Below are 72,089 nucleotides of genomic sequence, written 5' to 3'. Positions count from 1 at the left end.
TAAATAGACTAAACAATCTTTATAGATTAGATCTTCTAATAAATTGTTCATACATCTTTGAAACGTTGCTGGTGCATTTATTAGCCCAAATGGCATTGTTGCGTGTGTACTCGTAATGACCATGTTTAGTGGAGTACACTGTTTTTTCGATTGATTTGAGAGCCATTTGGATTTGAAGGAATCCTTTGGCGAGGTCAATGGTTGTGAAATATTGACATTTTTCAAGTTTGTCTAATATTTTATCCATTACCGGTATTGGGAACTTGTCATCGACAATAATCTCATTTAGACTACGAAAGTCTATTACTAAGCGGAACTTTTGTTCCTTGGATGCGTCCTCGTTTTTGGTAAGATGCAGATTGGAGAACAATAGGGCGATTTCGATTTTCGAATGATTCCCTGTTCTATCATTTGATTAATCTGTTTATTGACTTCTTCGTCAAAGATTTGTGGGTATTTGTTTGGGTGTTTTTATATTGGGTGCTCGTGCTTGGTTCTGATGTTATGCTTTATTGTACTGGTAAAGGTAAAATTTTCACCTTTCCTATAATGGATATCGCTAAATTCATGAAATATTTTCTTTAACTTTTTGTTTCTTCTGGATTTAAATGATCAAGTCTAAATTCGTTTTATTCCTCGATACTGTTACTTATTTCCTTTGCGAATGCTTCATATTCAAACTCTGGGGGAGGATAAGGTATTGATTCTTCTTCTTAATTGGTGTCTTTGCAATAGAATTTATAATTTTATAATGTTACACTATTTTCTTCATAGCTATTATTCCCTTTATTGTTTGGACACTTAAATTTTTTGAGGTTTTTTGAAAATTAAAATAATTTTTGTTGATAATATTTATTGAAAAGCCTATATCTATAACGCATTTTAAAGGGATGTTATTGATTTTAGTTGGACACGGGACGTATTCGGTTAATCTGTTTGGCCCACTTGTTCTGTCTGAGCTGTCTGATCCGAAGCTGATTGATGAAAATTTTGGGAGAATTACATTCCAGTGGTCAGCACTGGTAGCACATTCGTAGGATGATTTACCACAGTTTTGACTGTGAGGTTGATTCTGAATCTGATAATTAAGGGGATTTTCTTGTCTGCCCTGATTAAGATTTTGTTAAAATTCTTCTCGAAGCTGTTGTGTATTTTGTGGATTGGGATGATTTGAATTATTATATTGGTTGTTTTCCCTATAACAGGTTTACACTGAGTTGCACTTGAATTACATTGGTTTGATTTTTAGTTTGAATTTCCTGAATTACTTTGATTGGTAGTGTTGGATTTTTCGGTGGAACTGTTTTCATATGTGCTCTCCTGCGCTACTTGTTTTAAATTACACACTGTAGAAATATCAAACGTCTAACGTCATATAAAGTTTGACTGGTAATCTTTTGATAATCACGTATTTGATTGGCATTTGTGTATAATATAGTATTGGCCGCATTGCCTTATTATAATGAATGACTTATGTTCTAAATCTTGAGTAAACTTATGAAGGTTTCCTCCAAAGAAGTGTGGTATAGCCGTTGTAGTAATTCTTCATAACGCGTTTGCACCTATTATTCGCTAGCGGTCCAGTTGTTGGCGTGCGCTAGTTGTTATGTCCGCTGGGCTTCTTCAGTGAGCTGCATCTCTATGGTGCAGACGTCCCTCGTCGGGTAGAGTTGTAAAATATAGTCAACTATCCGTATGAACGTGCTCAACATCAAAGCGTTACCATCGAAATTGGGCAACTGCCTAAGCATGGTGAGTGACTGGTTCAGGTGAGCTTCTGATAGTTCCAGTGTTATCTTGGACTAGAATATATTTAGAACTTCAAGTTTACGGATAAAACGCAAAAAAAAATTTTTCGGGGCTTTTTGTCTTAGTTGCTTACAGCACCCAATTATTAAAAATTTCGAGGGCTTTGGGCTTTATAGTTGCTTACAGCTCCTTTAGTTGTTCTTAGCACAAAAAGTCTCGTTCACGGGCCAACCTTAGATTTGATATCCGTAAAGGTTGTTAGACACAAGTTTCGCACATTTAGTTATTCAATGATACAAAAAGTCTTGATTATTAGGCAACCTTAGATTCAATATTCGTAACGATCAATTATACACAAGATTTTCACGCACTAAATATATTTCGTTTTATTCTACCGACTGCGCCAGTTATATTTATTTATTAATTAAAAAAATTCGGATTGGTGAGACTCAAAAACGATCCTAATTGAAACAAAGCGTTTTAAGAACTAACGTATGATTATTCATACAAATATGTTTAAAGTTCGGTTACAAATCTTTTGATGTTAGTAATGGGTTAGTAATGGCTTTTGATCGGATGGCAAGGGATCTTGATTTTGATTAGAAAGCGCGTCTCTCGTTCAAATGCAATGAAACTGGACAACATTTACAAGCGATCCGATGTCATCGGCTAACATCGCCCGATCCAAAGTTTGTAGACCTTTGCTAGTTTTCTTGTTAATCTTCCCTAGAATAAAAGTCACTGTTTTAATCCGATCGGTCCTATTGGAGCTATTTCACATTGTCATATGAACTTGATCAAATTGTGTAAAGCCTTTAGCATGTATACAAGACTAACAAAAATTTAATTTTAATGAAAATGGCTTAGAAATCGACGAAGTTTTTAGAAAAGTCACCTTTTTGTGACTTTGCCATTTGTAATGGGGCTATATGACATAGTGATCCGGCTGACTCCGAGAAGACAGCCCGTGTACTACATACGCTCCGTTTCACTGGAACAGGACACTTGGCATGGCGTATTTTATTTCAAAACTGTTTTTAAAGAAATCAAATTTCTTGGGTTGGTATTAGGATCAATGTATTTAGCTTTTATTAGAAGTTATGAAAACTTAAATAATTAAAAAGTTACAGAGTATCAAAACTAAATACCAAATATATATAGGCATATATATATTTTTTGTATTATTGCGGTAAGAGTCCTTTTTCTACAATCTATCCGACAGTGGATAATCAGCAGAAATCTGTAGCAAACGAGACATTTACAAGGCTATACATATGTATATAAACAAAAGGTGCATATAACATTTCATAATTTCAAAAAAAAAACAATTTGAATATTAGAGTATCAATGCAAAAAGGGGGGTGTGAGCAGGTTATTGGTTAGTCCATTCCGTGCGGCAGGTCGAGAACGTGGAGTCTTCGTAGGCGTCTGTTACCCATGGGATACCCTATGTACTGTGGATCTCAGCATTAGACGTCAGGACATTAGATGGCACGTCGATTCCGTCGTATCTCCTGGACTTGGACGCCTTCAGTATGGATAACTTTTCCAACAGCTCGTCTATGTCAACGGCTTGGATGGGAAGGGCCATTTGGCATGGAACGTCCAGGAACTCCTCCGTTTGCTGAACCTCTGCCTGTGTGCATCTGCTGAATGGGATAAACGCATCACACAATAATGGTGGGTCTTTTTACTCCATTTTCTCTCTTTTCCGCTACCATAGCTGTCACTTCCGAAACCCACAGGAATTCATCTAGACGAGGTCTATTTCTTGTGGGTCTTGGAGGTGGTTTTGCATGAGCCACAGCGTTGTGAATATTGATGTTAAGTAGTTGTTTCGAGGAAATCTCAACATTTGGGTTTCAAGTCCTCTGAAGCCAAGATTTGTACATATCAACGTAGGTATTCACACTAGCGAGAGTCATACCAGGCATAATGTAGACCGGGTGTGGAGTGGGCTGCTGAGTGGGCCGCAGACCAGTATTGGAGAACCTCCATGGACCTGCGACGTCAATGTCTTCATCGTTGTCATTGGCAAGCAGGGAAAAACGATTGGCCTCGTCGTGGCCGCCCATTGCTCTTCGGTCTCTCTTGCGTAAGGGCATCTTACGCTTCATTTCACCAGGTTCGGTGCTTGATGAGCTGGAGTCCTCGCCATCATCTCCGCTCCTCCTGTTAGGGGACACTTTCGGCAGCTTGGCAGTGGTCACACGCTTCCCCTCAGGGATCGCCTTTGACCTTACTCCCTGCCAAGTCGGTCTCTGCGTCGATGAATGGATGGCAAGTCCATGTTTTTCATTGCGGCAACCACAGCAAAGTATGGAGCAAGTTATTTCCTAGCACTGCCTATAACTATGCACCACTTTTAAACAAAGCTTGGATAACTCTGATTAGCTGGTCAATCGGAGCACAGCAACGGGACTTGGCAATCAGGTAGACTTTAACTTTAAGCATCCTTGGTGCACAGCACCGTTATACACAAGCGAATACGCACAATAATTAGTCTTCCGAGAACGCGTCCGTACGGTCTGACATTCACAAGAAGACTGCCTAATATATAGTGGGTACATTTTCTTTAACTTGAATAGTACACTTTGTCGTAAAGTATGTTAAGTACTATTTTATTCATTTTTTTTTTTTATAATATTTTATTGGTGTTGTCTCAGCTGTAGACTGCTTTTACAACGAATTTCAGCTTTAAAAATTGAGTCAATGTTATCGAGCAATCGGTGTTGGTCGTCTGTAGGATGCAGATGCTTTAGCATACGCTTAGAGGTGTTGATTGTTTGATCGATGGCTAAGGGATTCGGATGAGTTTCGAGGCGGTCTCTAGAGCGCGTGCTGTGTCGGCCTATTAGTTCTTGGGTAGGCCCAGGTCGTGGTGGAGAACTGAATTTTGCACGTACCATTCTGCTCCTGTAATGCGACGAAGCGCTTTGTTCTGCATGGCTTGGACCTTTTTGACAGTAGATTTAGCTGCAGAGCCCCATATACCATTATCGCTGTGTAAATTTTTACTTGGGAACATGTAAAAAAAAAACCAGAGGGCCGAGGCTAACTTCGACCGCGTCAAAGTTTGTATACCCTTGCAATTTTTATGGTAACTCTTTCCTTACCTATAGCCATCAAAGCTTGAACGTCTAAAAAGGCTAATGTTTGCGAAAGAACGGCCTACAATGTTAGCATAGGAAAAAACGAAGATATTGATCAAAGTCACTGTTTTCCACCGATCGTTCCTATAGGAGCTAAATGACACAGTAACCCGATCTTTATCGGGAGCTAAATTTGGCACAGTCATTAACAGATATATTAAACTAACAAATGTTTAATTTGAAAGCAATCGCGTCAAAAGTAACGAAGTTATTGACAAAAGTCACTGTTTTCGAAAGATCGTTCCTATGGGAGCTATATGATATAGTCACCCGATCTTGATAAAATTCGGCACAGTTGTTTAAATGTGTAATTAACTTACCAATATTAAATTTCATGACAATAGCTCAGAAAATAACGAAGTTATTAAGAAAAGTCACAGTTCATGACTTTGCCATTTGTATGGGAGCTATATGATATAGTGATCCGATCCGGCTGAATCCGAGATATACAACGCTTTCAGTATATACAAGCAAAATTTCAGCTCTGTAGCTCCAACGGTCTAGGAGGAGTTTGCGTTGATCCAGACGGACGGACGGACGGACGGACATGGCTATTTGAACTCGTCTCGTCGTCCTGATGAAGAATATATATACTTTATATGGTCGGAAATGCTTCCTTCTATGCGTTGTACACTTCTGACCAAAATTAATATACCCTTTTTGCAAGGGTATAATTAGAGCCAAACAACATCGGGTGACTTCTTTTGGTCCGGATGACTTGTTTTGCGCCACCTTGTAGTTAGCAGGTAACAAAATGGCAAAAAGAACTACAATTTAGGTGACCTAAACAAGTTTTGTTATATTTTTCTGTTTTCGTACGAAAACTGATTTATTCGCTTTGTTAATGCTAGAAAAATCTTTTCATCTATGAGTGTTGTTAATATAAACGGAATGGTATAATAGTGTGAAGATACATTGTGGGACTTATCTTGTTGAGAATGTGTAATTAGATGCTTCCAAAAACTGGGTTCTCTTGACCGGAGAGCTCCTGATCTCTCAACCCTTTAAATAATTCAACTGTGGTCGCCTGTTGGCTATGGCTCTTATATAGTAAAATTTAGTCCTTTTACACCCTCTAAAACACATCTATTAATTTGCAGCACTTTTATCGATTTATTTATTTACTTAAATTAATTATTAAGAGGACATAACATTTGCCTTTTTTTGGCACCCGAAATAAAATTGTACTTCTATGATGATTAATTGATCACTATACCGTATTATTAAATACATATTCAACTGTTTCTAAAATGGTATCCCAATACCGTCCCTTGCCTGGGCCAGTTATAATTGCAATCATGGGACCGAAGCTCGTATTCGCCTTTTCTACCTGTACGTTTACTTGCGGAGATGCTGTTGCAATCTTTGCGTGTTTAACGTTTTCACCTTTATATGTAACACAGGTTTACCAAAGTCATTTTGTAAACCCTTGCTAAAAGGTAGTAATTTTAGTAATTATAGTAATTTTGGTCGAGACGACGAGACGAGTTCAAAAATCCTTGTCCGTCCTTCCGTCTGTGCGAAATTTGATCAAGATCATTTGATATCATATAGCTCCCATAGGCACGATCGGTGGTAATCAGTGACTTTGATCAAGTTATTTGCCATGCTAAGATTATAGACGGTTCTTTTGCAAACATTAGACTTTTTAGGTAAAAAGTTTTTCCACTTTGGCGGTTATAGGCAAGTAAGTAACAATAAACTTGACTGGGTATACAAAATTTGACGCGGTCAAAGTTATTCCCAGCCCTCTGGTTTTAAGTAGTCTTTCAGCGGTAAGACCGCCTCTTTGGACCATATTGTTCTATGTGTATGGCAGGGAAGTTGTTTCTTTAGGAATATTAAATAGACAACCATTTTCTTTATTACATTTTGTGGAACATTTTAAGCAATTTGGTTTGTGGTGTTTGTAATTTTCTTTAATGCTTGGGAAGCATTAGTTTTCCGAAATAACTTCTACCATGTTGTCAACTCCAAAAAGGAGTTGTAAAGTTGATCGCAGTAATAAAAGATGACATGACTTTCCATTTATTTTGACACATGAAAGCCCTTATTATCTTTCTTTCTATTTAGTTACGGTGTTGTGTAGTTTCGTTAGTATATCTTCAAGTTCGATATGACAATTCTGGGCTGTATCTGACAACCCGGCTATCATGTTTCAAACCTAGTTAAGCTCCTGTTATAATAAATTGAGCTCATTCTCATCTAAGCAACCAAACTGTATCTGACAACCCGGCTATCATGTTTCAAACCTAGTTAAGCTCCTGTTATAATAAATTGAGCTCATTCTCATCTAAGCAACCAAACTTTGTAGTACTTCATTTTTCACACACCAACAGGTTATGGGCCTCAGTTATAAATGTATTCACTAAAAAATAGTGTGACGGACTTTGCAAGAAAAATGAGTTCGATGTACAATATTGTACGTTGGACGACGCCAACTATGACACGTGGTGTGTACTTGTGCGAAGCGTGTTGGTACATCAAGATTTGTGGTCAGTGGTTTCAAATGAACTTGTGAAACCCAAAACTGATAAAGCGCCTGTATCTGCGCCATAGAATCTTCCAAACGACAAAGCCACGGCGGTACTGTTTTTGTCGATAAGTGCGCCGCAATTAAAAGTGTGAAAGAACTAGTGAGATATGGAAAGAGCTCGAAAAGTTGCATCGACCGACAAGATAATGGATGAATGTGACAGTGTGCAAAAACACATATTGAAATATTCAAACATTGTTAAATATTTGTCGGTGATCGATGTAAGTTCGCCAGAGGAGATTACCGTAATTTTGTTGCTTGCAAGTTTGCCCTTGTCTTTTGAGAACTTTGTCGTAACGTTGACAAATTGTAATCAGATGTGGAGTTTCAGAGCCATAAAATGCAAATTAGCCGAAGAAAACGAACGACGAACGACGAATAATCAGATCGATGTTGTTCAAATTAAGATGTTGGGTCCGTCCACTGCTTCCTGTTGGGGGCTGCCGTTGGTGGGATCCAAATTATGGGTTGATTTATGTTCATTAGGATGAGATACGATTAAGTATCTGAATCACCGTTCTTGTGGATCAGAAATATATTAGAGATTATATATGATATTATGCGTCTTTATTGTTTAATTGGTTGTATAAAACTGAATATGTTAAAGGAAATAAAAGAAAACTAAACCTAAGTACATAAATGGGAATATGAATCTAAAGCTAAATACATAAATAAGAATATGAATCTAAAGCTAAATACATAAGTGGGAATATGAATCTTAAGCTAAATGCATAAGAAGTAAATATGTAAGGCGTATGGTCATGCTATGAGCTTTTGGTCAGACGCTGTGTCAGCGTATTTATGCTTATGTGGAATTCGTCACATCGACGTTGCGGCTGCACAGATTCCTCTAAGACTTAGTGCGGGGGCAGTTCGCTAGACTGTTTGTTAACTTCTCCCCTTCTAAGTTTATTGCCGTCCTCGGTGATGCATGACTTTTGGACGAATCTTTGCAAGTTAGCAGCTGACTTCCTCTGGTACCGGCAATGACCAGCTACGACGAGGCTACAGAGCAAGAAGCTTACAAGTACTCCGATCGTAATTGTAGGTAACGTATTCTGTGATCGCCTTCACTCCGTCGTCGCATTCTGCCACTATGTTGTCGTGTATCTGTAGTATGGTGTCCTCATGTGTCACAGGGAAAATAATGACCTTCTTACATAAAAGTTTAATTCTAGGGTAATCTATAATTATGTGGATGGTGCTATCGGACTGAAATATTTTTATTGTTCACGCCACCGGGTGAACAGCAGTGAGCGGCGAAGAGCAGTGAAGAGTGAGGAGGGTTTTTTGATCCTCGGCATCTACGGTCACACCAGGAGGGGTGACTGGGTTTTTTCCAATGGGCATCGCCATTAGACTGAATCGAGATTTTCACCCGAACACCCGTTCACCTCCTGTATATATACTTTGCGATTTGTCTTTTTTCCAACCGAACCATTTCGTGTGTGTGTCGGTATATCTTGTGAACTAAATAAAGCAAACATAGAATTAAAACGAAGTTTTCGCGCGTTTTAATCATTCTACTCACGTACGAGACCCTGAAGATATTGGCACCCGCCAACCACTTGATATTATATCGGGTCCTTCCGCCACGCCACAAACATTGGTCCTTCGAGCCGGATATCCTTCCGCTCCTCCAGCTTGCATCGGCGGAATTCCTGATAAGTACAAAATTTCATTATTCGTTTCATTTGCCCCTACATACTAATAAAAGTGTGAGGTTTTCCCGCTTCTCCATAGCGACCTACACACTTTTACATATTGTATGTACATACCTGACCTGTTCCAAGGGTCCATGGTAGTTCCTAATCCTTAGCGTGTTTGTCCAACGTTCTCGTTTTCCATTACATTTCCATTTCTTTATTTATATTTTCCCCGCACTTGTCCAAATCCACCTCTTTTACATATGCATTCACATGTACATGTAATTTCCAAAGCTGTTTGCCAAGTCCGCGTAAAGGGTTAAAAAACAAAAAAATATTAAAGTGTTATAAAAAATAGAAAAAAAATAATAATCCAAGTGTTCACCGCGTTTTCTTATGTGTTGAAATAATTATTTTTAATGCCAAACTAATTGCCGCACGCGCGTATCTACGTACATACACACATCGTCATCTGTTGATGTACGCGCATATGTACATATCCATGTACATATGTATAATCCCTTCACACATTTACCACAACACAAAAGGCCAAAAAATATTGTTTTTTTTTTTTTTTAATAGCACTTAACGTATGCACCGCGATTTCTTGCGCGTTCGAACTAGGTGCGAAATTAATTCCCCACGCGCGTCTTTGGAAACCGGTGCACTTGCTTACATATGTACATACATACTTACATAGTCATACATTGCACATATGTATGTACATATCCACAACACATAATCCATTTCGGTGTCGCGCATTGATTTAACACCACCCCACCTCCAATTAAATGACAATTACTTACGTTATTTTTGTTGTGAACAACGCGTGTGCACATATATCTATATACTCACCTGTGTACTTATGCATGTACGTACATACATAGATCAAGCATTTGTCCACATGCATTGATCGTTTGTTTTGTTTGCCTTCGCGCACAACACTCGCGGCGTGTACAAGCGTTCTTTTGTTATTGGTTTTCTCCTTTTTTGCACAAGCACAAAAAAAAAAATTATTAACATAATTAAACAACAACATCAAAATATAAACAACGGCCGACAGCTGTTTTCGGAGTAGTGGTGGCACGTGAGTCGAGTCGTGATATCGATAGGCGGCTCAAGCGCGCCAAGTTCAAATCACATTATTTCAGATTCCCTTTTTTCGCCTAATTATATCCGCCCATATTTATAACTAAATACATATATATTTTTCCAGCACTCTCGTGCCCACATTTATATATCCGTCCATATTCATAAATTATATATATATAATTTTTTCCGGCCAGTATTTTGCGCACATATATATATCCGCCCATATTTATAAATAAATACATATATATTTTTTCCAGCACTATCGGGCCCATATTTATATATCCATTCATATTCAAAAATTATAAATATATTTTTTCCGGCCAGTATTTTGCGCACATATATATATCCGCCCATATTTATAAATAAATACATATATATTTTTTCCAGCACTATCGGGCCCATATTTATATATCCATTCATATTCAAAAATTATATATATATTTTTTCCGGCCAGCCTTTTGCGCACATATATATATCCGCCCATATTTATAAATAAATACATATATATTTTTTCCAGCACTATCGGGCCCATATTTATATATCCATTCATACTCAAAAATTATAAATATATTTTTCCGGCCAGCCTTTTGCGCTCATATATATATCCGCCCATATTTATAAATAAATACATATATATATTTTTTCCAGCACTATCGGGCCCATATTTATATATCCATTCATATTCAAAAATTATATATATATTTTTTCCGGCCAGCCTTTTGCGCACATATATATATCCGCCCATATTTATAAATAAATACATATATATTTTTTCCAGCACTATCGGGCCCATATTTATATATCCATTCATACTCAAAAATTATAAATATATTTTTCCGGCCAGCCTTTTGCGCTCATATATATATCCGCCCATATTTATAAATAAATACATATATATATTTTTTCCAGCACTATCGGGCCCATATTTATACATCCGTCCATATTTATAAATTATATATATAATTTTTTCCGGCCAGTATTGTGCGCACATATATATATCCAGATCCAGATCTATACAAAAACGTATTTTCTTTTATCCTATACATCTTTATTTATATATTTCCTCCGTGTTTTGTTTTATACGTACTCCCAGCGTTACTTACGAATCCATACAAACTTGTTTTGTAATCATTTAGCTTTGTCTACGTGCAAGTTTTGATCCGCACTCGTGCGTTCGTATATTGTTCCGCATCTATCCCCATTAAAAGGGCTCCGTTTCCGAGCCGCACGCGAGATAATTCTCCCGCAATCCTGCGGTGCACAGTGAGAAAGCTCTTGCGTCCTCATACAGTCCACTTCTCATTTCCTCAAATTTTCCTCATTTTCATAAAACCCACACACTCGGTGTTCAACGGTAAGGTCGTCCCCTGAGTATGTCCACGGAGCCGTCCAAGACTGCGCCGAAGTCTAACGGTCTTTCGTCTCCCTCCTCAACGCCGGAGAAGGTTCGGCCTCCGATAACTCCGGCGACCGTGAAGCGTACGGATATTTCGCGCAAGTTCTCGTCTGTTCGCAGCCGCAGCGAATCCCCAAGATCCCGTCCGTCTTCGTCCAGCCTCCCTCAGGGTCGCAGATTCTCGGTTAAAGACTCGAGTGAACACAAAGGTCGTTCCAAGCTTTCAACCCAGACCCAGATCCCGCACGTTGTTGTGACGCACTGTTCTGACGCTCCCGTCACCCGATCCGTATCACAACAGCGCAGAGAACACTCCAGAATGTCCCTCTCCGATTTCATTCTGGCGTGCGACGCATTGACTCTGTTCGAAGCTCGGGAGAGTGAAGCTCTAACTTCTGAAGTGCCCTTGTTTTCCCTTAAAATGCACTTAGAGCAGCTCAAATCGCTGTGGTCAACTGTCGAGATGGAACACTCCCGTTGTCACAAGGCCTTGACAGTCCAAACCGACGAGGAAAGCTTGGCAAACATAAGCCGCATCAAGGCGAAGCACGAATACGCCTATGCGGCGTATGTGCGATGCGGGACGTTGTTTGGAGAACGCATCGAACAGCTCTCGGCACAGATGACGAGTCTTATGCGTCAGCCCACCGCTCCGTCGAGGCCGGCGGGGCATAGAGTTCCTCCGTGTGAGGTGGAGACATTTGATGGCGACAGCCTAGCATGGCCCACATTCCGCGATTTGTTCGCCGCCATTTATATCGCCAACCCGTACTTGTCACAAGTGGAGAAGCTCTATCACCTGAACACCAAGACGCGAGGGGAAGCGAGAACCATCGTAGCTAAGTCCCCCCTGACGAATGAGGGTTTCCAGGCCGCGTGGGAGAACCTCACCGCACGGTACGAAAATAGCCGTCTGCTTGTCATGACTCAAGCCAGACAACTCCTTCAGATTCCCGCGGTGGCACAAGAGTCGGGCAAATCCTTGCGAGAGCTGCAGACTGCGTTTCAAGGGGGTCTTACCGCGCTTGAGCGTTCGGGTGTTAGTACGGAGAATTGGGATGTCCTACTTATCGCCATCTGCACTAGCAAATTGCCGAAGGCCACAATCCTCCTGTGGGAGCAATCAGTGCCAAATAAGACTGTCGTCTCAAATTGGTCCGATTTGAACCAATTTCTTACCGATCGGTATCGTGTCCTGGATGCCACCGAAGAACATAAGTCGGGCCCAAGTGTGCAAGCCATCCCCTTTGGCCCCCGCAAATCCTCTGCAACGATGAAGGTCCAAGCGTTCCCCGCGAAAGCCCAGCTCAAACCGGCTTCTTGTAAGCTGTGCCGTCGGGAGAATCACCCTATACGGCTCTGCCCTAGTTTTCTTGATATGCCTGTTCACAGGCGGCTGGAAGCCATTAGACAGCAGGGACTTTGTCTGAACTGTTTTGCCCGCGGTCATCAAGTGAAGGGCTGCTCCAGTGCGCATAATTGCCATACCTGCAAGGAACGTCATCATACGGTGTTGCATCCTAGTGATGTGTCCGTGTCCTCGCCGTCCGCTGCGCAAGTCCCACCATCCAGCGCCACAGAGGGTCCGTCCACGAGCAACCAGCTCACAAATGCTCAAAGTTATTTTGCATCTACCCCAGGCAGAGGCCTTTTAGGCACTGCGATTGTCACGCTGCACCATCGTGGTGTGGATCACCATATTCGGGCGTTGATCGACTCTGGGGCCGATTCAACTTTTCTCTCCGAGCGTGTCTTCAGCATGGTCCAGCCCCCCTTCTACCCAGTAGACGCTGCGGTTACTGGCATGGGCCAGAGTGATGGAGGCTGCGCCGACAAGGTGTGTCTGCTATTGCTGTCTCCCCCGTGTGACAGACTGAACAAGATCGAGGTCTCCGCCCTGGTCGTATCCAAATTGTCAGGGGCCATTCCAACAGCTCCATTCCTTAATACGGTTCCGACGCAGTGCCTCGATCGCCCCCTGGCTGACCCGTACTACAACAAGCCCGCGCCTATTGACATGATTATCGGTGTTGACCTGTTTCCCCACATCCTCGGAGAACGGATCAAAAAGGATATTGGTGAGTTCGTCGGGCTAGAAACCATCTTTGGATGGGTTCTGTGTGGAGCTATCATGCCTGACCCTCCGGTGTCTCGATCAGTTTTCGCGGCACAGACGCGAGTTAGGCCAGAAGCAAAACTTGATGTACTCCTCACCAAGTTTTGGGAGGTGGAAGACCTTCCCGCAAAACCGGAAAAGGAGGATGACGTATTCTGCGAGCGGAACTTCCAGGAGACCACCCAAAGAGGAAAGGACGGTCGATATGTTGTGTCCCTACCGTTCAAAGGTCCGAATAGCGTTGACTTGGGCCACTCAAGACCGATCGCGCTGGCTCAATTCCTGCGGAATGAAGCACGCCTTCTCAAGGATCCCGTCCTAAAAACGCAGTACGATGCCATTATTCAAGAGTACGAGGAATTGGGTCACATGATTCGGGTGACGCCGCCTCAAGGTGGGAAAAACTTCTATCTCCCCCATCACGCGGTGTTTAAGCCCGATAGCACCACCACTAAGGTACGCGTGGTATTTAACGCGTCGAGCCCCTCCACACAAGGCGTCAGCCTCAACGATGTCTTGCACACCGGCCCCACTCTTCAGGCCGACCTCACGCTTCAGGTACTGAAATGGCGGTTCTTTCAATTCGTTTTCAACGCCGACATAACGCAGATGTATCGACAAATCCGAGTCGACCCCAGGCATACCCCCTTTCAGCGAATCCTCTACCGAAACAGCTGCGGCAATATTCAGGATTATGAGTTACAAACTGTCACGTTTGGGGTTAACTGCGCGCCATTCTTGGCGATCCGAGTCCTTTTACAACTGGCACAAGACGTGCAAGCGATGTATCCTCAGGCGAGCGAAATCCTTCGGAACTACATGTATGTTGATGATGTCCTTGCCGGCGCTCACACTGAAGCCGACGCCCGTCTCGCCATACGAGAGCTTCAAGCGACCCTCCAAGTGGAAGTGGACTTCCAATAAGAAGGAAGTACTTCAAGCCATTCCGAGAGAGCACCTGCTGCGAGAGGACTTTCTCGAGCTGGAAGACGCGAGCACTGCAAAAACCTTGGGCATCCGCTGGCAAGCTGCCGAAGACGTCTTCTTCTTCACCGTAGCGGACCCCCTCTTGAAGGAGTCGATCACCAAGAGGCAGGTTCTGTCCCATATCGCTAAACTCTTTGACCCCGCTGGTTGGCTAGCCCCATTTGTCATCCGAGCGAAGATATTCATGCAACAAATCTGGCTTACCGAACTGGGCTGGGATGATGTTCTGCCGCCTCTCCTGCTGCAGCAATGGCACGAATTCCTGCAGGATTACCCAGGCCTCAGTCGACTCCGCATTCCCCGTTGGCTAAACACCAGCGATAAGCTCTCGTGGGAGCTTCATGGCTCCAGTCAAAACAGTCTCGCTGCCTCGGCTGGAGTTGTGCGGAGCGGTTTTGCTAGCCGATCTCTGGGCGTCGATCGTTCCTGAACTCCCAATCCCACCTGCAACCTCCCAGTTTTGGACCGACTCTACCATCGTGTTGGCTTGGCTCAATAAACCCCCGTGCAGTTGGTCCACCTTCGTGGCCAATCGGGTATCCAGCATCTCCAAAAGCACCAGTGGCCAAAGCTGGTCACATGTGCGCTCCGAGGACAACCCCGCTGATCTGGCGAGCCGTGGGGTCTCCGCGGCCGAGTTATCGGCCAGCAGACTCTGGTGGCATGGGCCGGACTGGCTCCAGCAAGCCCCCGAGTATTGGCCAACTCCCCATAACGAACTCCCAGACACCCAGCTGGAGCAACGAGTCCAGTGCCACACCACCGCGACCACCCTACTCGAGGACGTCAGCGAACGTTTCTCGGATTATGGTAGGGCATTACGAGTCATCGCGTACATCCTACGCTTCGCCACCAAAAGGATTTCGACGCCTTCCACGGTTCACCTCACCAATGACGAACTTCTCTCCGCCGAGCGCGCCTTGATTCGGACCTCTCAGCGTCGGGAATACCTCGCGGAGATACGGGCCCTGGGGGACGGGCGACCCCTGCCATCATCCAGCACGCTACTCAATCTGAATCCATTTCTCGATCAGCATGGGTTACTCCGCGCCTGCGGACGACTCCGGGCCGCCGAGTCCCTCCGATATGATGAACGTCACCCTATTCTCCTCCCCTATAGTACTCATTTCACTCGCCTGCTTGTCGAATTCGCCCACCGCATCACGTTGCATGGCGGCAATCAACTGATGGTGCGGTATCTGCGCACCAAATTCTGGATCCCACGGATCAAGAACATGGTGAAGTCCCACCTCAAGGGGTGCAAAGTCTGCATCGTTTATCGTCGACGACTACAGACCCAGATGATGGGTGATCTCCCTCGAGAACGGATCACGTACTCCAGGCCCTTCACCCACACGGGCATTGATTTCGCAGGGCCGTTCGAGATCAAAAATTACACCGGGCGTGCGTGTCTCCTAACTAAGGGTTATGTCTGCGTCTTCGTGTGTTTCAGCACGAAGGCAATCCATCTCGAGGCTACCTCCGACCTCACCACTGAAAGATTTCTTGCAGCCTTCTCTCGGTTTGTCGCACGGAGACAATGCCCACAGCGCATTTACTCCGACAATGGCAAAACCTTCGTAGGGGCCTCAAAGGCGCTCGAACAAGATTTCCTGAACGCCACCAAGCTTGATATAATGAAGGCATTTCCCCAGCACATTTTATCCTGGCAGTTCATTCCGCCAAGCGCGCCCCATATGGGAGGACTGTGGGAAGTAGGGGTCAAAAGTTTTAAGACCCTGTTTTACAAGTCCTCGTCCACTGTCAAATACACCTTCGAGGAACTTTCCACTCTCCTGTGTAGGATCGAAGCGTGCCTAAACTCCAGGCCAATCTCTCCCATGAGCGAGGATCCAGAGGACCTGCTGGCCCTAAGCCCGGGACATTTTCTGATTGGAGGACCGCTCTTATCCATTGCGGAACCGGAAATTCTGGTCGAGCCTATGTCACTGATCAACCGATGGCAGCGACTGAAGGCAATCCAGAAGGCTTTCTGCCGCCGCTGGAAGAGTGAGTACCTCAAGGAGCTTCACAAACGGAACAAGTGGAAGTCACCGACTCGCAGCATCCAGACCGGCGACCTCGTGATCGTGTCCGAAGATCATCTCCCCTCCAACGAGTGGCGCTTAGGGCGAATTGAGCGCCCTCTGCCCGGGGCTGACGGTCTCGTCCGAGTGGCTGATGTCACCACCGCGCGTGGGTCTATCCGAAGACCCGTAGCGAAGCTTATTCTGTTGCAAGACAGCAGGAGTCCTGAGCCTAAAACCTTATCGTGACTCCCAATCCCTCTATGTTCCCTCCGAATGTCCTCGTCTCCGTGCATGTTGTTCGTTCCCGCGCATAGACTAATCCACTCCCCCCTACGTAATTTCTTTCGTTACAGTTCGTTCAGCTCGCCCCTTCATAGCGACATGGCCCCCACACGTCTGCCGCACCACCGCAGCAAACGAGCTGCTCCGCAGGGCATGAACGTGTACCGATGCCGGGTCTGTCGGGGGGTTCATGCACTCCGGCAGTGTCAGCGCTTCCTGAACCTCCGAGGGGAAAAGCGGCTCCGGGCGGTGCTGATCAACAAGTATTGTCCCAATTGCTTGGCACACGAGCATTCATCCGACGCGTGCCGGACTCGCCATGGTTGCCGACGATGCGGGCAAAGGCACCATACCCTGCTCCACATGGCCGACCAAACGCCGAGACAACGTGCCTCCGCCCGGCGTCGCAGCCAATCACCCCCCTCCGGGCGTGCTGCACCCCCGCTACAACCCTGTTCCCGATCATCGTCCGACCGCTCCGCTTCCCCAGAAGGCGCACCCGAAATCTCTCTATCCTCCCTGCTCCACGCCAGGACGACGACTGTCCTGCCAACCGCAGTTCTCCGGTTGGGCAATGGCTCGAAATCCTTCGAGACCCGCGTCCTTCTCGATGCGTGTGCGGCTGAGAGCCGCATCAATCGCTCCTTTGCCCGGTCCCTGGGGTTAGCTGTGACCAAGGTCGGGGTCGACCAAGCCTGTACGGCCGTCCTCGAGTCGAGGTCCGACGAGACGTTCCGACGGAACGTTATATTCCGGGTCGAAGAGGACTTGCTCATCCGCACTCCCATCCGGGAAGTGGCGGCGCCGGTTCGGGAGAAATTCGCCACCCTGATCCTGGCCGACCCCTATTTCTATCGGCCGGCGTCGGTGTCCGTGGTACTCGGGGCAGACCTCTATCCTGAGGTCATCCAACCAGGCTGTGTGCCCGGTCATAGCGGTACTCCCGCAGCCCAGAGCACCGTGTTCGGATGGGTCGTCTCCGGCTCCTGTGGGATCTAGGCGCTCCAGAACGTTGCCGTCCCCCGTCCTTTATATGTCCAGGGTGGCAATTGCAACATGTTGCAAGGGGGGCGGTATGTTCACGCCACCGGGTGAACAGCAGTGAGCGGCGAAGAGCAGTGAAGAGTGAGGAGGGTTTTTTGATCCTCGGCATCTACGGTCACACCAGGAGGGGTGACTGGGTTTTTTCCAATGGGCATCGCCATTAGACTGAATCGAGATTTTCACCCGAACACCCGTTCACCTCCTGTATATATACTTTGCGATTTGTCTTTTTTCCAACCGAACCATTTCGTGTGTGTGTCGGTATATCTTGTGAACTAAATAAAGCAAACATAGAATTAAAACGAAGTTTTCGCGCGTTTTAATCATTCTACTCACGTACGAGACCCTGAAGATATTGGCACCCGCCAACCACTTGATATTATATCGGGTCCTTCCGCCCCGCCACAAACATTTATGTTGGACACTCTCATTAGACTGACTATGGAGACTGTTGTGAACTGTTCGGTAAAAATAGATTTTAAATCTTCTTGATCAAAAATAGCTGGGTTTATTATATTAGATTTGTCAAGCGTGACAGTAAGCAAAAGGTCCTGAATTTCTGTAATTAGCTTTCTATTTCTAGCTAGTAACGTTTCGTATAAGTGTGGAATATCGGTAATTTCACCACTTTTGGATTGTATTATTTTATTAACAGTATTTGTAAGTAAATTAATCTGCCTTTGAGTTCCTGTGTTAATTAATATTTCTCTATTGTTAGAATGAATTAGCTGTGCTTCTGTTATTTTAATTTTTTCCAAATCTGCAGCATCATGTGTTCCTGCCACAACCTTTAGCGCTGTACCCCAAAAAATTTAGACTTCTTGCTATCCTGTGGTGTATCATTAACGCGAACAAAAGATTTTTATCATGTTTTATGTCTACTTCTACAAATTTTCGCACGTTCGTCAGTGGAAATAACTCAGTCAGTTGTATAGTATCGTCTATAATTTTCGTGAATTCGGTCAGGTTAGTCGAGTGTCTTAGATAGCTGCGTTGCTCCCATATTAAAACTTTGCCGTCTAGCCGGGAATGTAATTTGCATTGGAGTAGTCGAAAATGCGTGCCCCTGTTGCGGCTAGGACTGATAGTATTATCGTGATTAACCTGTGGGAAATGTAAACAAGGACCAAATAAAGAACTTGATCAAAATTACTTCAAATTGTCCTTATGGACCACACTCCCCTTAATAAGTACAGACGTTCCCAGGTCTGCTTGTAGGCGTCCTCAGAACACCACGGGGATAATTTGTTTCCCAACCTTTTATTGTTCCTTGTCGCCTACGTTAAATACCCTATTATGCCTATCTGGGCTGCATTTGTTGAGTTGATCTTGCTGGGCTTTGTTTATTTTCTCTCTAATATTTTCCCGCAAATCAGTGTGTTGTGCATGGATAACGTCAATTGGCTTTCCTTCTGTAACCGAATGAATTATTTTAATATATTCTATTGCTGTTCTTATTATGATTCGAGTCGTATCCTTGAGTTGTTGCATCTTTCATGCATCTAGCTATCTCTTGCAATGTACTGTGGAATCGTTCCACTTGTCCATTCGAGCAGATATGCAATGGAGGTGCGTTTACTATGTCTATTTCGAATTGATTTTTTAACATCGAAGTTTTGGAAGTTTGGTTATTATTGGAAAAATATTGACTAACTGCAATATGGGGATAGTAATATCCGTTATTGTTCGGGACAATAAGGGTTGTACAACAGCAAATTTGGAAAAGTTGTCCACGCAGGTCAGGAATAGCTTATGGTCAGTGGAGAATATATCGATATGCAACATTTCGCCGGAATAAGACGGAATGGGCGTTTCCCCAAGTTCTTATTTTTTTGGGTGACGGTCGTTCTTAGCTGTCGAGCAGACTTTGCAATTTAAGATGATTTCATTGGTTAATTTGTCCATTTTTGGGAAGTAATACTCCCGATAATTTGTTTGATATTTTCTTGCGCCGCTCAATGTGCGTGATTATGTTCGGTATTAACTATCTGAATTTGATCATTTTTATTGGTTATATGGTAACTGATACCATATTTTTGCAATGCCAAAACATTGTTATGGGGAAAAGTCACACCAATTCGTGTTCAAAAGCAGCTAATGTAGGAAGATCGCATCACGGTTCACTACAAGCTTTAAGGATTCAAAGAGATCGTGCTTGTCTGTGAATTGTATCACATGGCGAGTTTTGTATCCGAAAACAATTAGTCTCCGATGCAAGTTGTAGCGCGCCTCTTATAGGATTATTTGGTTCCTAAAAAGATAACAGGCTTGTCCGTTGTCTCGATTGTGTAGGGCAAGGAAAGCTTACTGTGGACAGTGGCAACACATGATTGTATTTCATCTTCTAGGGCATTCACATTTTGCCGTGATAAGGCATCTGTCACCGGGTTTTCTTTCCCTGGCTTCTAATTAATTTGAGCGTTTCGTTCTTCAATAAATGTCATCCACTTTTTATTTCTCGCATTTGTGTTTTTTTGTGACATAGAAGATGTGAGCGGTTGGTGGTCTGTGAAATTGTGCAACTCTCTGGTTCCATACAGATAGTTCTGTAAGTTTCCAAGAGCCCACACGATTGGCAACAACTCCCTTTCATTGGTGGCGTAAAATGACTCACTTTGCTTTAATAAACCTCGCAGAAGCGTCGGTTGTGAGGTCGAAAGGTTCTTGAAAGTTCGGGTACGTGAGATGCCAGAATGTTTCTTAAGCGTTCAAAGGCGTGACGTTTGCGATTCATCGAAGTCAATCGGGACCTCTTTGGACATGTGCTTTCTTACTTTTCCATTTTCGCCTTTCAGTATGTCGCGATTGATGCGAAATCCTTAATAAACGCCCTGTAATAACTAGCATGGCCCAAAAATGGGATCAGTTTTTGTTCCTTCACTGGAGTCAATGAAACCCAAATATTCGACGCTTTCTTTAAAAAATTTAGTCTTTTCCTTCGACACTCTCATGTTGGCGTTGTAAAGCAGTTGGAGCACGGTGTCAATGTGTTTGACATGCTCGGCTTTATTTTCAAAAAATATTAGCACGTCATCTACGTAGACATAGCATATTTTCCCGAAAAAATGCATATTTCAGAGAGCAATTGATGATGTTCTTGATCCCTTTGAAGCATATTTCAGAGAGCAATCGATGATATTCTTGATCCCTTTGAACATCATCAATTGCTCTCTGAAATATGTTTCCTGTTCTAAGGGATAAAGAACATCATCGATTGCTCTCTGAAATATGCTTCCTGCATCTTTCAAACCAAAGGGTAAGCGACAGAATTCGTATTTCCCGTTGTTCATTGATTACCCGGTACCCGGATTTTAAGTCCTATGTCGTGAAAAATTTTGCCTTTACAGGATTCGATAGAATCATTGGAATGCTTGGCATTGGATGCAATGGTCCGCTCGTTTAACTTTCGAAGGTCAATGACGAGTCGTTTGTAAATGGTAAATGGGGTGTCGACAAGTGTTATGTTTCTTAACTCCTTTACGGGTTTTACATAATTCTTTGCCGCCCCAGTGTCGATTACGATTTTTAGTGTTCTACCAGCCAACTGTCGCTCGACGAACGGCAGTTGGGAGCGTTCCCTAAAAAATTTAGGAAATCATTGTCTGGTATAGAGTCGTTCTCATCGCTAGCATCTGCGACTTTGCTTTTCGCGTGTATTGTTGGTCTTGGGCCGAGTCTTTTTGAGAAATGATGTTAACTTTGTCTCTTTTTGAGATGACTGCAAGCAATTCTGTCTCTTTTTGAGATTCGCCGTAAGTGGCGCTACTGTGGGCTTTACCACAACTATTCTGCTGTCTCGGCTTGGAAACTGATGGATCAACATCCATTGGTTGGATCCACCCTGGGTGGATCCTATCTTCAATTGCTTTGGCATACGTAGCAGCGAATATGCAGAATAGCATAGCAAGTTCTCAGCCTCGCGAGCCAATGCTAAAGCCGACGGCAAGTCTTTGGGCTGCACTGGTATAACCAGTGCCTTAATAGACCTCCTCAGGCCTGCCATGAAGGAGTGCAGAGCATCACTCCTAATTTCTGTATTAACAATGACCGCTGATTGTTCCTCATGTGTCATGTCAATTTTATTCGTGATAAGAGTGAGTTTTTTCTCAACCTCATCATAGTACTGCATTAAGTCTAGGTCGCCTTGCCTGACCATTTCTAATTGATACCAGAGAACGCGCAGAGACGTTTTATTGGCGTATGTGCAATCAAGTCTAGCAATGATTGCATCGAAGTTTAGCACAGTATTATGTGAGGTAAGCACTGCACTTGGGGAGCTTACTTGGTTTCTCAGACGTTCGAGTTCGGCGTGAATCTCGCCTCTTATGCGTTGTTCTTGTGCGTCAAGCGCGGTACTGACTGCGCTCTCTATTATAGCTTTTAACATTGGTGGATCCATTTTGGTTTGATCGAGTGCCTGTGGTCTAGCTTTTTGTAAGGATGCGCTGTTTCAAACATTAAATTTTATAATTCTGCTAGCTAGACGAATATATTTGACATACACTATTTCTACGGCGAATTGACCTTGACCTTTTTTTTTGGAACCGAGCTTACCCACTTCCAAAGAAAAGCTCATACAAGATAAGTGCCCAAAAATTGAGCTGGAATAGTGTCTCCGCACACTATGAATGGTCTGAGCGAGAAAAAAAAACCGCAAGTGCAAGCAATGCACGTGGAGTGACGTAATACTCCGGTACCCTCGTGGACATTACATAAGTCCACGCCTCTTTTTTCGAGTTCGAAATTTAATTAAGGAACATCCACGAAAATAATACGCCACTGCCAGCGTTGTCTTGCCTTCGATAAATGCAAGCGCGAACCCATTGTGTTAGCCACTATAAGGCCAGAAGACGACCCCATCCTTCGTTTCATGTCGGACTTTTGGGACTACGACCAAATAAATGTCGACCCGGTCCATGAACTGACCATAGGATAAATTGTTGGAGAGCTATTTGGCCATAAGCGCGAACACATATCGTTGTGTGGAGCGTACCCAGCCAGCCTAATTCCTAGGCGAACCGTCGTTGGAGTGGATGTTTCACCTTAGGACAGGGGATAGCCCATCGCAACACAGACTGGAGATTTCTGGTGGGAAGACGTTGCCGCATATTCAAAACCCAGCATTGATGACCCCAACCTTACCCCAAGCCCGTAGTGGGCCCTCAAACAGCCGTTTTTTTTCTTTAAGTATCGTACAAACATGTGTTCAAATTTATAATGAATTTCAGAATTTCTAGGTTCTGAAACGGTAATGAGAAGCAAGTTATGTTTTGGTACCCTTCTTAATAATTTTACCAGCCTCTACAAACTGTAAGTACTGCATAGCTGCATAAAATCTATTGGCCAAATATAACCGCTTGACGCGACCACAGACTTACTTGGTTTTTTTAAATTTTTCAAACTGAAATAAATGCCTAACGTAAAATTTAGTTTAGATCAAATTTATGCTTATAAAACCCACACATTTTTGTACGATTACTCTCACCGAATTAGTTAGGAATTATATATATGGGAAATTATTGTTAATGCTGTTATTATAAGTGGGATACGAAATCCGATGTTATCTTCTTATCTTAAAGGCATATGCCATTTTTTTGTCTTTGAATATATGTATGAAATTATGAATTGCTGAGTTAGTTTATTCGGGCACCTGACGTAAGAGATTTAATAGACACAATATGGGTAATAACGAGAATCCTTAGGTTTTACAAGGCTGGGTGGGTAAAGAGAAGGCAATCACATTTAGATCTTTCGAATAACACCCATTACCTCTGCACAAAAATCCTTTATTCCTTATCTCTGTCTTCATTTTACTTATGTAGCGCATGTTTGGGAGAGCACAAGAACCACCCCATTTTCCCTGAGCTTAGCCGAGCCACTTGTTAGAAAGACAGAGAGCGCACTCCGACACCCGCTTGTTACATTGTATTATAGTATCTTCGTCGCTATCAGATTCTCTTTTAATGTCCCTATAGGACATCAGGACTCATTGACACTGTGTCTAACACAGTGTCTTAGCGAAATAAATCTAACAATAGAGCCGCACACATTCAAACTCACAATTAAATTCAATGCAAATAAATTCATTGCAATTAAGATACAAATTCAATGCCAATTACTCACAAGATCACTTTACGCTGCCACTTTTCTTTATTTATTATTTTTTTTTTTTCTTTGTTTTTGTCGCTATTTTTTCAGAACAGTCACTTACATGTTTGTAGGGTGTGAATTCTTAGAGGGAAATTCAATTCCGGTGGGCCGCCAATTAAGATGTTGGGTCCTTCCACTGGTTCCTGTTGGGGGTTGTCGTTGGTGGGGTCCAAATTATGGGTTGATTTATGTTGATTAGGATGAGATACGATTAAGTATCTGAATCACCGTCCTTGTGGATCAGAAATATATTAGAGATTATATATGATATTATGCGTCTTTATTGTTTAATTGGTTGTATAAAACTGAATATGTTAAATGAAATAAAAGAAATCTAAAGCTAAATACATAAGTGGGAATATGAATCTAAAGCTAAATGCATAAGAAGTAAATATGTAAGGCGTATGGTCATGCTATGAGCTTTTGGTCAGACGCTGTGTCAGCGTATTTATGCTTATGTGGAATTCGTCACATCGACGTTGCGGCTGCACAGATTCCTCTAAGACTTAGTGCGGGGGCAGTTCGCTAGACTGTTTGTTAACTTCTCCCCTTCTAAGTTTATTGCCGTCCTCGGTGATGCATGACTTTTGGACGAATCTTTGCAAGTTAGCAGCTGACTTCCTCTGGTACCGGCAATGACCAGCTACGACGAGGCTACAGAGCAAGAAGCTTACAAGTACTCCGATCGTAATTGTAGGTAACGTATTCTGTGATCGCCTTCACTCCGTCGTCGCATTCTGCCACTATGTTGTCGTGTATCTGTAGTATGGTGTCCTCATGTGTCACAGGGAAAATAATGACCTTCTTACATAAAAGTTTAATTCTAGGGTAATCTATAATTATGTGGATGGTGCTATCGGACTGAAATATTTTTATGTTGGACACTCTCATTAGACTGACTATGGAGACTGTTGTGAACTGTTCGGTAAAAATAGATTTTAAATCTTCTTGATCAAAAATAGCTGGGTTTATTATATTAGATTTGTCAAGCGTGACAGTAAGCATAAGGTCCTGAATTTCTGAACTTAGCATTCTATTCTATCTAGTAACGTTTCGCATAAGTGTGGAATATCGGTAATTTCACCACTTTTGGATTGTATTATTTTATTATGTAAACACCTAGTATTTAAGTAAAAATGATAAAGATTAGTTTGTATTGGTCGGATTTAATCTTTTGGTTTTGCGCAGATGCAACTTGCTCGTTGCATCGCCGGAAGAGAAGAGAGACGCCGTCTCTCAACCTATCGAGGACTTATCGCTAACCATCGATACTTATTACTAACAATCGATACTTATTACTAACAATCGATACTTATTACTAACAATCGATACTTGCATGAGCATTTAACAGACTTTAAATAATTGGAATCTTACAACTCGGCCGTCCTGACGAGGAATCGACCTCGATTCCAATTGGTAACAACGGAGGGGGGTAAATAAGGATCTTAAGTGGCTGGTGTCGCCTTTGTTTGGCTATCAGAAGTGCAATCTTGATCAGGGGCAACCCATAGCTTTAATTTGGAGGCTTCTAGGACCCCATCATATGGTAGTTGGGTGATTTGGGAGCCCTCTACATCCCGGATAACATATCGGTCATTCGGAAGTTTTTTATGAACCACATACGGACCACGATACCGCCTGATAAGCTTTTTGTTCGTGCCTGCCGAAGTATCCACATTCTTAATAACTACGAAATCCCCCTCCTCAAAACTAACGGCAGGGAGGTGATGCTTCGAATAATATTCCGAATTATATTCTTGGGACTTAACAATGTTACGGAAGGCTAATCTCCGGACATCTACCTCTGAGGCATCGACCTCCTCCGTTCTCTCACCCAACCGTTCGGTTAGTTCATCTACTACCACACCTCGTTGTTCAACACCGAATAGAAGTACGGAAGCGGCAAATTTGGTTGTGGAGTGGACGGAGTTATTCAATGCAAACTCTATGTTCGGCAGTTGTTGGACCCAATCTGCGTGGTCCACAGGTTCCGTCAGTTTACCCAACATGGGGCCCAACACACGGTTAACCCGCTCGACTTGGCCGTTGGCCCGGGGTGAGGCAGTGGCATTCAGCACATGAATTATATTATTGGCCTTCAGAAATTCTTCAAACTCGGAGGAAGTAAAGCAGGTACCTCGATCACTGATGATTCGGCGGGGTCTACTGTAATTTGCGAAATACTGAGATTCTAATGTCTGGCATACTTCACGTGAATTAGTCGTGGCGGCAGGGTACAGCTTCACAAATTTGGTGAAAGCGTCAATGACAACCAGGAGATACTTTTTCTTAGAACGTATGGACGGAAGGGGGCCCAAATGGTCAATATGGACGGTATCAAACGGAAGGGGCACTTTCGGAATACTATGTAGCGTGACACGGTGGTCCGAAGCGGACGCGGAGTAGTAGATACACTTGAGGCAATTTTTAATGTAATTGTTAACATAAGACTTCATACACGGGAACCAGTAATGCTTCTTGATCTGTGCACAACATTTCTCCGTGGCCATATGGCCAAGCTTCTCGTGCACTACTCGTATGACATGATTTATCATTTCGGAAGGGACATAAAGTTGGGGTACACTCGTCGAGGACAGGCGGTACACTACTCCATCTCGCAGTTCGAAATCCGCTATCTCATATTTCTCTAACTCATCTCGGAGTTTGACAATCTCAGGGTCCCGGTTCTGGGTTAACTGCAGTTGGAAGTCAAGGTTTATATCGTCAACGTATGCGGCAGTTTCTATTCTACTTAGAGCATCAGCATGGGGCATACCAACCCCCGAGCGGTGTACAATCGTGTAGTTATAGTTTTCTAACAGCAGGGCCCAGCGAGCAATCTTGGCGGAATGTCCACCATTTCTCTGTGTCAGCGCAAGGGAATTACAATCGGTCACGATTTTGAACGGGATGAACTTAAGGTAGGTCTCAAAACGTTTTAAGGAATACACTATAGCTAACGACTCTAGCTCATAACTGTGTAGTTTCGATTCGGCGGCGGAGGCCATCTTAGAGAAGTAGGACACTGGGTGTAATTTACCGTCTGTTTGTTTCTGGAGGAGCACTGCTCCGAAACCAATTGAACTAGCATCGCAGTGTAACTCTGTTTCAGACTTCGGGTTGTAAATAGATAACACGGGGGATTCGATCAATTTCAACTTCAGTGTTCGGAAGGCTTCAAGGCATTCATCGGAGAAGACATAAGGGGTATCTTTTCTTAACAATCGGGACAGCGGACACGCAATCTTAGCGAAACCTGATACAAATCGGCGGAAGTATGAGAATAGGCCTAGGCAACGCTCTAATTCCTTGCTATCCCTTGGAATGGGCAAATCCCGTATCGCCTGAATATGGGCTGGTTTAGGCGTGATGCCGGCGGAATTGGCTAAGTAGCCAAAGTACTCTAGTTCCCTATACGCAAAACGGCATTTCGTCAGCTTCAGGCATAGCCCGTTCACTCTTAACACATACAATATTTCCTTCAGAATCTCAAGGTGGGTTTCAAAGTCATGCGACGCGACTAGAATGTCGTCCATATATATCACCAGTTGACCTCGGTTAATAAATTCCTTAAGGACAAAATAAACAAATCTAGCAAACACGGAAGGGCCATTACAAAGTCCGAAGGGCATGCGTACATATTCAAACTGGCCATCAGGGGTTACAAAGGCAGTATATTTGATTGAGTCTGGGTGCATTTTCACATGGTGGAAACCGTTCTTCAAGTCCAAGATAGTGAAGAATGATTTGCCACCCAGATGTTCAATGCAATCATCTAACAGAGGAATCGGAAAATGATCTCGAACTGTAATTTTGTTCAACGGGCGGTAATCTACACACTTTCTTAGGGTGTTGTCCTTTTTGCGTACAGGGACAATCGCGGCAGCGTAAGGGGAACTACTGTGGCGAATAATGCCAGCTTTCAAGAGATCGTCACAAATCTCACGCACCTCGATGCGTTCGTGGTGCGACAGACGGCGGGGGCGGCAGAAAATCGGAGTTTGGCTAGTCAATTCTATTTTCATCTCATAGTTCATGGGCTTGATTAAATCTGGATCAACTTGTACATACGAAGTGGAAATAATAGACTTAAGGGCTGCGGTTTGCTCTTCCCGTAACGCGGGCTCTATATCAAAGTCTAATTCACTGACAGCAGGGAGCTCAATGGAATTTATCGCCATAAGTGCATCGTTCAATGTTTCCGAAGGTACAGCAGAAGTTTTCGGAAGGGGAGAATCAGACAACAATTCGGCAGGCACAATCTCATTCCTATCACACTCTATATCAAAGTCTAATTCACTGACAGCAGGGAGCTCAATGGAATTTATCGCCATAAGTGCATTGTTCAATGTTTCCGAAGGTACAGCAGAAGTTTTCGGAAGGGGAGAATCAGACAACAATTCGGCAGGCACAATCTCATTCCTATCACACGGCAGTATCACTCTCTTTTCCATAAATATGTCAAAGGACTTCAGAACAGCAGTAAGTTTTGGATTTATACATTCAGTCGGTTTATTCATGAGTATCAACGATTCTTTTTCATATTCTCGTTCCTTCAGTTTACAGAGTCTAATATTAATTTTATACAGAAGATCTCTACCTATAATCATCGGCAGTTCGGTTGCTTGGTTCGTCAGGACTTCAAACGTATGTATTGTCTGTGTGTTGCGGAGGCGAACACTACACTGGACTTGGCCTAAGGACAGAAGTTGGCTATTTCCTAAACCACGGCAGTTCAATGTACGGGGGCTAAGACGGCAGTTGGAGGGGACTTCAGATTGACGGTTAAAACTCTTTGGACTGCCCGAATCCAGGAGGGAAAACATATCTATAAATTTCCTATCTTGCACTTCATCACAAACAAAAGCAACACTCACCAGTTGTAAATGGTGTAGTCGATCTCCCGCTTCATCAGCGGCGGCGGCAGTGATATTGGTGGCATTCCCAATTCGAGACGGGCAGTTTTTGTAGCTGTGGCCCACTATGCCACACTTGAAACATGAATTCGGAGGTCTCATTGGTTTCGGGCATTGACTCTTGTAATGCCCCCATCCTGAGCAGTTGAAGCATCTGGTCTCACTCGTGACGGTGCCTGACGATTTGTTTCCAGGCGCCACGGCAGTTGTTGTTGGCTGCGCCTTCACACTATTGCTTTGTCTGGAGGCAGCGGCCAGCATACGGAGGCGCTCGTAGCGTTCCAGTAGGGGCTTCAGTTCAGCCATTGTCCGAGCTGAGTACAGCATGCCGACTCGAGTAGAGTTGTCCCGCAGTCCATCAATGATCAGGTCGACCAGCTCGTTCTCCGGAATCGGAGCATTCATGGCAATCTCCTGCATCTCGATTGCGAATCTTAAACATCCCTCGCCTGCCTTGATGTGCCGGCCACGCAAAGCGTGGTACACTTCCTCGATGCTACACGAGCGTCCAAATTCTCGCAAGAGGATTGCCTTCAATTCTTCGTAGCTGTGCACCGATACCGTGCGCAGCAGCACCGCCGCCGTACCTTCCAGCATACGACGGCATGCGACCAACCGTAGGCGGTCGTTCAACTGCAGAATTTCAAATGCGTCTTCCAGATCGTTCAGCCATTTCTTCACATCGTATGCGGTATCCGCTGAAAATCGAGCCACCATGCTCTCAATAACACTCACGTCACAGACTTGCTGCCTCGGTGCTTGGGATTCGTCAATCCCCTGCTGCAGTTTGCGGATTTGATGCTGTAGCTGTAGCTACTCATGTTGTTTCTGTAGCGTCACCAGTTGCTCATCCAGGCTGGGGGAGGCGGAAGTGGCCGGTGTGATGGCGGCCGCGGCAGTCGATACGGAGGGCACTAAAGCGGGCATCTCTTCCCATGGGTCCGCGTCGGGACCAGTGGCGGGGGCGGCGAGAGAGGCCGCAGCCCGCATGGCAGACATATAGTCGGCGGGTACAGCAGTGGCAGCGGGTGCAACGGCGGCAGCGGTGGTGGCAGCGGGTACAGAAGTGGCAGCGGGTACAGCAGTGGCAGCGGGTGCAGCGGCGGTGGGTACAGCAGTGGCAGCGGGTGCAGCGGCGGTGGTTACAGCAGTGGCAGCGGGTGCAGCGGCGGTGGGTACAGCAATGGCAGCGGGTGCAGCAGTGGCAGCGGCGGCAGGTACCGTAATGGATGCGACAGCAGCGGCGGCGGGTACAGCGGTGGCAGCGGCGGTGGGTACAGCAGTGGCAGCGGGTGCAGCGGCGGTGGGTACAGCAGTGGCAGCGGGTGCAGCAGTGGCAGCGGCAGCAGGTACCGTAATGGATGCGACGGCAGCGGCGGCGGGTACAGCAGTGGCAGTGGCGGCGGGTCCAGCAGTGGCAGCGGGTGCAGCAGTGGCAGCAGCGGCGGGTACAGCAGTGGCAGCGGGTACAGCAGTGGCAGCGGGTGCAGAGGCGGCAGTCTGCAGAGGTGGCCTGTAAGCGGCGGACACCGCAGCGGAGGGTACAGCAGGGGCGGGTGCGGCGGCAGCGGTTACAGCAGGGGCGAATATAGCCGCAGCGGGGCCGGCAGGGGCGAGTATGGCGGGAGTTGGCACAGCAGGAGCGAGTATGGCAGCAGTTGGCCCAGCAGGGGCAAGCATGTCAGCAGTTGGCCCAGCATGGGCGAGTATGGCAGCAGTTGGCCCAGCAGCGGCGGGCCCGGCAGGGGCGAATGTGGCGGCAGTTGGCCCGGCAGGGGCTCGTATGGCGGCAGTTGGCCCAGCAGCGGCGGGCCTGGCAGAGGCGAGTATATCAGCAGTTGACCCAGCAGCGGCGGGCCCGGCAGGGGCGAGTATATCAGCAGTTGGCCCAGCGTCGGCGGGCCCGGCAGGGGCGAGTATGTCAGCGGTTGGCCCACCAGCGGCGGGCCCGGCAGGGGCGAATGTGGCATCAGTTAGCCCGGCAAGGGCTCGTATGGCGGCAGTTGGCCCAGCAGCAGCGGGCCCGGCAGAGGCGAGTATATCAGCAGTTGGCCCAGCAGCGGCGGGCCCGGCAGGGGCGAGTATACCAGCAGTTGGCCCGGCAGGGGCGAATGTGGCATCAGTTAGCCCGGCAGGGGCTCGTATGGCGGCAGTTGGCCCAGCAGCAGCGGGCCCGGCAGAGGCGAGTATCTCAGCAGTTGGCCCGGCAGGGGCGAGTGTGGCGGCAGTTGGCCCGGCAGGGGCTCGTATGGCGGCAGTTGGCCCAGCAGCAGCGGGCCCGGCAGAGGCGAGTATCTCCGCAGTTGGCCCGGCAGGGGCGAGTGTGGCGGCAGTTGGCCCGGCAGGGGCGAATGTGGCATCAGTTAGCCATCAGTTAGATGCAACTTGCTCGTTGCATCGCCGGAAGAGAAGAGAGACGCCGTCTCTCAACCTATCGAGGACTTATCGCTAACCATCGATACTTATTACTAACAATCGATACTTATTACTAACAATCGATACTTGCATGAGCATTTAACAGACTTTAAATAATTGGAATCTTACAATTAATAGTATTTGTAAGTAAATCAATCCGCCTTTGAGTTTCTGTAATTAATTATGGCACGGGAATGTAGTTTGCATTAGTCGGAAATGCGTGCCCCTGCTGCGGCTAGGACTGATAGTATTATCGTGATTAACCTGTGGGAAATGTAAACAAGGACCAGTGGTTTGATGTAGCAAATAAAGAACTTTATCAAAATTACTTCAAATTGTCCTTATGGACCACCATCCCCTTAATAAGTACAGACGTTCCCAGGTCTGCTTGTACGCGTCCCTCAGAACACAATGGAGATAATTTGTTTCGCAATTGTTGTTTTGTTGTTCTTAATGAATATCTTGTCACCTACGTCAAATACCCTGTTTTGCCTATCTGGGTTGCATCTGTTGAGTTGATCTTGCTGGGCTTTGTTTATTTTCTCTCTAATATTTTCCGTTGTTCATTGAGAACGCCGTTTTCGTGCGATCCCTTTCAGCTAGATAAATTAAGTGGTACCCGGATTTTAAGTCCTATGTCGTGAAAAATTTTGCCTTTCCAAGATTCGATAGAATCATTGGAATGCTTGGCTTTGGATACCGGTCGGCAATGGTCCTCTCGTTTAACTTTCGAAAGTCAATGACGAGTTGTTTGTTTTTGTTACCATTTGAGTCAAAGCCTTTTTTGTCAACAACCCATGCAGGACTGTTGTACGCAGACCGAGATGGTCTTATAATGCCGTCTTTCAACAGCTGAGAGATTTCGTTATTAACGAAATCGGCTACACCCATAATCCTATTGGTAAAGCTTGGAGTACACTTCTTGGTTGTTGTTCCATCAAATTGGGTGGACTTCGGAGTGAGATTACAAAGGTAGAGATGGGGGCCAAAGACACAGCGATGCACACCCGATGTAGCTACAATTTGTATTGTATCTGATCTTACTAAGAATAATGCATTTCTTTTATAGTAAAAATAGAGTGCTCACCATATCAGATCTACTTATGACTGATGAGCCATCGATATCTATAATCGGGTTACATACTTAATTGACATACATTTCCATTTGTTCTATATTATAATTGTCTTAATGTTATCTTATTTTATATAATCTAAACACCAACATACTCCCGGCCGTTGAACACCTGTTCAACGTTATCCAACATTGACTGCAAAATTGCTGGGGGCTGGGCTTGCTGCAGCAGGAGTCGGTATGGGATTGATGATCCTTACGGTTGTCTGCTCTAGACCATTGTGCCTTGGGGGTTGGGGGCATCTCCTTATTCCATATACCATCACAAGAACCAATGGTATTGTTAGCCCTACGTACGAGACGATAACATGGTGTGCCGGCTGGCTGGGTCTTCTGGTAACTTCCTGTTTTGCTTAGTTTCCAGTTTTCCTTGAATGTTGCTTAGTTCGTCGTAGCTTGCACTGCCTGCGTTGCCTTCATTAAGCCATATAATTGCAAGACGTTGTTATCTGGAACTTGCAAATCCAAACCAAGCGGAAGATGTCTCTTAAGTTGGTTCAGATGTTCCCGAAGCTGGCCTGGTGATAGTAGTAACGGGCTTATTTTGCTATGATCTGCATCATCGGCATCTGTAAATACTCGGGAAATTTCGGTTTGAATTCACTGCGGTTGACTCCCATGATTATATTCTTTGTTGATTGTGTGACAATGCGGTTCACGTTAAGTGTGCAGGTTACACAGGCAGAATCAAAGAGTCTATTGCTAAACGTGGTGGCTTAAAATATGGATGTGATGCTTGCCGGGAGGTCGAAAATGAGATGCGCTCATTCATGAGGCGGACTAGAGATAGTTTTGACACTTTAAGGGCAGGTTTTAATAAACTCCAAGCGGAGTTAACTGCGGTGGAGACTCAGTTCAGAAGTTTATTGCTTATGAATGAGTCTCTGAAACGTAAAAGGACCAGTCCTTGGGTGTTTCTGTATCTGGATCTACAGCGTCAGCGTCTCTTATCGTCCCCGACCGGTCTCATGCACCGTCCACTCCTAATGTACAGCAATTGATATCGTTTAAGAGCCCGGTTGTGTATGCGATTGGTAAGGAATTATTGGTATCACCTGGAAAAGATCTCTTAAAAACGATGTCTATTGTAGTGTCCGATGTGTCCGTTGCTGCTGCGGCTTTCGCTTCGGGACCGAGGCCTCTCGTTCGCATACCACCAAAGAAACATATATTTGTTTCTAGGTTAGACCCCGTTGTCACATCTGATGATGTAATAGCCTATATTCGAAACAAAAAGTTAACGTCTCGAACATTGCGGTGGAAAAGTTTAAATTTTCTCTTTCTCGGGACATTTCTCCTTTAAAATTACTGTAAAAAAGAAAAATCGGCAACCTATTCGCCTGCCAACAACAACAACTAATACTATTCCTGCCACATTAGCATCTGCTGGTGTGTCAAAAAACTAGCCTCGTCCCTTAACCTGGGCTACCAGAACGTTAGAGGACTGAAATCCAAACTTCCTATCTCTATGTAGATAGTCCAGAAGATTGACTTTGTCGGTGTTAAAGTAAATTTTAAATCCTTTAATGCTTTTATTACTTGTTCCTATATTCCACCATTGTCAGACATTGTGGTACATTTAAATCATTTAGAGGCAATGCAGTTTGTCTCCTCTTTAGTTTCCAGTCAAGACATGCTCATAGTTGTAGGTGATTTTAATTTACCCGCTTTAGCATGGTCACCAACAGATGAATATACCATGTTGCTGCCCTCTATGTCACATGACTTTATTGATGGCCTTCTAGGCTTATCTTTATCCCAAGACGATCCTGTCATAAATTCTAATGGAAAATCGTTAGATCTTTTTATACCCTTGCAGAGGGTATCATAAAATTGGTCAGATGTTTGTAACCCACAGAAAAACCCCATTTCCGACCCCATAAAGTATATATATTCTTGATCAGCATGAGAAGCTGAGTCGATATAGCCTTGTCCGTCTGTCCGTCCGTGCGTATGCGTTTTACTTAGCCGACTTAAGAGCTATCGAGCTGAAAATTTTTTTCTGTGCTTTTTATTATTTGGAGCAGATTAAGTATGAAACTTATCAGGATCGGATCACTTTATCATATAGCTCTAGAAGGAACATTTTCATAAAAATTGAAGTATCGCTATGAAATTTACATGTGTGATAATATTGGATATAAAACCCCAGATCCCAAAATTTGTGATCGGACAAATATAACACAAGTTACAGTCAATATATGTAATAATCGGCTCTGCTCCCAGCTCTTCCGGAAGCGCTGCTTGCTGTCTACTACGTCTTTCGTCATCAACAGAGTACATGCATACACACACAGACGCAACGCTACATAAACTGTATGTGTATGCGTGCGTTGCTTTGCTTTTGGAATGAGGGAAGAAGAAAAACAAATTGTAGTATAAAAAGTAAAATTGTTTTGTTTGTATAGTATTGAATTGAGTTGAACATGTAAAATTGTTATTTCCAACGACTGCAAGGGTATATAAACTTTGTCATAGCCGATGTTAGCTTCATTGATATTTTTTGTATTGGATTCATCTTATTGTGATGTTTCTAGGATCGAACCATTTGTTCATCCCGAAGACAAATTTCATCCTACATTAAATTTTAAAATTGATTTGCCCTTGCATTCACCATTATTTGGTTCAAATGAGTTACCTCTAACTAGGTGCTTTCGTAAGACTGACGTTGCCAGCCTTAATGAAAACATTACTACTACCGATTGGTCTTATCTGTACAATTGTAGAGATATGAACTCAGCTGTTCGTTTTATCTATGATACTCTGAATTCACTCTTTTATATTTGTGTGCCTCTTGGTAGGCTGGAGCGGCTTAACAAACCTCCCTGGTTCTCTCGTGAGCTATCCAATTTGAAAAATGTGAAGACACGATATTATGAGAAGTTTCAAAAAACACGTCGTTCATCAGATTACTCTCTGTATACAGTCGCTCGTTCAAAATTCATGATGTTACAAACACTCTTAGAATTTACATCTATTATTATCAAGGTGTTCAAAAATGGTAAACAAACTGATGTCATATACACTAACTTCAGCGAAACCTTTGATTCTGTTAATCATACCCAATTACTTTCTAAGCTGAACGACATTGGGTTTCCATCTCTTTTCCTTTCTTGGGTTCGAGAATATTTAACAAATAAAAAACAGAAGGTACTTTTTAAGTCTTCTTTTTCTAATTCCATTCCTGTGACATCTAGTGCACCTCAAGGTAATCATCTTGGCCCTCTGCTTTTCACATTATTTATTATGTATGCTGACTTATCCTACTTATAATGAAACCGATTCATTTAGTCGGCAGTTTAGTCTACTAAATCTTAATACTACCAAATGTAACGTAAAATCTCCTCAACTAGTCACGTATTTTCTAAAAAATACTCCTTTAGAACGTCTAAATACTATGAGTGATTTGGGCGTACTTATGGACCATAAGTTTAATTTTAACACCCATATATCCAACACGGTCGCAAAGGCCATGAGTGTTCTGGGTTTCATTAAAAGATGGTCAAAAAAATTTGATGACCCCTACAAAACTAAAGTTTTTTTTACTTCGCTTGTCCGTCCTATTTTAGAGTATGGTTCTTGCATTTGGTCACCTCAATATGAGTCACACGAGATTAGACTTGAATCCGTTCTAAAGCAGTTCTTGCTATTTGCTCTTCGTGGCTTAAGCTGGGATCGCAATGTCAATTTGCCTTCGTATTCTAGTAGATTTCTCTTGATTAACCTTCCGTCCCTAACTAACCGTAGAATTATGCTTGGTGTTATTTTTATGCACAAGCTCCTAATTGGTGATATCGACTCGCCTGAGTTATTAGCTCAGGTGAATCTGTCGGTACCATGTAGATGGAGTAGACATCCTTTGATACCTTTAACCCTTAGTCGTTGTTCTTCTAACTATGCCATGCATGAACCTTTTAGGGTCCTCTGCTCTGATTACAACCTTTTATTCCCTGTAATCGGCTCAGAGTTTTCTATTAAAATGCTTCAAACATCTATCATTTCGTATTTAGTTAATAGATAGCTGTAGTATTATTTGTTTGTCTGTTTTTTTCTATTGTGTATTTTCCACGCGATTCGTGCCGTGCGTTATACGGCTGCACCCCTCGGTCGGTCGGGTGGGAGGTGGGCAGTTTTCTGCTTCGGCTCGCGCATACCAGGCTTTGTCCTGGTGTCGTAGGGGCCACTTGATCGTACTGCACATAGTATCGTCAACGTCCGCTAAAAATTCCGTGCAATAACTGTCATCTGAGTAGTTAGCGTAATATACCATTGAAATGCCTTTACCGCATTGTCCTGGACCTTGGTCATGTCGTTCATTTGTTGTTCCATTAGTTTCATCTGATTTTCAATCGTGGCTTCGTATCGCTTAATAATATTTATCGTTGAGTCAATTACAGATGTCTGATTTTGCAGCAAGTTCAATAAGTAGTCTTCATCTGATTTAACTTTTCGTATGGTGCCTGACATCTCCGTTGCATACTTTGAGTTCAGCACACCAAATAAGCCGTTCGCAATGTTCCCAATTATATCTAAAGGCGATCGTCGTTGGCGTTCTATGTGAAGGAGATCATTTCCTGTCCGTAGCTCTGAGTTGACATGCTCGAAGTGCCTCTGCATTGCGGTGCATGCCTCTGGAACCTTTATTAACACGCATATTTCTCCAACCTTTACTACTCCGTCTGAAAAGGTCTTCAGGTCAGCCCAATATGGTTCGAGATCGTAAAATGCCACAATAGTCCAGTCAGACGTTGCCATCCTTCCTTTGCCAATACTTTCATAGTATATGCCTGGTTTGGGGTTGAATCGAGTTATATTAGTTCTTTGAGCAAATGCTATAGGAATTAACAACAGTATTAGGCAGATCGTCATTGCCAACGGTGGCAGACCGATCGACAAACGTCTTTTTGTCTCTGGTTCTGCGGTGTTCTCGATACCAGAGTCTTCTTGGGAATTCGATTCTGTGTCATCTGCCTCGATTTTACGTTTTATCACCGTCTCTCTAAGCAAGGGAGCCAGTTTGTGGATAGCCCGCTTGTAGCTGCCTCTGGTTGTTTTAACGTCTACCACGCGGACGTATCCATCCAGGCCTGGAAATAATTTTACAATTCGTCGAATTGGCCACTGCAAGATTGGCACATTATCCTCCTTTAGAATTACCATCATGCCTTCTTTGACATTGTTATATGTTTTTTTTTCATTTGGATGTACCCTGCAATTCTTGTTGGTACTCTTGAGACCATTGTGTCCAGAATGTATGCTTAAGCCGTTGCACTAATTCCCATTGCTCTGGAATCGATTGCTGTGTTACTGGCTCTGCATCTGGTTGGGCTACTAATGGTTCTCCGATCAGTAGATGGCCTGGGGTTAGAGCTGTCAAGTCGTTGGGATCGTCTGAGTTTGGGGTTAACGGACGAGAGTTCAGCACTGCTTCAACATTGACAATGATGGTATACAGTTGTTCAAACGTTAAGTTTGCTGTCGATACGTTTTTCAACAGTAAATGCTTAGCGGACTATACCGCAGCTTCCCATAAAGGAAGCTTTTCCATTGTGTGCGCTGTAGGCTTAAATGGTGCTGGCCAGCCACGCTGTGGTCCATGCAAAAATGGTGGTCCATACAACCATAATGTATGTGTGCTAAGCTGGGCTGCTGATATGCCTCGAGACAGAACATCAGCTGCGTTGAGCGCTGATGACACATGACGCCATTGCCTTGGATGTGATACTGCATGTATTTTGGTCAACCGATTAGCCACAAACGTGTGGAAATGTGATGCCCGTGAATTAATCCACGAGAGTACTACGGTTGAGTCTGACCAGAGAAATGATTCTACACTTTCTGATCCTAATTGGAGATCCTGTCGAACTCTATACGTGTGTTCAGCTCCAAGTACAGCTGCACATAGTTCTAGCCGGGGCAGAGTCTGTTTTGTAAGGGAAGCCACTCTCAACTTGGCGCACAACAATCTGACCGAAATTTGACCATTTTTATAGGTTGATCGGACATAAACTGCCGCTCCATGCGCCATCAACAAATGTATGCAGTTCCTTTGTAGTGGGGACCTTGCCATCAAAAATGTGCCTTGGAATTTTCATGTGATTTAATGCCGGTACATCTTCTCGGTAGACTTCCCATAGCTTCTCCAAATACGGCGGCGGGTCACAATCCATCTCAATTTGTTCGGTAGCAAGATGTTGAAGAAACATTTTCACTCTTACCACTACCGGTGCGAACAGTCCTAGAGGATCGAATATTTGACTTACTTCAGATAGCACCACTCGTCTGGCTACTCCTTTTGTAAGTCTTTGAGCCTTTCCACATAATTGGTCTTCTTTGGGTGCCCATATGATTCCTAATGTTTTGACACTTGGTTGTTCCAGTGTGTCACCAAGATTGATGTCAGCAATCGTATCTTTCTATGGAATTTCCTTTGGAATTGGCTGCTATTTGAACACCAATTGCATAAGTTGAAACCCTTAGGGCTTAGTTTCCTGTAAACTGTCTGCTCCTGTGAGACAATCATCAATATAAAAGTCATTTTTTAATGCTAATGCTCCAGACGACAATTTTTTCATGTTTTTTAGGGCCAAATATTCCAGACACTTCGTGGCTAAATATGGGGCTGATGTGGTTCCATAAGTTACCGTTTTTATTTATTTATTTATTTATTTATTTATTTACGTCAACTAACACAGCAGTCGACGAAAAAGCTTAAGCTAAAGACAGATAGTAATTAAATGAAGAAGGTAGCTTAGCTTTATACACAACTAAACATCCCCGGCCCGGTGGAGGTGTTTTATTTGCATAAGGTGCCAGCTATGCCCCGATTCACAGCCAATGTGGCCAGGGATGAGTTGCAGCCAATCCAAGTCCAGAATATTTTCATTGGTTTCGCTGTAGATGATTAAAAAGTATAGCGCGAAGAGAAGTGACAGAAAGATGAGGAGAGATAAGGTGAGAAAGGTTGTTAAAAGATTGGCAAAGAACACGAAGAGGTTCGTGAAGAGAGTAGTTAGTCAGACATCTACTAAGGTGAATAGGAAAAAAGTTTCTGGTCCGACGTGAGGGAACACAAAAATACAGCGTATCTAGTAAATTGGTAGAAATGACTTCGCCGTTGACTAGTTTATGGAGAAAGAGAATGCCAAAAACAAGCCTACGGTTATAAAGTGAAGGAAGATTAATAAGAAGAAGTCTGTCAGAATAAGAAGGTAGGCGAAGACCCGGGTCCCAATTTAGACCGCGTAGCGCAAACTTAAGGAATTGCTTCTGTACCGATTCAATACTACGCTGGTGAACATCATATTGCGGGTTCCACACTGGCGAGCAATATTCTAGAGTAGGGCGAACTAACGAAGTGTATAAAACCTTTGTTACATAGGGATCATCGAATTCTTTGGCCCAACGTTTAATGAAGCCGAGAAGGCTGCTTGCTCTGTTGACAATTGAAGAAATATGAACATTAAATGAAAGTTTAGGGTCAAACATAACGCCTAAGTCTTTGAATGATGGAACACAATCTAACAGAACAGACTTAATAGAGTAATGAGCTAGGAGCGGAGACAAACGACTGAAAGTCATAAAAGAACATTTAGAGGCATTAAGGTGTAATTTATTAACGTGGCACCAATCACAGAACGCATCGAGATCTGATTGCAAGTACTGTTGGAAAGAAGGATCATTATAGGAATAACAAATCTTGACGTCATCCGCAAACATGAGCACGCGTGAATGCGCCAAGGCCAAAGGCAAATCATTTATAAACAATGTAAATAATAGTGGGCCCAGATGACTGCCTTGGGGTACACCTGACGTAACTCGAACAGTTTTAGATATCGAGGAACGAAAAGACACCTTTTGGGTTCTGCCAATAAGATACGACTTTAACCAACCCAATAATTTTGGTGAAAAACCCATGATGTTAAGTTTCGCGAGAAGCAAAGAATGATCAACCGTATCAAAAGCCTTACTGAAGTCAGTATAAATAACATCAGTTTGACACTTTTTACGGAAGCCATGGTGTACAAGGGTAGTCAATTCTAAAAGGTTGGTAAGCGACGAACGACCTTTCATGAAACCATGCTGACAAGGAGAAATAGTGGATCTGGATAGATGTTGAAGAGAAGACGTAATAATTTTCTCAAACAGTTTAGGTATTGCCGAAAGTTTGGCAATGCCACGGTAGTTGGAAACATCCGATTTGCTACCCTTTTTAAATATAAAATGACTCCTTCCAAATTTCAGGAAATCTACAAGTCTCACTCGATATAAAGAATAACCGAGCTAAAGGCTTAGATAGGGAAATAGAACACATTTTAAGGATGCATCTAGGTATATCATCAGGCCCGGGAACGAAGGAAGACTTCATAGATGACAAGCTAGAGAGAATACAGTCTTCAGTAATATTGGGAAAAAACATACAATTTAAATGTGGAATTGAAAAGGAATAGGGTGTGGGATCCGAAACAGTAGTAGAATATGTCGACTGAAAAAATTTAGCAAACAGATCTGCAATATCTAAATCATTATTAGCAGACTGGTCGTTAAGTCTGAAGGTGGAAGGTAGGACATTAGAGCGTCTTTTGGAATTGACAAAGTTGTAAAATCTTTTGGGGTTATTATAAAATTCAGCCTTACAGCGAACGATATAATTGTTGTAGCATTGAGTATTTAAGAGACAAAATTGAGATTTGGCTATACAATAATTTGCATAGTCAAGTCGCGAACCAGTTTTTTAAAACTTTTAAAATATCTCGATTTAATGTTACGAAGATTAGAGAGCCTACGTGTGAACCAGACTGGCGAGCTGGAGACGGTAGAGACATTCCCATAAGGAACGCATTTATCAATTAGAGAATTAAGAGCAGAATAGAAAAACTTCACTGCACAATCTATATCGCAGCACTCAAATAGAAACGAACAATCAAAAGAGAAAATAAGGCTGTTAAGAAGATTGAAATTTGTTTTACGAAAACATCTACGACGAAAATTTGAGATGTTATTAAATAAATTAGTAACGAAATTGTAAGAAATAGTAACTTCAATGGTAGGATGATAAGGATCTTCAGGTTTCACTAGTGGCTGTGTTTGCGATACAGCACTAACAGTGGGATCAGAGACAAAAACAAGATCAAGGATTCTTTTAGAACAGTTAAGGAAAGAAAAACATGTTGAGATGAAGGAATTAAGAAAGATAGATTATCATCAACAAGCCAAGAAATATTAGGCAAGTTAAAATCACCTAAAACTATAAGAACATCACGATCTTTAAGACGACCAAAAATAGTTCGTAAAGCATCAGCATGGTGCACGTAGATCATGATATCAGAAGCTGGAGGAATATAAGAACAAGAGATATATAGGCTAAAGTTAGAACATGTAACTTCGACGCAAATAAACTTAACACCTAAGGGGAGATCAATCGGCACAACACTTGAAGACAGATTCGAGTTTACAGCAATGAGTACTCCACCGCCACGACGACCAACACGATCAAGCCTATAAGAAATAAAATTATTAGAAAGAATTTCATTATCTAGAACAGAGGAGTTAAGCCAAGTTTCAGAGAAAGCTAATATGTCAGCTGAAAAGGTTTGGCTATCACAGAAAAGGTTCGACAGCTTGGTAAGAAGTCCTCTTACATTTTGATAATGAATGCAAAGACTAGACGTTATTAGTTTTTTGAAGCAGAAGATAAAGTAGGAAGGTGGACAGGCAACGGACGAGAGCGCTTATTGGGCGCAAACTCGTGTACAACTAGGCCCTCTGGCCAAAAATTAGGGTCAACCATAGCTGAGAAGTACTCATTTGGTACTGTAATTTTAAAAGAGGAGATTTCGCGAGGCCTAGAAAACTTAAACTTTTGAATTAAAACCTTAGCAGGGCAAATATTACCAATGTAAGCTGCCACAGACGACTCAGAAGTATCTGGAGCAAGCCTAGAAATAAATAATTGTTTGCGATGAGGCACTACAGTTAGTGGAGGCGGAGGAGCATTGGGATCCGCAAGTGATTGAGAGCCGGCATGATCCTGTGATTGATCAGAGTTCCCGTGAGGGATAGATTGAGGTACACCAGGGCTTGTAATGGGTACTTCAATCTGAAAAGAAGAGCATAAAGAGGGACAAGAAGATGGTGTAGGCGAAAGTAAAATCGGAGAGGAAGTAATAGAGAGAGCTGGCGACTGCTTACGAGGCAACTCAAAGGTACATTTCTTGTGCAATTTCTCAGAAGGTGGAACAAATTTGAATTGCGACAATAATTGAACGCTAGAGTCACACTCGTTTGACAGCTGTTTGGCCAGTTTGTTTAAAGAAAGAAACCTTAAACGAAAATCCCTATACATACGGCTAAAATCAAGCTGCTGGCTGGCACAAGATGGGCAAGTCCAGCGCATTAAGCCAAGCTCAGGCTTAGACACAGACAAACCAGAAAATTTGTCGTAGTCGCGGCCATTGAGGCCAGCACATTTTAAGTGAATAAGATTATCGCAGAGCCAACAAGATATTGCTCTATACTGATCATCAAAACGATCAGAATGTTTGCAATTAGGTAGACAACAAGCCATTGAAAAGCCGAAAGAAAGGCAAAAAAAATTATATATATATAAGAATATATAGAAAAATTAAATTCACAGCACAAAGATAATTATTGATAAATAATCAATAATTACAAATAAAACAAAGAGACAGCTAGAGTGCACAGCACAACAGAGAGTGCAAGAACAGTTATAAGCCGAGCTTTGAGAGGCGGCCTTACAAAAGTGATTACGCGGGAGAGAAGCTAAGCACAAGCATAAAGCAGAGAGAACAACAAAGCCACTAGCACTGATGGTAAGATGGGGGCGATGAGGGGAGCAACTGCAGAAGCAATGACGAAAGAGAAAAAAAAAGAAAAAAAAATATGTAAATGCACCAAACACTAATCACGAAAAGGAAAAAACTGTTTAAACTGATTAATTTGGCGAATTATGGAAATAAAACACAAGGGAGTCAAGCGAACAACACCAGCGGAAGTGTAAACAAATTAAGCACAATTAAAAATTGAGAAAAAACAATAAATATTAATAAAAACTCAGGAGCTATGCAAAAACACGACCGTCACGTCAGAGAGCAGAAAGCTTTATGCTTTTAAACGATAAAACTTTAGATCTTGACTTGGATCCTCTCTCCACACAATCATCTGATTGAATTGATCGGCAGGGTTTATCTAAACCTGACTATACATTTTTTCAATATCCGCAGTGAACACATATTTGTATGTCCTGAACCGCTAAAGAATTGATCAGTGATTTTCCTGATGACGTTTTGCATGATGCATCAAATACCACTCTTAGCTTGGTGGTGGTACTTTCTGGCTTTAGTACACAATGATGCGGTATAAAGTAATGGTTCTTGGGAATTTGTTCTACCATTACCTGCTTCATATGTCCAAGCTGTTCATATTCTGACATAAATTTTACATACTCCTTTTTTATGTCATGGTTCATTCGCCTCTCTAATGACATGAATCTTCTTATGGCTACTTCCCGAGATTCTCCAAGAGATGAAGCCTCTTTTAGCAAATGGAAGCTTTACAATTAGTCGATTGTCCGCCGCCGTATGTAGGTTATCGAGGAAGAATTTTTCACAGTGTTGGACGGTTTCGAGTGCCCCGTCTTCTTTCTGGTAGCAGTATAGCATAGTGATCATCAGCTCCGAACAGCATATAAATTTTTCCTGGTTTATTAAATGTTGGGTCCGAACTTGTTGTATCTTGACCTGACAGCCAAGCTTACTCGCGTCTTGATTATCTGTGGTTGACCACCCACTCCATTTCTGTGCACATAAGTCTCGCTAATTTTTAACGATAATTTCTTTGCCAGTCTCTCTGAGACGATATTTACTTGTGAGCCGCTATCCAGGAGTGCTCAAAATTCTCCTTTCCTTTTATTGATCCCTGTTACCACTACCTTGGCCGTTGCCAACAGGCAACTGCCAATTCCATATGCAGAAGCTGCAGAAGCAGATGTAGCAATTTGGTTGCCTGTTTCTAAATGCAACATTGTGTTATGTTTTTTATCGCATTTAAAGCATCCCCTCCAAGAGCAATTTTTTCACATATGGTCCGGCTTGAAGCAATTGACACACAATTTGTGTCTCTGCACCCAATTAAGCCGCTCTGCTGCGGATTTGATTTTGAACTTTTCACATTGGAAGAGTTTTTGCTTTGCTCTTTCGAAAAAAGCACACAAGGTACTGTTTGTCCCATATGCTGTTGCGCATGTCTTCCTTGGATTTAGTTTTTCAATGCTACGATTTTCGTTTCTTGGTTTCCCAATCGCCTCGAATGTGAGGAAGCGCTGTTCCAAGAAGGATAGGAAGTCCTTTACTTCCTGCAGATCCCTTGTGTTGGAAAGAGACTGCTTATATAGTGCGTGGTTGAATCTATCCAATTATCTTGTCATATGAATCATTATGACAGAATCTGACGATTCCATATTGACACCTACATTTTTTAAGGCTTGCAATGATTCAAAAATGTTATCATGCAAATTCTTTATAGAAGCTGCGTTATTTCCCACATTTGGGTGATCAAACAGCTTTGCAAGTATGGCTGTTACTAGAACTCGTTTGTTATTAAAACGTTCCTGCAACACTGACCAAGCAGTGTTGTAATTGGCTTCTGTTAATTCCAGGTGCCGTATCAATCTCTCTGCTTCTCCAGAAAGGTTTGATTTTAAGTACCCCATTTTCTCTATTGTGGACACATTTGACTCATGAACCACCTTTTTATAGATGTCATGAAATTGTTGCCATTTCAGATAATCCCCATCAAATTTTGGAATGGGAATTTTGGGTAGTTACAATGATTGTATCGAATGCAATACAGGCGGTGATTGTATCACTACATTTTCTGCTGGTGCCACACAGAATTTCAGCATTGTATTTTCTGCGGCCACAAACGTAGCAATATTATATCCGGCTTCGGCTGGATTTTCAGTTAGCCGATGAATCTCATAAAGGATTTATTCAATTTGCATCCATAATTTGTCGACTACCGACTTGTAATTCATTTTTTCTTCAGGCACAATTTGGCTTTATGTTCTGGACAAGGAATACAGCAGCGCACTTTGCTTGCGAACCAGTTGTTTGACTCGCTCTTCGTCTCGTAGGCGAGCTTGTCTCTCTAGTTTTATCTTTGCCAAACGGTCGTTCCAATCTTCCACTATATTAGTTACAACCGCCTTCATTTTGCTGAAATAGTCCGTTACAAAGTAGTCATCTTCTGTTGGCACGTTATTTAATTTGTCCACAAACTCCTCATGACTTTTCTCGAAGTTCTTCCACATGTATTCTAGGAGCTCAAATTTCTCCTCGAAATAAGATGGCTTCGTTTTCCTGGCGAAAGAATTCTTTTTGGTATTCCGAATGAAGGCCTGAATTGCCTCTCCTCATTCTGTCTGCTGCTTATAAAACTCCTCCATGTTCTTTTATATTCTTATGTAATTGCTTATTTGTACTAGTACTTGATCCGATGGGAGTTTATTTATTTTGTCAAAGACAGGGAACGCTCCGACTCGTTCCTAAAATTGGTCAAGTGTAGCACAAATAAGAATAAGAAATAAATCAAAGTCGCCTTTTGATTAGTGTTTTAACAATTGTTAAATTTTATTTCCAATATACCTATTCTTTTACACTGACAAACGCCACGACAGTGAAACCAATTTTTCGAGTTTCTTTTATTTTTTATATATTTTTAAAAATTGCTGACCAATGCCAAACTATATACTCGTGCGTACTACCTGGGTTACTGACCGAGTTAACTAAAACAAAAGAGTTTATGAGTTGGTCAAACTTTATTTTATATAAAAATAACTTTTTATGATTTGGTCGCCTCGTTGACACAAATCGTTGTTAAATGTTTTTGACAAAGTGGTCGCCTAGTTGATCAACTTTTATTCTATTCTATTTTAATCTAAACAACAACAGTTGTCTATAGTGTGAATTGTGGCAATGATTGAAGTGTTATATGGCAATGCCTCGTTAGATATCGAAAATGCGCCGATCCTGTTCAGTATTACTTTTTTTAGATTCCTCTCTTACGCTATCAGGAACTGTTATGTCATCAATGCGTGTGAAATTAACAATATCGCAAGTATGGTGTTGTAATGCTCCTGTCGTATTGCTATATGTAATACTACCGCTGTGTAAGTTTAGGGTTACCCCTGGATGCGATAGCAGATCGAAGTCTTTTATGGCATCAAAAGTATTAAGGGTGTCTAAAATGAAAAACGGGGCATTCTTTCCGAAAATTCTCATGATGCATTTTTCTTTAATTTTAATGGACCCATGTATGGAGTTCACAGTAAATGGGGTGTCGACAAGTGTTATGTTTCTTTACTCCTTTACGGGTTTTACATAATTCTTTGCCGCCCCAGTGTCGATTAGAATTTTTAGTGTTCTACCAGCCAACTGTTGCTCGACGAACGGCAGTTGGGAGCGTTCCCTAAAAAATTTAGGAAATCATTGTCTGGTATAGAGTCGTTCTCATCGCTAGCATCTGCGACTTTGCTTTTCGCGTGTATTGTTGGTCTTGGGCCGAGTCTTTTTGAGAAATGATGTTAACTTTGTCTCTTTTTGAGATGAGTGCAAGCAATTCTGTCTCTTTTTGAGATTCGCCGTAAGTGGCGCTACTGTGGGCTTTACCACAACTATTCTGCTGTCTCGGCTTGGAAACTGATAGATCAACATCCATTGGTTGGATCCACCCTGGGTGGATCCTATCTTCAATTGCTTTGGCTTACGTAGCAGCGAATATGCAGAATAGCATAGCAAGTTCTCAGCCTCGCGAGCCAATGCTAAAGCCGACGGCAAGTCTTTGGGCTGCACTGGTATAACCAGTGCCTTAATAGACCTCCTCAGGCCTGCCATGAAGGAGTGCAGAGCATCACTCCTAATTTCTGTATTAACAATGACCGCTGATTGTTCCTCATGTGTCATGTCAATTTTATTCGTGATAAGAGTGAGTTTTTTCTCAACCTCATCATAGTACTGCATTAAGTCTAGGTCGCCTTGCCTGACCATTTCTAATTGATACCAGAGAACGCGCAGAGACGTTTTATTGGCGTATGTGCAATCAAGTCTAGCAATGATTGCATCGAAGTTTAGCACAGTATTATGTGAGGTAAGCACTGCGCGTGCGGCACCACACACTTTATTTTTTTAAATAATCACTGCCTGGTAATGTGTTTCACTTCCATAGTATTCCCTGTAAGCCTGATATGCCTCTGTGGCTGATTGTCTCCAGGACACATATTCTTCGTGGTCCCCATTAAAATTCGGCACCGCTTCCGCAGCGTCCAGTCTAACCTCACATCTAATGCTGCAGTCAATTGTTACGCTTTCGTACACCTGCACTTGGGGAGCTTCTGTTCTAAATGAGCTTACTTGGTTTCTCAGACGTTCGAGTTCGGCGTGAATCTCGCCTCTTATGCGTTGTTCTTGTGCGTCAAGCGCGGTACTGACTGCGCTCTCTATTATAGCTTTTAACATTGGTGGATCCATTTTGGTTTGATCGAGTGCCTGTGGTCTAGCTTTTTGTAAGGATGCGCTGTTTCAAACATTAAATTTTATAATTCTGCTAGCTAGACGAATATATTTGACATACACTATTTCTACGGCGAATTGACCTTGACCTTTTTTTTTGGAACCGAGCTTACCCACTTCCAAAGAAAAGCTCATACAAGATAAGTGCCCAAAAATTGAGCTGGAATAGTGTCTCCGCACACTATGAATGGTCTGAGCGAGAAAAAAAAACCGCAAGTGCAAGCAATGCATGTGGAGTGACGTAATACTCCGGTACCCTCGTGGACATTACATAAGTCCACGCCTCTTTTTTCGAGTTCCAAATTTAATTAAGGAACATCCACGAAAATAATACGCCACTTCCAGCGTTGTCTTGCCTTCGATAAATGCAAGCGCGAACCCATTGTGTTAGCCACTATAAGGCCAGAAGACGACCCCATCCTTCGTTTCATGTCGGACTTTTGGGACTACGACCAAATAAATGTCGACCCGGTCCATGAACTGACCATAGAATAAATTGTTGGAGAGCTATTTGGCCATAAGCGCGAACACATATCGTTGTGTGGAGCGTACCCAGCCAGCCTAATTCCTAGGCGAACCGTCGTTGGAGTGGATGTTTCACCTTAGGACACGGGATAGCCCATCGCAACACAGACTGGAGATTTCTGGTGGGAAGACGTTGCCGCATATTCAAAACCCCGCATTGATGACCCCAACCTTACCCCAAGCCCGTAGTGGGCCCTCAAACAGCCGTTTTTTTTCTTTAAATATCGTACAAACATGTGCTCAAATTTATAATGAATTTCAGAATTTCTAGGTTCTGAAACGGTAACGAGAAGCAAGTTATGTTTTGGTACCCTTCTTAATAATTTTACCAGCCTCTACAAACTGTAAGTACTGCATAGCTGCATAAAATCTATTGGCCAAATATAACCGCTTGACGCGACCACAGACTTACTTGGTTTTTTTAAATTTTTCAAACTGAAATAAATGCCTAACGTAAAATTTAGTTTAGATCAAATTTATGCTTATAAAACAACCCACACATTTTTGTACGATTACTCTCACCGAATTAGTTAGGAATTATATATATGGGAAATTATTGTTAATGCTGTTATTATAAGTGGGATACAAAATCCGATGTTATCTTCTTATCTTAAAGGCATATGCCATTTTTTTTTGTCTTTGAATATATGTATGAAATTATTAATTAATTGAGTTAGTTTATTCGGGCACCTGACGTAAGAGACTTAACAGACACAATATGGGTAATAACGAGAATCCTTAGGTTTTACAAGGCTGGGTGGGTAAAGAGAAGGCAATCACATTTAGATCCTTCGAATAACACCCATTACCTCTGCACAAAAATCCTTTATTCCTTATCTCTGTCTTCATTTTACTTATGTAGCGCATGTTTGGGAGAGCACAAGAACCACCCCATTTTCCCTGAGCTTAGCCGAGCCACTTGTTAGAAAGACAGAGAGCGCACTCCGACACCCGCTTGTTACATTGTATTATAGTATCTTCGTCGCTATCAGATTCTTTTTTAATGTCCCTATAGGACATAACTCATTGACACTGTGTCTAACACAGTGTCTTAGCGAAATAAATCTAACAATAGAGCCGCACACATTCAAACTCACAATTAAATTCAATGCAAATAAATTCATTGCAATTAAGATACAAATTCAATGCCAATTACTCACAAGATCACTTTACGCTGCCACTTTTATTTATTTATTATTTTTTTTTTATTTGTTTTTGTCGCTATTTTTTCAGAACAGTCACTTACATGTTTGTAGGGTGTGAATTCTTAGAGGGAAATTCAATTCCGGTGGGCCGCTAATTAAGATGTTAAATCCTTCCACTGGTTCCTGTTGGGGGTTGCCGTTGGTGGGGTCCAAATTATGGGTTGCTTTATGTTGATTAGGATGAGATACGATTAAGTATCTGAATCACCGTCCTTGTGGATCAGAAATATATTAGAGACTATAATTTGCGTTACGGCCAAGTGCCGCAGTTATGCGTCTTTATTGTTTAATTGGTTGTATAAAACTGAATATGTTAAAGGAAATAAAAGAGAACTAAACCTAAGTACATAAATGGGAATATGAATCTAAAGCTAAATACATAAATAAGAATACGAATCTAAAGCTAAATACATAAGTGGGAATATGAATCTAAAGCTAAATACATAAGAAGTAAATATGTAGGGCGTATGGTCATGCTATGAGCTCTTGGTCAGACGCTGTGTCAGCGTGTTTATGCTTATGTGGAATTCGTCCCATCGACGTTGCAGCTGCACATTCCTCTAAGACTTAGTGCGGGGGCAGTTCGCTAGATTGTTTGTTAACTTTTCCCCTATTAAGTTCATTGCCGTCGTCGGTGATGAATGACTCTTGGACGAATCTTTGCAAGTTAGCAGCTGACTTCCTCTGGTACCGGCAATTCAGCTCCCTGATGGCGTTTAGGTTCATTTCATTCTGCTGTAGCAGAGGTAGACTTAACACATGATCGTGTCCCGTTATATGTAGCAAAGGGGAAGCCGGAATGCCAGGAACCTTGTTTATGACCTTGTTGTGGTTGACGTACATGGTCCCGCTTATCATAGCGCTTTTCTCAAACGTTATAAGTTGGGTTCCGTTGGCGTGTAACGTAGGGTCAGCAACGCTGATGCTCGCAAGCTTGTTGACAATAATTATCCATTCGCCAACGCTTGGAATGGGCTCCAGGTGAGTTGCGTCCGGCAAATAGCTGATTGCCCTGCATGTAGTCCGCGAGCGCATGTGTCATGCTTAGCCAGTTTGCAAAATGTTGCGTGATTGTTGGTAACGCATTCTGTGACCGCCTTCACTCCGTCGTGGCATTCTGCCACTATGTTGTATCACAAAGAAAATAATGACCTTCTTACATAAAAGTTTAATTCTAGGGTAATCTATAATTATGTGGATGGTGCTATCGGACTGAAATATTTTTATGTTGGACACTCCCATTAGACTGACTATGGAGACTGTTGTGAACTGTTCGGTAAAAATAGATTTTAAATCTTCTTGATCAAAAATAGCTGTGTTTATTATATATGATTTGTCAAGCGTGACAGTAAGCATAAGGTCCTGAATTTCTAAACTTAGCATTCTATTCTAGCTAAGTGTCAACCAGTTTTATAGTATCGTCTATGATTTTCATGAATTCGGTTAGGTTAGTCGAGTGTCTTAGATAGCTGCGTTGCTCCCATATTAAAACATTGCCGTCTGGCAGGGGAATGTAATTTGCATTGGAGTAGGCTATGGACCACCATCCCCTTAATAAGAACAGACGTTCCCAGGTCTGCTTGTACGCGTCCCTCAGAACACAATGGAGATAATTTGTTTCCCAATTGTTGTTTTATTGTACTTAATGAATATCTTGTCAGCTACGTCAAATACCCTGTTTTGCCTATCTGGGTTGCATCTGTTGAGTTGATCTTGCTGGGCTTTGTTTATTTTCTCTCTAATATTTTCCGTTGTTCATTGAGAACGCCGTTTTCGTGCGATCCCTTTCAGCTAGATAAATTAAGTGGTACCCGGATTTTAAGTCCTATGTCGTGAAAAATTTTGCCTTTCCAAGATTCGATAGAATCATTGGAATGCTTGGCTTTGGATACCGGTCGGCAATGGTCCTCTCGTTTAACTTTCGAAAGTCAATGACGAGTTGTTTGTTTTTGTTACCATTTGAGTCAAAGCCTTTTTTGTCAACAACCCATGCAGGACTGTTGTACGCAGACCGAGATGGTCTTATAATGCCGTCTTTCAACAGCTGAGAGATTTCGTTATTAACGAAATCGGCTACACCCATAATCCTATTGGTAAAGCTTGGAGTACACTTCTTGGTTGTTGTTCCATCAAATTGGGTGGACTTCGGAGTGAGATTACAAAGGTAGAGATGGGGCCAAAGACACAGCGATGCACACCCGATGTAGCTACAATTTGTATTGTATCTGATCTTACTAAGAATAATGCATTTCTTTTATAGTAAAAATAGAGTGCTCACCATATCAGATCTACTTATGACTGATGAGCCATCGATATCTATAATCGGGTTACATACTTAATTGACATACATTTCCATTTGTTCTATATTATAATTGTCTTAATGTTATCTTATTTTATATAATCTAAACACCAACATACTCCCGGCCGTTGAACACCTGTTCAACGTTATCCAACATTGACTGCAAAATTGCTGGGGGCTGGGCTTGCTGCAGCAGGAGTCGGTATGGGATTGATGATCCTTACGGTTGTCTGCTCTAGACCATTGTGCCTTGGGGGTTGGGGGCATCTCCTTATTCCATATACCATCACAAGAACCAATGGTATTGTTAGCCCTACGTACGAGACGATAACATGGTGTGCCGGCTGGCTGGGGTCTTCTGGTAACTTCCTGTTTTGCTTAGTTTCCAGTTTTCCTTGAATGTTGCTTAGTTCGTCGTAGCTTGCACTGCCTGCGTTGCCTTCATTAAGCCATATAATTGCAAGACGTTGTTATCTGGAACTTGCAAATCCAAACCAAGCGGAAGATGTCTCTTAAGTTGGTTCAGATGTTCCCGAAGCTGGCCTGGTGATAGTAGTAACGGGCTTATTTTGCTATGATCTGCATCATCGGCATCTGTAAATACTCGGGAAATTTCGGTTTGAATTCACTGCGGTTGACTCCCATGATTATATTCTTTGTTGATTGTGTGACAATGCGGTTCACGTTAAGTGTGCAGGTTACACAGGCAGAATCAAAGAGTCTATTGCTAAACGTGGTGGCTTAAAATATGGATGTGATGCTTGCCGGGAGGTCGAAAATGAGATGCGCTCATTCATGAGGCGGACTAGAGATAGTTTTGACACTTTAAGGGCAGGTTTTAATAAACTCCAAGCGGAGTTAACTGCGGTGGAGACTCAGTTCAGAAGTTTATTGCTTATGAATGAGTCTCTGAAACGTAAAAGGACCAGTCCTTGGGTGTTTCTGTATCTGGATCTACAGCGTCAGCGTCTCTTATCGTCCCCGACCGGTCTCATGCACCGTCCACTCCTAATGTACAGCAATTGATATCGTTTAAGAGCCCGGTTGTGTATGCGATTGGTAAGGAATTATTGGTATCACCTGGAAAAGATCTCTTAAAAACGATGTCTATTGTAGTGTCCGATGTGTCCGTTGCTGCTGCGGCTTTCGCTTCGGGACCGAGGCCTCTCGTTCGCATACCACCAAAGAAACATATATTTGTTTCTAGGTTAGACCCCGTTGTCACATCTGATGATGTAATAGCCTATATTCGAAACAAAAAGTTAACGTCTCGAACATTGCGGTGGAAAAGTTTAAATTTTCTTTTTCTCGGGACATTTCTCCTTTAAAATTACTGTAAAAAAAAAAAATCGGCAACCTATTCGCCTGCCAACAACAACAACTAATACTATTCCTGCCACATTAGCATCTGCTGGTGTGTCAAAAAACTAGCCTCGTCCCTTAACCTGGGCTACCAGAACGTTAGAGGACTGAAATCCAAACTTCCTATCTCTATGTAGATAGTCCAGAAGATTGACTTTGTCGGTGTTAAAGTAAATTTTAAATCCTTTAATGCTTTTATTACTTGTTCCTATATTCCACCATTGTCAGACATTGTGGTACATTTAAATCATTTAGAGGCAATGCAGTTTGTCTCCTCTTTAGTTTCCAGTCAAGACATGCTCATAGTTGTAGGTGATTTTAATTTACCCGCTTTAGCATGGTCACCAACAGATGAATATACCATGTTGCTGCCCTCTATGTCACATGACTTTATTGATGGCCTTCTAGGCTTATCTTTATCCCAAGACGATCCTGTCATAAATTCTAATGGAAAATCGTTAGATCTTTTTATACCCTTGCAGAGGGTATCATAAAATTGGTCAGATGTTTGTAACCCACAGAAAAACCCCATTTCCGGCCCCATAAAGTATATATATTCTTGATCAGCATGAGAAGCTGAGTCGATATAGCCTTGTCCGTCTGTCCGTCCGTGCGTATGCGTTTTACTTAGCCGACTTAAGAGCTATCGAGCTGAAAATTTTTTTCTGTGCTTTTTATTATTTGGAGCAGATTAAGTATGAAACTTATCAGGATCGGATCACTTTATCATATAGCTCTAGAAGGAACATTTTCATAAAAATTGAAGTATCGCTATGAAATTTACATGTGTGATAATATTGGATATAAAACCCCAGATCCCAAAATTTGTGATCGGACAAATATAACACAAGTCAATATATGTAATAATCGGCTCTGCTCCCAGCTCTGCCGGAAGCGCTGCTTGCTGTCTACTACGTCTTTCATCATCAACAGAGTACATGCATACACACACAGACGCAACGCTACATAAACTGTATGTGTATGCGTGCGTTGCTTTGCTTTGGGAATGAGGGAAGAAGAAAAACAAATTGTAGTATAAAGAGTAAAATTGTTTTGTTTGTATAGTATTGAATTGAGTTGAACATGTAAAATTGTTATTTCCAACGACTGCAAGGGTATATAAACTTTGGCATAGCCGATGTTAGCTTCATTGATATTTTTTGTATTGGATTCATCTTATTGTGATGTTTCTAGGATCGAACCATTTGTTCATCCCGAAGACAAATTTCATCCTACATTAAATTTTAAAATTGATCTGCCCTTGCATTCACCATTATTTGGTTCAAATGAGTTACCTCTAACTAGGTGCTTTCGTAAGACTGACGTTGCCAGCCTTAATGAAAACATTACTACTACCGATTGGTCTTATCTGTACAATTGTAGAGATATGAACTCAGCTGTTCGTTTTATCTATGATACTCTGAATTCACTCTTTTATATTTGTGTGCCTCTTGGTAGGCTGGAGCGGCTTAACAAACCTCCCTGGTTCTCTCGTGAGCTATCCAATTTGAAAAATGTGAAGACACGATATTATAAGAAGTTTCAAAAAACACGTCGTTCATCAGATTACTCTCTGTATACAGTCGCTCGTTCAAAATTCATGATGTTACAAACACTCTTAGAATTTACATCTATTATTATCAAGGTGTTCAAAAATGGTAAACAAACTGATGTCATATACATTAACTTCAGCGAAACCTTTGATTCTGTTAATCATACCCAATTACTTTTTAAGCTGAACGACATTGGGTTTCCATCTCTTTTCCTTTCTTGGGTTCGAGAATATTTAACAAATAAAAAACAGAAGGTACTTTTTAAGTCTTCTTTTTCTAATTCCATTCCTGTGACATCTAGTGCACCTCAAGGTAATCATCTTGGCCCTCTGCTTTTCACATTATTTATTATGTATGCTGACTTATCCTACTTATAATGAAACCGATTCATTTAGTCGGCAGTTTAGTCTACTAAATCTTAATACTACCAAATGTAACGTAAAATCTCCTCAACTAGTCACGTATTTTCTAAAAAATACTCCTTTAGAACGTCTAAATACTATGAGTGATTTGGGCGTACTTATGGACCATAAGTTTAATTTTAACACCCATATATCCAACACGGTCGCAAAGGCCATGAGTGTTCTGGGTTTCATTAAAAGATGGTCAAAAAAATTTGATGACCCCTACAAAACTAAAGTTTTTTTTACTTCGCTTGTCCGTCCTATTTTAGAGTATGGTTCTTGCATTTGGTCACCTCAATATGAGTCACACGAGATTAGACTTGAATCCGTTCTAAAGCAGTTCTTGCTATTTGCTCTTCGTGGCTTAAGCTGGGATCGCAATATCAATTTGCCTTCGTATTCTAGTAGATTTCTCTTGATTAACCTTCCGTCCCTAACTAACCGTAGAATTATGCTTGGTGTTATTTTTATGCACAAGCTCCTAATTGGTGATATCGACTCGCCTGAGTTATTAGCTCAGGTGAATCTGTCGGTACCATGTAGATGGAGTAGACATCCTTTGATACCTTTAACCCTTAGTCGTTGTTCTTCTAACTATGCCATGCATGAACCTTTTAGGGTCCTCTGCTCTGATTACAACCTTTTATTCCCTGTAATCGGCTCAGAGTTTTCTATTAAAATGCTTCAAACATCTATCATTTCGTATTTAGTTAATAGATAGCTGTAGTATTATTTGTTTGTCTGTTTTTTTCTATTGTGTATTTGTCCACGCAATTCGTGCCGTGCGTTATACGGCTGCACCCCTCGGTCGGTCGGGTGGGAGGTGGGCAGTTTTCTGCTTCGGCTCGCGCATACCAGGCTTTGTCCTGGTGTCGTAGGGGCCACTTGATCGTACTGCACATAGTATCGTCAACGTCCGCTAAAAATTCCGTGCAATAACTGTCATCTGAGTAGTTAGCGTAATATACCATTGAAATGCCTTTACCGCATTGTCCTGGACCTTGGTCATGTCGTTCATTTGTTGTTCCATTAGTTTCATCTGATTTTCAATCGTGGCTTCGTATCGCTTAATAATATTTATCGTTGAGTCAATTACAGATGTCTGATTTTGCAGCAAGTTCAATAAGTAGTCTTCATTTGATTTAACTTTTCGTATGGTGCCTGACATCTCCGTTGCATACTTTGAGTTCAGCACACCAAATAAGCCGTTCGCAATGTTCCCAATTATATCTAAAGGCGATCGTCGTTGGCGTTCTATGTGAAGGAGATCATTTCCTGTCCGTAGCTCTGAGTTGACATGCTCGAAGTGCCTCTGCATTGCGGTGCATGCCTCTGGAACCTTTTTTAACACGCATATTTCTCCAACCTTTACTACTCCGTCTGAAAAGGTCTTCAGGTCAGCCCAATATGGTTCGAGATCGTAAAATGCCACAATAGTCCAGTCAGACGTTGCCATCCTTCCTGTGCCAATTCTTTTCAGTATATGCCTGGTTTGAGGTTGAATCGAGTTATATTAGTTCTTTGAGCAAATGCTATAGGAATTAACAACAGTATTAGGCAGATCGTCATTGCCAACGGTGGCAGACCGATCGACAAACGTCTTTTTGTCTCTGGTTCTGCGGTGTTCTCGATACCAGAGTCTTCTTGGGAATTCGATTCTGTGTCATCTGCCTCGATTTTACGTTTTATCACCGTCTCTCTAAGCAAGGGAGCCAGTTTGTGGATAGCCCGCTTGTAGCTGCCTCTGGTTGTTTTAACGTCTACCACGCGGACGTATCCATCCAGGCCTGGAAATAATTTTACAATTCGTCGAATTGGCCACTGCAAGATTGGCACATTATCCTCCTTTAGAATTACCATCATGCCTTCTTTGACATTGTTATATGTTTTTTTTCATTTGGATGTACCCTGCAATTCTTGTTGGTACTCTTGAGACCATTGTGTCCAGAATGTATGCTTAAGCCGTTGCACTAATTCCCATTGCTCTGGAATCGATTGCTGTGTTACTGGCTCTGCATCTGGTTGGGCTACTAATGGTTCTCCGATCAGTAGATGGCCTGGGGTTAGAGCTGTCAAGTCGTTGGGATCGTCTGAGTTTGGGGTTAACGGACGAGAGTTCAGCACTGCTTCAACATTGACAATGATGGTATACAGTTGTTCAAACGTTAAGTTTGCTGTCGATACGTTTTTCAACAGTAAATGCTTAGCGGACTATACCGCAGCTTCCCATAAAGGAAGCTTTTCCATTGTGTGCTCTGTAGGCTTAAATGGTGCTGGCCAGCCACGCTGTGGTCCATGCAAAAATGGTGGTCCATACAACCATAATGTATGTGTGCTAAGCTGGGCTGCTGATATGCCTCGAGACAGAACATCAGCTGCGTTGAGCGCTGATGACACATGACGCCATTGCCTTGGATGTGATACTGCATGTATTTTGGTCAACCGATTAGCCACAAACGTGTGGAAATGTGATGCCCGTGAATTAATCCACGAGAGTACTACGGTTGAGTCTGACCAGAGAAATGATTCTACACTTTCTGATCCTAATTGGAGATCCTGTCGAACTCTATACGTGTGTTCAGCTCCAAGTACAGCTGCACATAGTTCTAGCCGGGGCAGAGTTTGTTTTGTAAGGGAAGCCACTCTCAACTTGGCGCACAACAATCTGACCGAAATTTGACCATTTTTATAGGTTGATCGGACATAAACTGCCGCTCCATGCGCCATCAACAAATGTATGCAGTTCCTTTGTAGTGGGGACCTTGCCATCAAAAATGTGCCTTGGAATTTTCATGTGGTTTAATGCCGGTACATCTTCTCGGTAGACTTCCCATAGCTTCTCCAAATACGGCGGTGGGTCACAATCCATCTCAATTTGTTCGGTAGCAAGATGTTGAAGAAACATTTTCACTCTTACCACTACCGGTGCGAACAGTCCTAGAGGATCGAATATTTGACTTACTTCAGATAGCACCACTCGTCTGGCTACTCCTTTTGTAAGTCTTTGAGCCTTTCCACATAATTGGTCTTCTTTGGGTGCCCATATGATTCCTAATGTTTTGACACTTGGTTGTTCCAGTGTGTCACCAAGATTGATGTCAGCAATCGTATCTTTCTTTGGAATTTCCTTTGGAATTGGCTGCTATTTGAACACCAATTGCATAAGTTGAAACCCTTAGGGCTTAGTTTCCTGTAAACTGTCTGCTCCTGTGAGACAATCATCAATATAAAAGTCATTTTTTAAAGATAATGCTCCAGACGACAATTTTTTCATGTTTTTTAGGGCCAAATATTCCAGACACTTCGTGGCTAAATATGGGGCTGATGTGGTTCCATAAGTTACCGTTTTTATTTATTTATTTATTTATTTACGTCAACTAACACAGCAGTCGACGAAAAAGCTTAAGCTAAAGACAGATAGTAATTAAATGAAGAAGGTAGCTTAGCTTTATACACAACTAAACATCCCCGGCCCGGTGGAGGTGTTTTATTTGCACAAGGTGCTAGCTATGCCCCGATTCACAGCCAATGTGGCCAGGGATGAGTTGCAGCCAATCCAAGTCCAGAATATTTTCATTGGTTTCGCTGTAGATGATTAAAAAGTATAGCGCGAAGAGAAGTGACAGAAAGATGGGGAGAGATAAGGTGAGAAAGGTTGTTAAAAGATCGGCAAAGAACACGAAGAGGTTCGTGAAGAGAGTAGTTAGTCAGACATCTACTAAGGTGAATAGGAAAAAAGTTTCTGGTCCGACGTGAGGGAACACAAAAATACAGCGTATCTAGTAAATTGGTAGAAATGACTTCGCCGTTGACTAGTTTATGGAGAAAGAGAATGCCAAAAACAAGCCTACGGTTATAAAGTGAAGGAAGATTAATAAGAAGAAGTCTGTCAGAATAAGCAAAATTTAGCTTTCTGCTCTCTGACGTGACGGTCGTGTTTTTGCATAGCTCCTGAGTTTTTATTAATATTTATTGTTTTTTCTCAATTTTTAATTGTGCTTAATTTGTTTACACTTCCGCTGGTGTTGTTTGCTTGACTCCCTTGTGTTTTATTTCCATAATTCGCCAAATTAATCAGTTTAAACAGTTTTTTCTTTTTCGTGATTAGTGTTTGGTGCAATTACATATTTTTTTTTTCTTTTTTTTTCTCTTTCGTCATTGCTTCTGCAGTTGCTCCCCTCATCGCCCCCATCATACCATCAGTGCTAGTGGCTTTGTTGTTCTCTCTGCTTTGTGCTTGTGCTTAGCTTCTCTCCCGCGTAATCACTTTTGTAAGGCCGCCTCTCAAAGCTCGGCTTATAACTGTTCTTGCACTCTCTGTTGTGCTGTGCACTCTAGCTGTCTCTTTGTTTTATTTGTAATTATTGATTATTTATCAATAATTATCTTTGTGCTGTGAATTTAATTTTTCTATATATTCTTATATATATACAATTTTTTTGCCTTTCTTTCGGCTTTTCAATGGCTTGTTGTCTACCTAATTGCAAACATTCTGATCGTTTTGATGATCAGTATAGAGCAATATCTTGTTGGCTCTGCGATAATCTTATTCACTTAAAATGTGCTGGCTACCCGCGACTACGACAAATTTTCTGGTTTGTCTGTGTCTAAGCCTGAGCTTGGCTTAATGCGATGGACTTGCCCATCTTGTGCCAGCCAGCAGCTTGATTTTAACAGTATGTATAGGGATCTTCGTTTAAGGTTTCTTTCTTTAAACAAACTGGCCAAACTGCTGTCAAACGAGTGTGACTCTAGCGTTCAATTATTGTCGCAATTCAAATTTGTTCCACCTTCTGAGAAATTGCACAAGAAATGTACCCTTGAGTTGCCTCGTAAGCAGTCGCCAGCTCTCTCTATTACTTCCTCTCCGATTTTACTTTCGCCTACACCATCTTCTTGTCCCTCTTTATGCTCTTCTTTTCAGATTGAAGTACCCATTACAAGCCCTGGTGTACCTCAATCTATCCCTCACGGGAACTCTGATCAATCACAGGATCATGCCGGCTCTCAATCACTTGCGGATCCCAATGCTCCTCCGCCTCCATTAACTGTAGTGCCTCATCGCAAACAATTATTTATTTCTAGGCTTGCTCCAGATACTTCTGAGTCGTCTGTGGCAGCTTACATTGGTAATATTTGCCCTGCTAAGGTTTTAATTCAAAAGTTTAAGTTTTCTAGGCCTCGCGAAATCTCCTCTTTTAAAATTACAGTACCAAATGAGTACTTCTCAGCTATGGTTGACCATAATTTTTGGCCAGAGGGCCTAGTTGTACACGAGTTTGCGCCCAATAAGCGCTCTCGTCCGTTGCCTGTCCACCTTCCTACTTTATCTTCTGCTTCAAAAAACTAATAACGTCTAGTCTTTGCATTCATTATCAAAATGTAAGAGGACTTCTTACCAAGCTGTCGAACCTTTTCTGTGATAGCCAAACCTTTTCAGCTGACATATTAGCTTTCTCTGAAACTTGGCTTAACTCCTCTGTTCTAGATAATGAAATTCTTTCTAATAATTTTATTTCTTATAGGCTTGATCGTGTTGGTCGTCGTGGCGGTGGAGTACTCATTGCTGTAAACTCGAATCTGTCTTCAAGTGTTGTGCCGATTGATCTCCCCTTAGGTGTTGAGTTTATTTGCGTCGAAGTTACATGTTCTAACTTTAGCCTATATATCTCTTGTTCTTATATTCCTCCAGCTTCTGATATCATGATCTACGTGCACCATGCTGATGCTTTACGAACTATTTTTGGTCGTCTTAAAGATCGGGATGTTCTTATAGTTTTAGGTGATTTTAACTTGCCTAATATTTCTTGGCTTGTTGATGATAATCTATCTTTCTTAATTCCTTCATCTCAACATGTTTTTCTTTCCTTAACTGTTCTAAAAGAATCCTTGATCTTGTTTTTGTCTCTGATCCCACTGTTAGTGCTGTATCGCAAACACAGCCACTAGTGAAACCTGAAGATCCTTATCATCCTACCATTGAAGTTACTATTTCTTACAATTCCGTTACTAATTTATTTAAAAACATCTCAAATTCTCGTCGTAGATGTTTTCGTAAAACAAATTTCAATCTTCTTAACAGCCTTATTTTCTCTTTTGATTGGTCGTTTCTATTTGAGTGCTGCGATATAGATTGTGCAGTGAAGTTTTTCTATTCTGCTCTTAATTCTCTAATTGATAAATGCGTTCCTTATGTGAATGTCTCTACCGTCTCCAGCTCGCCAGTCTGGTTCACACGTAGGCTCTCTAATCTTCGTAACATTAAATCGAGATATTTTAAAAGATTTAAAAAAACTGGTTCGCGAATTGACTATGCAAATTATTGTATAGCCAAATCTCAATTTTGTCTCTTAAATACTCAATGCTACAACAATTATATCGTTCGCTGTAAGGCTGAATTTTATAATAACCCCAAAAGATTTTACAACTTTGTCAATTCCAAAAAACGCTCTAATGTCCTACCTTCCACCTTCAGACTTAACGACCAGTCTGCTAATAATGATTTAGATATTGCAGATCTGTTTGCTAAATTTTTTCAGTCGACATATTCTACTACTGTTTCGGATCCCACACCCTATCCCTTTTCAATCCCACATTTAAATTGTATGTTTTTTCCCAGTATTACTGAAGACTGTATTCTCTCTAGCTTGTCATCTATGAAGTCTTCCTTCGTTCCCGGGCCTGATGATATACCTAGTTGCATCCTTAAAATGTGTTCTATTTCCCTATCTAAGCCTTTAGCTCGGTTATTCTTTATATCGAGTGAGACTTGTAGATTTCCTGATATTTGGAAGGAGTCATTTATTATTCCGCTTTTTAAAAAGGGTAGCAAATCGGATGTTTCCAACTTCCGTGGCATTGCCAAACTTTCGGCAATACCTAAACTGTTTGAGAAAATTATTACGTCTTCTCTTCAACATCTATCCAGATCCACTATTTCTCCTTGTCAGCATGGTTTCATGAAAGGTCGTTCGTCGCTTAACAACCTTTTAGAATTGACTACCCATGTAAAACATGGCTTCCGTAAAAAGTGTCAAACTGATGTTATTTATACTGACTTCAGTAAGGCTTTTGATACGGTTGATCATTCTTTGCTTCTCGCGAAACTTAACATCATGGGTTTTTCACCAAAATTATTGGGTTGGTTAAAGTCGTATCTTATTGGCAGAACCCAAAAGGTGTCTTTTCGTTCCTCGATATCTAAAACTGTTCGAGTTACGTCAGGTGTACCCCAAGGCAGTCATCTGGGCCCACTATTATTTACATTGTTTATAAATGATTTGCCTTTGGCCTTGGCGCATTCACGCGTGCTCATGTTTGCGGATGACGTCAAGATTTGTTATTCCTATAATGATCCTTCTTTCCAACAGTACTTGCAATCAGATCTCGATGCGTTCTGTGATTGGTGCCACGTTAATAAATTACACCTTAATGCCTCTAAGTGTTCTTTTATGACTTTCAGTCGTTTGTCTCCGCTCCTAGCTCATTACTCTATTAAGTCTGTTCTGTTAGATTGTGTTCCATCATTCAAGGACTTAGGCGTTATGTTTGACCCTAAACTTTCATTTAATGTTCATATTTCTTCAATTGTCAACAGAGCAAGCTGCCTTCTCGGCTTCATTAAACGTTGGGCCAAAGAATTTGATGATCCCTATGTAACAAAGGTTTTATACACTTCGTTAGTTCGCCCTACTCTAGAATATTGCTCGCCAGTGTGGAACCCGCAATATGATGTTCACCAGCGTAGTATTGAATCGGTACAGAAGCAATTCCTTAAGTTTGCGCTACGCGGTCTAAATTGGGACCCGGGTCTTCGCCTACCTTCTTATTCTGACAGACTTCTTCTTATTAATCTTCCTTCACTTTATAACCGTAGGCTTGTTTTTGGCATTCTCTTTCTCCATAAACTAGTCAACGGCGAAGTCATTTCTACCAATTTACTAGATACGCTGTATTTTTGTGTTCCCTCACGTCGGACCAGAAACTTTTTTCCTATTCACCTTAGTAGATGTCTGACTAACTACTCTCTTTACGAACCTCTTCGTGTTCTTTGCCAATCTTTTAACAACCTTTCTCACCTTATCTCTCCTCATCTTTCTGTCACTTCTCTTCGCGCTATACTTTTTAATCATCTACAGCGAAACCAATGAAAATATTCTGGACTTGGATTGGCTGCAACTCATCCCTGGCCACATTGGCTGTGAATCGGGGCATAGCTGGCACCTTATGCAAATAAAACACCTCCACCGGGCCGGGGATGTTTAGTTGTGTATAAAGCTAAGCTACCTTCTTCATTTAATTACTATCTGTCTTTAGCTTAAGCTTTTTCGTCAACTGCTGTGTTAGTTGACGTAAATAAATAAATAAATAAATAAAAACGGTAACTTATGGAACCACATCAGCCCCATATTTAGCCACGAAGTGTCTGGAATATTTGGCCCTAAAAAACATGAAAAAATTGTCGTCTGGAGCATTATCTTTAAAAAATGACTTTTATATTGATGATTGTCTCACAGGAGCAGACAGTTTACAGGAAACTAAGCCCTAAGGGTTTCAACTTATGCAATTGGTGTTCAAATAGCAGCCAATTCCAAAGGTAATTCCAAAGAAAGATACGATTGCTGACATCAATCTTGGTGACACACTGGAACAACCAAGTGTCAAAACATTAGGAATCATATGGGCACCCAAAGAAGACCAATTATGTGGAAAGGCTCAAAGACTTACAAAAGGAGTAGCCAGACGAGTGGTGCTATCTGAAGTAAGTCAAATATTCGATCCTCTAGGACTGTTCGCACCGGTAGTGGTAAGAGTGAAAATGTTTCTTCAACATCTTGCTACCGAACAAATTGAGATGGATTGTGACCCACCGCCGTATTTGGAGAAGCTATGGGAAGTCTACCGAGAAGATGTACCGGCATTAAACCACATGAAAATTCCAAGGCACATTTTTGATGGCAAGGTCCCCACTACAAAGGAACTGCATACATTTGTTGATGGCGCATGGAGCGGCAGTTTATGTCCGATCAACCTATAAAAATGGTCAAATTTCGGTCAGATTGTTGTGCGCCAAGTTGAGAGTGGCTTCCCTTACAAAACAAACTCTGCCCCGGCTAGAACTATGTGCAGCTGTACTTGGAGCTGAACACACGTATAGAGTTCGACAGGATCTCCAATTAGGATCAGAAAGTGTAGAATCATTTCTCTGGTCAGACTCAACCGTAGTACTCTCGTGGATTAATTCACGGGCATCACATTTCCACACGTTTGTGGCTAATCGGTTGACCAAAATACATGCAGTATCACATCCAAGGCAATGGCGTCATGTGTCATCAGCGCTCAACGCAGCTGATGTTCTGTCTCGAGGCATATCAGCAGCCCAGCTTAGCACACATACATTATGGTTGTATGGACCACCATTTTTGCATGGACCACAGCGTGGCTGGCCAGCACCATTTAAGCCTACAGAGCACACAATGGAAAAGCTTCCTTTATGGGAAGCTGCGGTATAGTCCGCTAAGCATTTACTGTTGAAAAACGTATCGACAGCAAACTTAACGCTTGAACAACTGTATACCATCATTGTCAATGTTGAAGCAGTGCTGAACTCTCGTCCGTTAACCCCAAACTCAGACGATCCCAACGACTTGACAGCTCTAACCCCAGGCCATCTACTGATCGGAGAACCATTAGTAGCCCAACCAGATGCAGAGCCAGTAACACAGCAATCGATTCCAGAGCAATGGGAATTAGTGCAACGGCTTAAGCATACATTCTGGACACAATGGTCTCAAGAGTACCAACAAGAATTGCAGGGTACATCCAAATGAAAAAAAAACATATAACAATGTCAAAGAAGGCATGATGGTAATTCTAAAGGAGGATAATGTGCCAATCTTGCAGTGGCCAATTCGACGAATTGTAAAATTATTTCCAGGCCTGGATGGATACGTCCGCGTGGTAGACGTTAAAACAGCCAGAGGCACCTACAAGCGGGCTATCCATAAATTGGCTCCCTTGCTTAGAGAGACGGCGACAAAACGTAAAATCGAGAATGCAAGCACCACTTCTCTCTCTTTATATTGTCTGCTTCCAAAGCATTTATTTATTTATTTATTTATTTATTTATTTATTTATTTATTTATTTACGTCAACTAACACAGCAGTCGACGAAAAAGCTTAAGCTAAAGACAGAAAGTAATTAATTGAAAAAGATAGCTTAGCTATATACACAACTAAACATCCCCGACCCGGTGGAGGTGTTTTATTTGCATAAGGTGCCAGCTATGCCCCGATTCACAGCCAATGTGGTCAGGGATGAGTTGCAACCAATCCAAGTACAGAATATTATTATTGGTTTCGCTGTAGATGATTAAAAAGTATAGCGCGAAGAGATGTGACAGAAAGATGAGGAGAAATTAGGTGAAAAAGGTTGTTAAAAGATTGGCAAAGAACACGAAAAGGTTCATGAAGAGAGTAGTTAGTCAGACATCTACTAAGGTGAATAGGAAAAAAGTTTCTGGTCCGACGTGAGGGAACACAAAAATATAGCGTATCTAGTAAATTAGTAGAAGTGACTTCGCCGTTGACTAGTTTATGGAGAAAGAGAATGCCAAAAACGAGCCTACGGTTGTAAAGTGAAGGAAGATTAATAAGAAGAAGTCTGCTAGAATAAGAAGGTAGGCGAAGACCCGGGTCCCAATTAAGACCGCGTAACGCAAACTTAAGGAATTGCTTCTGTACCGATTCAATACTACGCTGGTGAACATCAAATTGCGGATTCCACACTGGCGAGCAATATTCTAGAGTAGGGCGAACTAACGAAGTGTATAAAACCTTTGTTACATAGGGATCATCAAATTCTTTGGCCCAACGTTTAATGAAGCCAAGAAGGCTGCATGCTCTATTGACAATAGAAGAAATATGAACATTAAATGAAAGTTTTGGGTCAAACATAACGCCTAAGTCTTTGAATGATGGAACACAATCTAACAGAACAGACTTAACAGAGTAATGAGCTAGGAGCGGAGACAAACGACTGAAAGTCATAAAAGAACATTTAGAGGCATTAAGGTGTAATTTATTAACGTGGCACCAATCACAGAACGCATCGAGATCTGATTGCAAGTACTGTTGGAAAGAAGGATCATTATAGGAATAACAAATCTTGACGTCATCCGCAAACATGACCACGCGTAAATGCGCCAAGGCCAAAGGCAAATCATTTATAAACAATGTAAATAATAGTGGGCCCAGATGACTGCCTTGGGGTACACCTGACGTAACTCGAACAGTTTTAGATATCGAGGAACGAAAAGACACCTTTTGGGTTCTGCCAATAAGATACGACTTTAACCAACCCAATAATTTTGGTGAAAAACGGACGAGAGTTCAGCACTGCTTCAACATTGACAATGATGGTATACAGTTGTTCAAACGTTAAGTTTGCTGTCGATACGTTTTTCAACAGTAAATGCTTAGCGGACTATACCGCAGCTTCCCATAAAAGAAGCTTTTCCATTGTGTGCGCTGTAGGCTTAAATGGTGCTGGCCAGCCACGCTGTGGTCCATGCAAAAATGGTGGTCCATACAACCATAATGTATGTGTGCTAAGCTGGGCTGCTGATATGCCTCGAGACAGAACATCAGCTGGGTTGAGCGCTGATGACACATGACGCCATTGCCTTGGATGTGATACTGCATGTATTTTGGTCAACCGATTAGCCACAAACGTGTGGAAATGTGATGCCCGTGAATTAATCCACGAGAGTACTACGGTTGAGTCTGACCAGAGAAATGATTCTACACTTTCTGATCCTAATTGGAGATCCTGTCGAACTCTATACGTGTGTTCAGCTCCTAGTACAGCTGCACATAGTTCTAGCCGGGGCAGAGTCTGTTTTGTAAGGGAAGCCACTCTCAACTTGGCGCACAACAATCTGACCGAAATTTGACCATTTTTATAGGTTGATCGGACATAAACTGCCGCTCCATGCGCCATCAACAAATGTATGCAGTTCCTTTGTAGTGGGGACCTTGCCATCAAAAATGTGCCTTGGAATTTTCATGTGATTTAATGCCGGTACATCTTCTCGGTAGACTTCCCATAGCTTCTCCAAATACGGCGGTGGGTCACAATCCATCTCAATTTGTTCGGTAGCAAGATGTTGAAGAAGCATTTTCACTCTTACCACTACCGGTGCGAACAGTCCTAGAGGATCGAATATTTGACTTACTTCAGATAGCACCACTCGTCTGGCTACTCCTTTTGTAAGTCTTTGAGCCTTTCCACATAATTGGTCTTCTTTGGGTGCCCATATGATTCCTAATGTTTTGACACTTGGTTGTTCCAGTGTGTCACCAAGATTGATGTCAGCAATCGTATCTTTCTTTGGAATTTCCTTTGGAATTGGCTGCTATTTGAACACCAATTGCATAAGTTGAAACCCTTAGGGCTTAGTTTCCTGTAAACTGTCTGCTCCTGTGAGACAATCATCAATATAAAAGTCATTTTTTAATGCTAATGCTCCAGACGACAATTTTTTCATGTTTTTTAGGGCCAAATATTCCAGACACTTCGTGGCTAAATATGGGGCTGATGTGGTTCCATAAGTTACCGTTTTTATTTATTTATTTATTTATTTATTTACGTCAACTAACACAGCAGTCGACGAAAAAGCTTAAGCTAAAGACAGATAGTAATTAAATGAAGAAGGTAGCTTAGCTTTATACACAACTAAACATCCCCGGCCCGGTGGAGGTGTTTTATTTGCATAAGGTGCCAGCTATGCCCCGATTCACAGCCAATGTGGCCAGGGATGAGTTGCAGCCAATCCAAGTCCAGAATATTTTCATTGGTTTCGCTGTAGATGATTAAAAAGTATAGCGCGAAGAGAAGTGACAGAAAGATGAGGAGAGATAAGGTGAGAAAGGTTGTTAAAAGATTGGCAAAGAACACGAAGAGGTTCGTGAAGAGAGTAGTTAGTCAGACATCTACTAAGGTGAATAGGAAAAAAGTTTCTGGTCCGACGTGAGGGAACACAAAAATACAGCGTATCTAGTAAATTGGTAGAAATGACTTCGCCGTTGACTAGTTTATGGAGAAAGAGAATGCCAAAAACAAGCCTACGGTTATAAAGTGAAGGAAGATTAATAAGAAGAAGTCTGTCAGAATAAGAAGGTAGGCGAAGACCCGGGTCCCAATTAAGACCGCGTAACGCAAACTTAAGGAATTGCTTCTGTACCGATTCAATACTACGCTGGTGAACATCATATTGCGGGTTCCACACTGGCGAGCAATATTCTAGAGTAGGGCGAACTAACGAAGTGTATAAAACCTTTGTTACATAGGGATCATCGAATTCTTTGGCCCAACGTTTAATGAAGCCGAGAAGGCTGCTTGCTCTGTTGACAATTGAAGAAATATGAACATTAAATGAAAGTTTAGGGTCAAACATAACGCCTAAGTCTTTGAATGATGGAACACAATCTAACGGAACAGACTTAATAGAGTAATGAGCTAGGAGCGGAGACAAACGACTGAAAGTCATAAAAGAACATTTAGAGGCATTAAGGTGTAATTTATTAACGTGGCACCAATCACAGAACGCATCGAGATCTGATTGCAAGTACTGTTGGAAAGAAGGATCATTATAGGAATAACAAATCTTGACGTCATCCGCAAACATGAGCACGCGTGAATGCGCCAAGGCCAAAGGCAAATTATTTATAAACAATGTAAATAATAGTGGGCCCAGATGACTGCCTTGGGGTACACCTGACGTAACTCGAACAGTTTTAAATATCGAGGAACGAAAAGACACCTTTTGGGTTCTGCCAATAAGATACGACTTTAACCAACCCAATAATTTTGGTGGAAAACCCATGATGTTAAGTTTCGCGAGAAGCAAAGAATGATCAACCGTATCAAAAGCCTTACTGAAGTCAGTATAAATAACATCAGTTTGACACTTTTTACGGAAGCCATGGTGTGCAAGGGTAGTCAATTCTAAAAGGTTGGTAAGCGACGAACGACCTTTCATGAAACCATGCTGACAAGGAGAAATAGTGGATCTGGATAGATGTTGAAGAGAAGACGTAATAATTTTCTCAAACAGTTTAGGTATTGCCGAAAGTTTGGCAATGCCACGGTAGTTGGAAACATCCGATTTGCTACCCTTTTTAAAAAGCGGAATAATAAATGACTCCTTCCAAATTTCAGGAAATCTACAAGTCTCACTCGATATAAAGAATAACCGAGCTAAAGGCTTAGATAGGGAAATAGAACACATTTTAAGGATGCATCTAGGTATATCATCAGGCCCGGGAACGAAGGAAGACTTCATAGATGACAAGCTAGAGAGAATACAGTCTTCAGTAATATTGGGAAAACACATACAATTTAAATGTGGAATTGAAAAGGAATAGGGTGTGGGATCCGAAACAGTAGTAGAATATGTCGACTGAAAAAATTTAGCAAACAGATCTGCAATATCTAAATCATTATTAGCAGACTGGTCGTTAAGTCTGAAGGTGGAAGGTAGGACATTAGAGCGTCTTTTGGAATTGACAAAGTTGTCAAATCTGTTGGGGTTATTATAAAATTCAGCCTTACAGCGAACGATATAATTGTTGTAGCATTGAGTATTTAAGAGACAAAATTGAGATTTGGCTATACAATAATTTGCATAGTCAAGTCGCGAACCAGTTTTTTAAAACTTTTAAAATATCTCGATTTAATCAAAAATTTGTTTGAGCAGGCTTCAGGTCAATCTTACTGATTTATTTGTAAGACTTTAAATCATAGGCAGCACAAAAGGTGAGCAGGTTGTCTGTATAGCTATTTCAAGAACCACCAAGTTCTATCATCAGCAGACTTCGCTAAAGAATCCACAATTGTAATTGCCATACCATATCTTCAACACTAAAACTAGTTGGGAATTACATTGCCAACTAAATGAAGCGAAAAAAGAACGGCAAAGCTTGCAACTGCAGATTCCACCTTTTTTGTGTGCATACCCATGGGCGCCAGCTGAATTAGTGTAAAGGGCTTCGCCTTAACCAACTAATCGTCGCGCCCAAATATTTTGTAATAGTATATTGTACTATATGCAAAAAAGAGGGTTTTTACAGCAAGTGTAAAACGGCGGGCCTTCCGTTTTTGGTATTTGTCTAGATTTCGACCTTATTGAAGTTAATCAAAAATTTGTTTGAGCAGGCTTCAGGTCAATCTTACTGATTTATTTGTAAGACTTTAAATCATAGGCAGCACAAAAGGTGAGCAGGTTGTCTGTATAGCTATTTCAAGAACCACCAAGTTCTATCATCAGCAGACTTCGCTAAAGAATCCACAATTGTAATGGCCATACCATATCTTCAACACTAAAACTAGTTGGGAATTACATTGCCAACTAAATGAAGCGAAAAAAGAACGGCAAAGCTTGCAACTGCAGATTCCACCTTTTTTGTGTGCATACCCATGGGCGCCAGCTGAATTAGTGTAAAGGGCTTCGCCTTAACCAACTAATCGTCGCGCCCAAATATTTTGTAATAGTATATTGTACTATATGCAAAAAAGAGGGTTTTTACAGCAAGTGTAAAACGGCGGGCCTTCCGTTTTTGGTATTTGTCTAGATTTCGACCTTATTGAAGTTAATCAAAAATTTGTTTGAGCAGGCTTCAGGTCAATCTTACTGATTTATTTGTAAGACTTTAAATCATAGGCAGCACAAAAGGTGAGCAGGTTGTCTGTATAGCTATTTCAAGAACCACCAAGTTCTATCATCAGCAGACTTCGCTAAAGAATCCACAATTGTAATGGCCATACCATATCTTCAACACTAAAACTAGTTGGGAATTACATTGCCAACTAAATGAAGCGAAAAAAGAACGGCAAAGCTTGCAACTGCAGATTCCACCTTTTTTGTGTGCATACCCATGGGCGCCAGCTGAATTAGTGTAAAGGGCTTCGCCTTAACCAACTAATCGTCGCGCCCAAATATTTTGTAATAGTATATTGTACTATATGCAAAAAAGAGGGTTTTTACAGCAAGTGTAAAACGGCGGGCCTTCCGTTTTTGGTATTTGTCTAGATTTCGACCTTATTGAAGTTAATCAAAAATTTGTTTGAGCAGGCTTCAGGTCAATCTTACTGATTTATTTGTAAGACTTTAAATCATAGGCAGCACAAAAGGTGAGCAGGTTGTCTGTATAGCTATTTCAAGAACCACCAAGTTCTATCATCAGCAGACTTCGCTAAAGAATCCACAATTGTAATGGCCATACCATATCTTCAACACTAAAACTAGTTGGGAATTACATTGCCAACTAAATGAAGCGAAAAAAGAACGGCAAAGCTTGCAACTGCAGATTCCACCTTTTTTGTGTGCATACCCATGGGCGCCAGCTGAATTAGTGTAAAGGGCTTCGCCTTAACCAACTAATCGTCGCGCCCAAATATATTGTAATAGTATATTGTACTATATGCAAAAAAGAGGGTTTTTACAGCAAGT

The sequence above is a fragment of the Drosophila willistoni genome, unplaced genomic scaffold (assembly GCF_018902025.1).
Source record: "Drosophila willistoni isolate 14030-0811.24 unplaced genomic scaffold, UCI_dwil_1.1 Seg531, whole genome shotgun sequence".
Classification (NCBI taxonomy): domain Eukaryota; kingdom Metazoa; phylum Arthropoda; class Insecta; order Diptera; family Drosophilidae; genus Drosophila; species Drosophila willistoni.
The sequence above is the reverse complement of the archived record's forward strand: the minus strand, read 5'-3'. Positions refer to the sequence as shown.